The sequence below is a fragment of the Coenobita brevimanus genome, chromosome 26 (genome assembly GCF_032717465.1).
Source record: "Coenobita brevimanus isolate Jiangsu-jjx chromosome 26, ASM3271746v2, whole genome shotgun sequence".
Taxonomy (NCBI): domain Eukaryota; kingdom Metazoa; phylum Arthropoda; class Malacostraca; order Decapoda; family Coenobitidae; genus Coenobita; species Coenobita brevimanus.
The window spans coordinates 1,174,360-1,246,448 of NC_136979.1; the positions used below are offsets into that span (position 1 = coordinate 1,174,360).

At 40.8% G+C, this 72,089-nt stretch overlaps 1 protein-coding gene across 1 annotated transcript; it reads right to left on the minus strand.

Annotated features, from left to right (window-relative positions):
- Window positions 1-25,711: 25,711 nt before the first annotated feature.
- Window positions 25,712-52,588, minus strand: LOC145394123 (kelch-like protein 24). The gene is made up of 13 exons (XM_080268103.1): window positions 52,394-52,588; window positions 50,316-50,438; window positions 49,786-49,920; window positions 46,500-46,666; window positions 43,053-43,224; window positions 39,894-40,091; window positions 38,981-39,093; window positions 37,262-37,416; window positions 35,590-35,810; window positions 33,133-33,235; window positions 31,263-31,370; window positions 27,669-27,829; window positions 25,712-26,447 (listed from the first exon to the last, which is right to left on the minus strand). Exons 1-13 carry the CDS (start codon window positions 52,586-52,588, stop codon window positions 26,403-26,405), a joined length of 1,896 nt encoding a protein of 631 aa, XP_080124229.1. The 3' UTR covers window positions 25,712-26,402.
- Between the last annotated feature and the right edge of the window lie 19,501 nt (window positions 52,589-72,089).

Here is a 72,089-nt window from a genome sequence, read left to right on the forward strand (position 1 = left end):
TACAGTGTTAATGATACTTCAAAAATTGTGCGGCGGGAAAGAATAACAGGTCAGTATCTGGGAGCGCCAATACACAAACTCATCCCAGAAGCGGCCACAAAATACTTCACACAACGCGGAACTCCTGAGTGAAAACACCAGAAGACAAGGAGGTGGAAGGTGTTGTTTGATGACGTCCTTGTTATAACACCACAAACAGAGGAGGCCACAGAATGGCCACAAGGACTAGAAAGGAAAGGGGGAGGTTCAAGTTGATATGACGGAAACGATACCTAGCACATAACCAGATCCATATTTGGGTCTTTATGTAATTGGTATCAGCAATATCTAAGCAAGCAGGACATGAAGCAGAAGTAAAAGAATAAGTTGATGCAGGATGAACAAAATGAAGCTAAGTCTCAGGTGTGATACTCCAGTAGTAAAACGTCACGGAAGTTGAAAATTAAATGTATATGAAACGGCACTAAGACTAGTGCTGATGTATGGATTTGAAACGTGGAGGAAGCGGGGGCAGAACTGGACAGAGTAAAGACAAAAATTCAGTAATAGATAATGAACACATCACAGAGAATGGCAGAGAAGTGAGAATAAACAAAGGGGAGCAGGTGTGAGCAAGATTGAAAATAACATGATCAGGGAAGTCTGAAAACGATATGTCTTTGTGGTGCTGAGAGGAAAGAGAAGTCTACAACAATACTTGTAGCAACCCAGCAATACGAAGGAAATCACAAGAAAGACAGAGACTAACTTGGATGGATGGGGTGGAGAGAGACATGAGGAACAGAGACCTATCATGGGGGTGGAGACAGAGTGGAGGGGGACATGGGGGACAGAGACCTACAGTAAAATGGGAGGAGGGATGGAGTAGAGAGGGACGTGAGGGACAGAGACCTAACATGGGGGCGATAGAGAGGAGAGGGGCACAGTTCTATACATGGAGGCAATGAAGTGGGAGATATGAGGGACAGAGACCTAACAGAGGCTGATGTGGGGTTGTAGTGGAAAAACTTCAAAGCCCGCAACACTGGCATCCTGGAAAGTTGGAGCACCCTGCGCTACCACTGAGTACCGTTCCACCTGCCATAAGGCAGTCTTCAAAACTCGTGAAGCACATCATACTGGGACAAGAAGTACCACCTGTGTCGATGGCCCGGCACGATAATGGTGTTGTTGACGTGGTTGTAGTTGTGGTAGAAGTCGTTGTAGTAGTAGTGGAAGTGGTACTAGTGGAAGTAGAGGTAGTGCTTGATGTTGTAGATGTAGTAGTAGAAGTAGTGGTAGTACTAGAAGTAGTGGGAGTGGTAGTTGTAACAGGACTGGGTGTTGTGACGGGAACTGTCATGTTAGTCAGAGTGGTACCGGTTATAGCTGAAGTACTGGTGACCGTTGATGTTACTGAAGTCGTGGTGAATGAGGTTGACGTTTCTTCCTTCAAATCTATTAAAAAAAAAAAAAAAAAAAAAAAAAAACTTGAAATTCTATTATAAGTATTCTGCATGTGCCGTCATCATCATCATCATCATCATCATACTCAACATCATCATCGAAAACCTCAAACATTCCATTTCAGAACAAAGGCATCTTCCATATTTTTCCACTCTGACCTATTGGCTGTGGTTTGTTCCATTCTGTCCCAGTAAATATCCAAAAATCATCTTTCTATCTTCCTTTCTTTCTGGCTCTACCCCTCACTTCATCTCCGAAGGTGAAATATAATTACCCTTGCTATTTATCTTTTATCACTTCCAATAAGGATGTGGCCTGACCACATCCATTTGTTTGTTTTTAGTACTTTAGTAATATCTTCCACCTTCATCTGATCCTTTATCCAAGAACTCTCTTTTGATCTCCCCACTTAACATTTAACAAATTCCTCTCCATTCTTTCTTGAGCTATCCCGAGTCTAAGATCCAAGAAATTTGTTAGACATCAAGATCTTGATCCATAAGTTAGAATATTAAGGAAACATTGATTAAACAACTACCATTTTAACTCACCCAAAAAGTTAGCCAAGTATAGTACTTATCCCCAACAGTGTCACTCCCTCACTCACTCACTGCGTTCTGTCCTTTCTTGAAGAATGGGGTCCACGTCTTATGGGAGGAGTGTTAGGAAAACGGAATTTTGCACAGTGGTAAACCACCCTCAGGGACAGGTTTCAGACAGGGTGGGACCCCCGAGGGCCGCCCGCCACAGGGAGGGAGGCCCCTCGGTGTCCCACCAAAACCGTTATGCATGACCAGCTTCTTACCTAAGAACACGAATTCTTACACAAAGGTAGAACTTCACTCGTCCTACATTATAAGCACGGTGGGACCCCCTGTAGTCGCCTCTGCAGGGAAAGAGGTCCTCGGTGGTCTCGGCCAAAGTCGTTATGTATGGCAAAACATTTTCAATGAGGAACATAAAATTGTGCATGTCGATAGATGATGAATATTTTAAGGGACTTTGTGCTCTTATGGAATAAGCAGGAAAGGTAAAAGGAACTGGAGAAGAGACTGATTCAGTAAGGAAATGTGGCCATTGATCCACCTTACCACTTGACCATGGTACATCCACACTACCAATTGACCAAGAATCTAACATATTACCGCCTCACATTTTGCATGACAGTAATAAGAGTAATGGGAGAGACTCACCTCTCACGCAACAACAGCAGTTACCGCCCTTGCAGCCTTTCATCACCGTTATTTCATTATAGCTGCAGTAGTTCTTGCAGCGGCCGCCTATCTCTCGGCACTTTTTCTTTGTTCTGCATCCTGGGAATTGTGATGAGAACCTGTGGTAGTTTAGACCACACAAGCTCGAATATCATACAGTCACAAGATTCCCTAATAAGGAGGTTACCTAGTTTTTTGTGGCCTGTAAATCCCAAAACATTTAAGATCACCAAAATGAAATAACACGATATCAGGACAGTTCGTAACACATACGACATATCAAGGAGTAAGTAATCTTTGCTCTTTGAATCCGGGTGACGTTCTTTTCGTTTTTTTGTCCCTACCAGGTATATTTTATGTATCTTAAATAGGTCTCTCACACACTGAAGGTGTTTGTTGAGGCTGTTTCTAGCACATCGGATTCGAAAGCCTCTCCAAAGCTGAATAAAACTGTCGGATGATGACAAGATTAAATGAAACAGACGTCTCCGAGCTCAGTGAGTTAATTCACCCATACAGCCTTTGTTGTGGCTGCCATCACCACCACTTTATTGCAGGGCAAGAGGAAAAGGATCATGTGTCTCTAGAAATAGAAGTTTGAAACTGGTTGGAAGCATGCAAAGAAAGCGTAGAAGTAGATGAATGGTATGACAATAAACAGTGGTGATGTAGCAACTCCGAATTCCTTGCGATATATTATAAGTTGAAACAACATTGCAGTTAACGTGAATTGCTATATATGTCAAGTTAGAAAAGATGAGGTGTTAATGGCCTAAGAAAATAAAGCTGAGAAATATGACAAACTCTGCTGGAACTAAAACCATTTATCTCGAGCAAGGGAAATGTCTAAGTAATGTAGAAAGATTTGTTGAACTTAAGGTTTCATCCACAGTCCCAGGTGAGGAGGCAGGGCCCCAGACCCCTAATGAATTACCCTTAGGTGTAGTGAGTTTTGTGGCGTGGGTAATTCCAAGTAGAGGAAATTACTCTTCGGCATAGGAAGAGGTGGTATAATATCCTAGAGACTGCAGTATTATATTTATGGTAAATATGCCAGAAAATGTGGATGAGTGGAGTTTATATTGGTCAAGTGGAAGAGGGTTATGACTTCACATTCGTATACAATTAATGTAATCAAATGTTTGCAAAATTTGTCAAGGGATAAGTTTAGAGAGTGCTGTCTAAAGGCTATATGGAAGCATAATTTGAAGAAAAGTTAGGAAAATATTAGGACATAGTTATGACTGTGAGTTAATCTCATTGGAAGCCTACAACACTCAGCTAAATATTTAGATGGATGAAGAAATTACGAGATTTTGATTTCCTTTAAACAGGTGTCTAATGAATTTTTGCATAATTTAGAACTCCAACAAGGAGCATATCGATGTGGCCTAAGGCAATGGATCACATAAGAATTTCGTGTCTTTCCATTGGCTATTGGTACCACCTTCACACGGTGGTATAGACATAACCAGGAGGTGGAGCTGCCCGGTTATGAATAAGGCTCTCATTCCCCTCCCAGTCCCTCAATAGGGGGCTGATAGACTGCGAAAAAAGTGCAGTTTTGGCTTGTAGTACATAGACTTTACGTTTATTTGAGTTTGGGGTTGCGGCTACTCGTAGTACTACTGCTACTGCTACTACCACCACCACTACTACTACTACCACCAGTGATTGCTACATTTCTGTTGTTATGCCTAATCATATTCTAGCTGTAAAGAAAGTGTGGAGTGTTTAAATCCCTTACTGAAATAAACTTTAACCCTTCGATGGTGGTGGTTGAGATTCGTCCATCTTTTATTATGGACCCGGGCTCAGAGTGGAGAGCCCACCAGAGTTTTCAATAATTGATGTGGAGCAGCCTCTACGAGGAACTGCTGGGGCTGGTAAGTTGTAAAAATAAATGTGGGTCCGATTGTTTCAGACGGCCTAAAAGGATGTCAGGGTTAAGGGCAGCCTGTACGATGTTTTTAATTTCGTCTCTGCTCATGGACGTGGGAGGGAGAGGGCATGACGTAGCAGTCTCGGCAGGAGGCGGTGGAGACTCATAATGTTCGATCTCCATCTCGTCAGGTGGTGGTGGAAGCCTGCCTTTCTTGCCCTTCTTTTTCCTCCTTTTCTTAGGGCCGCCGTCAGTAGCAGGTGGTGGAGTCGAGGGCGGGAGGTCCTCTTCTTCCCGGTCGATGGAAGGGACGGGAGAAGGAGCCCTTTCCTCAGCTACTGACGGCGAGAGGCGGGAATCTTCAGGTTGATCTGGCTGTATAGGCTCGGTGGGCGGTGCAGTGGCGATGATGGCGGTAGCAGCAGTTGCCCTGTTTAAGGGAGCGTCGAGCTGCAGCCTTTTCCGCGGTGTTGTGCGGGGTTTAAGAGGCTGCAGCTTAAGGGCGCGACGCTCCTGACGAGGGGCAGCATGTGTATCTCGGGCAAAGCACTGCGGGATGACAATTCTCGGAAGCCCGTTCTTCTCAAATATCTGTGGGAGAAGAACGAGCATCGCCGACTTGTCACCGCCGCAAAATGCTCGTGCAGTCGCGATACACATGGTTACTATTGTTTCAATCTCCCCAGTACACCAGGGATCCCTGGGCTGACGATCCCGATCCGAGGGGCGCCGCCATGCACAGCTGCACCTCTCGATACGGTAACGTGAACAGCCTCGGGACCCTTCGGTGCCTGTAGGAGATCGAAGACAACAGCCTCACCCTCGTAACGGGCGTTTCCGGCCCCGTGAATTGGCACAATCGATCCCCAGGCCGTGCACGAATACATCGGCGCCGGTGTCCTGGCGCCAAATGAACCCGTACCCCGCCCTAGCGTTGTACCACTTCACGATGCCGGAGGTGGTGTGGGCCCGTGGTGGCTGGGAACCTGCAGGTGTTGCCCCCCTCGACGGGTCGAAGGCAGGAGCAGGTGGAGAGGACGATGTTGCTGCCATGGCTGCTGCACCGGGAATGAACCCTTCGAGGCCATGTTTCGTTTAATATGCCCGTACTGTCAACTTGAGGTATTTGATAACTTTTGCTTAACATTAATCTTAAAATGCTAATCAGTGTATACCACTACGACGAGCTAAATAAAAGACACTTTTTCTTTTCCTTTTTTTATGCGTGTGTGTGTGTGTGTGTGTGTGTGTGTGGAAGGGGGGACGGACGACAACAGAGCACGGGGGAAGCGGCGCAGACTTCACCCTTATCCCTCACCTCACCATCTTCACACACACCCCACCACCACCACACACTTACTGTCGCCTTCTGCCGACTCATGGGGTATTACTTGCTTTTTCGCCGTTTTACTGCTTAGACAGTAATATTATTTTATATCACAATCCCTTGCAATGGAATTACATAAGACAACTCCTCATTACCACTGCGTGCGTATCCTGGGACCCCAGTGAGGTAGTGACTCATAGGTTTTTTGTCGGTTCATTTGGAAGACCGTCTGAAGACAACTTATATTCATTGTCGCGTTATAGTATCAGCTGTAGCTGACATCCAATATACTGTCCAAGAAAGACAGTGTCACACATGGGTGACACCCAGCAACTAGCAGTTAACTGCAGCTGGACTAAGCTCAGCTTCCTTCCCCAAGGCATTGCTTCCATGGAATCAGACATGGCATGGTGGAAGGTCCTCGCTCGTCACCAATCACAAGGTGTGAAGCCTACATCAACCACACAAGATGGCGTACAGTGTGCTCGAAGGTCAAACTGGCATGGTACTGTCATTTACAGTCACCATAATGGTATAGTCAAATGACCACTTGACCATGGGACAACTACACTACCACTTGACTTTGGTGCAGTCACACTACCACTTGTCCAGACGTCTAATGTATTACCACTGCTTTTATTACTGCCATGCAAAACATGATGAGCTAATGACTCACCTCTCACGCAACATTTGCAGTTCTTGTTCTTGCACCCTCTCTTCACCTCTCTTTCATTCCAGTTGCACTCGTCCTTGCAGTGGCCGCCTTTCTTCAAACACTTCTTCTTGGGTCTGCATACTAGAGTAAGAACCGGTTATCAGGCAACAGTATTTATAGAATGTCTTGCCCTACAGCAATATAATCCATATTAGCCTAATGGTCCCGGGAATATGAAATAAAACAGGGACTTATTCAGGGACTTCCGTGTTGTTGCAAGATTAATGTTGACTGAAAGTCTTAAAATTGGAATATTTAAGCACAATGTATTTTCTTTTTTATAGTTAGCAATTTGTCTGTTTTCATATACTAGTCACAGCGTTGTTTACAATACTGTGTCTATAGTTTAATCATTAGCTGGTTTCTCCATCAACAGCCAAACTCCTCATTGATCTTTCATGTGATTCTTTCCTGCCAGTTCCGAGGAGTAAGAGTGTCAGACTTTTCTTTTAATGTAATGACTATTGGTATTAAGTACGAATATTATACCTTGCATTACAGTTAAATGTGATGTCATATTAAAGGGACATCTACACAGTCAGGTCACTGTCAGGTTCAGTTAGTGCTACCATGAAAAAGCGTCCCCCTCCAGCACCCTGTCACTTTCTGCATGACAGTATATGTTAGTGTAGTGGTTATCAGACTGAAAGTCATGGTCCCATAGGGTCCATGGTGAATTTTCGGAGGGGCTATAGAATAATGATCGGACTTTGGAGTCACTGGTGACGGAATTCATAAAGAGTTACCATGGGCAAGAGATGTGAGGAATCGTCTTTCATCTAACCATGTCGTGCAGATCATGCATGGAAGAAAAACAATATTCAGAGAACGTCGGTGCGACTCATCATTAGCTAAAGACACACTCAGGGAGAGGAGCCTGAAGAAGATTTGGTTCAGAATGGAACAGTACCCGATTATCAGCACATTGACTGGGTGTTTCTCTCAACCTTGCCTACCCATCACTGCAAAGTGGAGATTTCCAATTTGCTAGGTATCAAATAAGCACAACGTTGCCAGTTCTAAATGAGAGGTTAATTCCTCTGTACCCTGAACTATGTGATTCATTCACCAACACATCAGTTGATAAGAAATTGCGATTTCAACCACTTTTTCATTATCCTGAGGGGGAGGATGTTCTTTTCCGTGTATGTATGGCGTCTTTGTTTATTATTACATGAGTTGTTAAAATCTCACATTTAATAAGCTCATTCAAGCGACGTTTCTTTGTTTCTTCAAAGTTAGATAAAGCTAGTTGTCAAGGATAATACCGTATCTTGTCAAAAGAACTACACAGCGGAAAATACTGGAGTACAGGAGGAGACTCACCTTTCACGCAACACTTGCAGTTTTTGCCCTTGCATCCTTTTTTCACCTCTCTTTCTTCTCGAAGACACTTGTTCTTGCAGTGACCGCCTTTCTTCTGGCACTTTCTCTTGGCTCTGCATTCTGTGGGTGGTAGTAAGAATCGGTTATCATTCAACAGTATTTGTAGAATGTCTTGCACTACGGTAATTAGGTCAGAATACCTCTGTGATCGGGTAAATATGGAATAAAATGAGGATCTTTACAGGTAGTTCTGTTTTATCTACAGCAAGGACAATGCAAGATTAATACTAAAATCTTTAGTTCAAAATACTTACTACGTATTATTGTCCTTCATGGGTGGCTCTATGTGATAATAATTTTTCATACTGTTTGAGGTTTTACTTAGTAAGTTTATAATTTATACCCAGCTGACTGTATCCACTACCAAACTACCGAATGTACATGCCACTTGAATTTTCTTTCCAGCTCCGACTACTTCATGTTCATTCCCGCAGATGGAGTCTGAAGGCATATAGCTGACCCACAATTGAGAGTTTTCCGTTTCTTCGTTCTAGGAAGAAGTTAGAAAGAGAAGTAGGCAGGGAGGTAGATTGATAGGTTGGTAGGCTGGAAGGGAGGTAGGTTGAAAGGTAAGCAAGGAGATACGGTTAGTAGGGAGGTAAGCAGGTAAGGAGGTAGGCAGGTCCGTCTGTACGCCCTCTAAAGGTCACAATTATGGACCGATTTTGACGCTTGAGGTTTCATATGAATAGACGTTGTACCAGTACGTGACAGCATTAATGGGAGAGACTCACCTCTCACGCAGCACTTGCAGTTCTTGTTCTTGCAGCCTTTCTTCACCTCTCTCTCTTCCCAGTCGCACTCGTTCTTGCACTGGCCGCCCCTCTTCAGGCACTTTTTCTTAGCTGTGCATTCTGGGTGTTGTGATGAGAACCGGTTTTAAGTTATTAGTGTTTGTAGAAGCTTTCTCTAACGAACTTTAGCTTACAATAGCTCTATTTGTATAAACACACACACACACACACACACACACACACACACACATATATATATATATATATATATATATATATATATATATATATATATATATATATGAGCGTGGGTGCGTGCGTGCGTGCGTGTGTGTGTGTGTGTGTGTGTGTGTGTGTGTGTGTGTGTGTGTGTGTGTGTGTGTGTGTGTATGTATGTATGAGAGTGGGTGCTTGCGTGCGTGTGTGTGTGTGTGTGTGTGTGTGTGTGTGTGTGTGTGTGTGTGTGTGTGTGTGTGTGTGTGTGTGTGTGTGTATGAAGAAGGAAAATTCGTTATAGATCTTAATGTTCTGGATTGGAAAGAAATAGCACAAGCCCGGGTTAAATGGAAACGTTTGGTGGAGGTCTATGTTCCGCAGTGAAATGTTACGGGCCGATGATGATGATGACAGTACCATACGTTACTAAAACAGAATCAATGGAGTGTGTGAAGCAAATAACGCTTACATCAACGAACCAGTGACTTACTTTTCTGGTCGCCCTCCTGGCTGGGGTTAGCACCGCCGCCCACAGTGTACATCACAGTCATTCCCTTCGTTTTGTGCAGCGGTTGCTTTTTCATCACGCTTTTTTCCGTTTTATTTACCTTATTTCTGATCTTCTTTTGATGCAAAGTAAATTTTCTTCTACTTTTCAACAATCTCTTGCTCGTTATGCTCTTCGAACCATGAGATTTTTGTTTCTTTTTTGTCCTCCATTGCTCCTGACCTCGTAAAGAATTTTGTGTTTTATTCCTGAGGGTTTTACGTCTCTCAAAGTTTTTCCTTTTGTGTTTCTTTAGGCTATTTAATGTTCGTTTCTTTGTATTTTTCTTACTGAGGTTCTTCGGTGAGCTGCCTTTGCGTTTCTTTATTTTTTTGTCTTTGCGTTTCTTTAGTTTTGTGTTTGTGCGTTTGTTTAGTTTTGTGTTTTTGCGCTTCTTAGGTTTTGTATCTTTTTGTTTCTTTAGTTTTTTGTCTTTGTTTTCCTTTAATTTTTGGTCACTGAGTTTCTTCATTGTTTTGTCTTTGACTTTCTTTTGTTTTTTACCTTTTCGTTTCTTTAACTTTTTGTCTTTGCGTTTCTTTACAGTCTTGTTGAGTTTCTTTAATTTTTTGTCTTTCCGTCTCATAATGCTCTGAATTCCTATTTTCTTTCTATAGGTTTTGCTTCGTTTCCCCTGATCATACTTAATCTTCTGCTTTGGATCTTGAAATGTAATCCCTTCACTCCTTTTTCGGCCACTGAGCCTGCCATATTGCTTTCCTTTGATACGGTTACGATTTTCAGACTTTTCATTCCTCTTCCTCTTGTCAGCCTTCCTTGTCGCCCTATTCCCGTTATATTTCTTCCATTGTTTGTTAATTTTGCTTCCAGAAGCCAACGCTTGGGCCTTTCTCAGGTGGAATGCCGCTACATCTGTGCAGAAATTTGTCGTAATAAGGTTTGATTCAGCACATTCTTATTGATCTCTAGTAAACTGCATTCTTTTTTACAGTACTAAAACAATACACAATGTATGTCACATTATAAAGCACGTTATCAACTCAAGAGCTGGACTGAAGTTGAAGAAATAAAGAGGGATTCACCTAGGCAGCAGGAGTATCCTGGTAAGCAGCCAAAGCCAACGTTCACCTTACCGGAGCAGTGACCATCCACCTGCACACACGTCCCACCCACAGCCGCACATGGTGACGCCACGGAACTAGAATCCTGCAACACAGAGACCCTGACTATCAACAAGCTGACAATAGCCTCCACCTCCAGTTACTACAGGGGTGGTGTGTGCTGACGGCCTTATTTGTCACCAGTGTATTCCTTGTGTCTTACATGTACTTTGGTCTGATTAATATAGCTAGCTTGCTCCAGCACAGGAAAAATGTACGTAAGCAAAAACACTAGTACCACAATTACCTCCGATACGCCCCCCGTCCCCTTGTAGTACTTAGAAATGGAGGCGATTACACAGAGACAGCGGCACACAAAGTGGCTTGCAACACAACTACACTTGCTGCTTTGCGCTATTTCTGGGATTCTGTACAAATAGCTTCTTGAGTTTACATAAAATGATCACCCGTTGCTGTGCGTTGACTTTAACTTCCGGGGATTTTATTCAGCTTGAGAGAGAGAGAGAGAGAGAGAGAGAGAGAGAGACCATAAGTAGTGAAGAAAAACTGCTAGAATCATAAAATAAGCTACAGAGTTCTCGTTACTCACTTCCTTTAGTTGTTCGTGCTGGGGAAACTCGAGTCCCATTTACCCTGCCCTTGCCCTCACTGAGTGCCACGAAGGATGGCTGTGGGTAGTACTATATAAAGTGAGGATCATAAGTTATATATGCAAGAGTGATCATACGCCTTTCTCTAGCAATTCCAAAAGGGATGAATTGGGAGTAGAGGAGATGGGAAGAGAGGGATAGGACGGGAGATGCAAGAAGGGAAAAGTGGTAGGAAGAGGCAGAGTGGAAATGGGAGGTGTGGCCAAGGATGGAGTATGGAGTATGCTATGTGAAGTGGGGATCATGATTATGTATTCAACCTTCCCTTACTCAAAGCGAGGAGTAAAAGTTAGAATTTTGCTTGCAATGCCCCATTAGGTTTAAAAAATGCAGATTTTAGCAAGTACGGAATGACTTGCAGCTGAGACTTAAAACCAGAGATTCAGTGTTGTTTGTCGTATGAATGAAACTGTGTGTGTGTGTGTGTGTGTGTAATTCACCGGGTCGGTCAGGATCACTTGATGGTCGTGATCGTCAGTTTTTACCCTCCCGGAAGGGAGCTGAGAGCTCATATAGTCCGATCTAAGGGCAAGGCTGTGACCTTCACACACCCACACACCCGTCCCCTTGCTCAAGGGGGACAGTAACCACCCACTTCGTCAGTGAAACTTTTCGCAACCTGAGCGAGGCGCGAACTCCCGTCCACCAGTGGGCAGGCGAGAGCGTTACCACTGCACCAGCGAGCGGTGTGTGTGTGTGTGTGTGTGTGTGTGTGTGTGTGTGTGTGTGTGTGTTATCGTATCATACTTCCGTAAGCAACAAGCCACAAATTATACAGAGGTATCTTTGAGATGAAACACTGCTTTCCTCGATCATATCATGACAGCACCAAGGAGAAAAATAAACTCATTAAGGGCTGTCATATCATTGTCATATACATTACTCGTCTCTCCTTTTAAGTGGAATATTACTCAGCACCTGGGCAGCTCTCCTACCATGCCATGTTTTAGCAAACAAATTTTACAAGTTGCTACGTCGGTAATTGCCACATAAATCATGATACTCGTAATATTGTTAAATGTTACTAGAATCATATTGTCGAAAGTGATCAAGTCTGTATGAAGCGGGGAAGAGAAAGGTTGGATATCAAATCACACAGAAATTACTGTGCTTACTTGTCACCAAATGAGGGCGGTGTGGAGATTGTCGTATTGGGAGTTAGGTGTATCATCGCTTCAGTCAAAGGCAATTAATATCTAAAAAATATTTTCATGCTCAAAGACGTGTATCACCGGCAATTATGATCGCTTAATAATAATTTTCCGTCGGCATCATTACATATTGTGCAACGGTGGACGTCCCTATCCTTCGTCACTCTTGCTCACATTTCCCCTCCCTGTCCTTCTTATAGTATACTCCGATAATCCTGGATACAGATTTCCGTTCCGTATACAATTTTTGCGCGACACGCTAAATTTAATTTTCCCAGGATGATCATTATTTTTTTTTTTTTACTCTAACCTAACTCAGTGTACCTCAACCTAGCCTAACATATTAACCTAACTGATTTACAGATTAACGTAACTTGATACTATGAAAACAAACCCATCCTAACCTAGACGTTCCTGGATAAGAAAAAGTTCAAAAATAGTACAGTACAGAGAACGGAAATCAGCGGCATGGATGTTCACAGATGTTTTGCGTCCACACACCCGCTGTTCATCCGCTGCAGAGAAAGAGTATTTGCACCGCCGAGTGTGTCAGCTAGATTTATGGGTAACTACTCACCAAAAAAAATATTGCATGCCTCAAGGATTCGTCCACTTGACAGGTATTACTGTAAGCCTTCTTTATCTTCTTTTGGTATGTTGCTTATTCACTTTATGTCATTATTAAAAAGATATTAATAACATACATGAGAACGATAAGAATAGTAACCAAAATAAATCTCCCAGGATGAATTGTTACGAGATCTGAGCTAAGGAGAGCACTATAGTGTCCTGTTCCTATGAAATTTTATTTTTACCCTCCGTGGCGTCCTTGAGTGGTTCTTGCGTCAACTCACCTGGCGTCCAGTGGCGTTACAGGTGCACAGGTGAGCAGCCAGGACACAGCCAAGGGTCAGGCACACAGTCAGCCTCATGGTCGAGCAACTTCCATTCAACTGCCTTGTGTGGTGGCAGCTGGTGTAATTTTTAGAGAATAGCACTGGACACAAACAAGCTGTCTTTCCCAACATACAATACATACACTGCACAGCAAACCTCGGAACTCCTCCCTATCGCCCACTGAATAATAATGGTGGGTGCATGGACAGAGCAGGTGTGTGTGTGTGTGTGTGTGTGTGTGTGTGTGTGTGTGTGTGTGTGTGTGTGTGTGTGTGTGTGTGTGCGTGATTCATTTGCATTCAGTTGGTATGAGAAACCAATGGGGAACATACTGGCATGAAAAAATAGATGTTTTCAGTTGTGAGCCATCTGTTTTGGAAAAAAAAAAAAAAGTAAATCATAGCACTTCTCTTTGGCATCATTACTAGAATGTGAAAATATGTGACCATTACTATTAATCGATAAATATCCTTAGAGAGCAAAATAATGATTAACGTATGCAGGACAAACTATCCCAACTACACTTGCAGGGGCACCATCTGTTATTGTTGCACCTGCATTACATTCACTCCCACTTTTACCTTTCTTACCAGTGCACAGTAACCGAAGAGAATGCATAATATCGTAGCCTCTGTCAGCTTATATGAAATAACCATAAAGTAATTTTATTAAATCATTTTAATCATCTTTCTTTGGAAAATTTTGAAACTTAAAGTATCCAATTTAGATTGCGTTGTGGATGATTAAGGGTGCATGCTTTGCTCATCCACATGCAGTAACAATAAGACGACATCAGGATGATGCTACCATGCAGTTCTATATGTTTATGCTTTTGTTGGGCCTCTGAACGTTGCGTTACCAAGATTATACAAGCAAACGCGGAGAAAAAGATTTTTTTATTCTACTAATGGTCTCCGGATGGTAATATCAACTGACACTGTTATAAGACTTTGTGAGCCCTTCCTTGACCTGCTGTGTGAAGCTTTATTAAAAAAAAACTCTCAAGTACCTATCAATCTGTCTATCTACCTATCTATCTAGCTACCTATTAATCTATCTGTCTATCTATCCATATAAATATATATATATATATATATATATATATATATATATATATATATATATATATATATATATATAATTATTTTAGATAGAAACATTACGACTGCATCAGAGTTGTAAGTTATCTTGAAGTTGGCAGAATTGTAAGTTTCATCACCCTAATTTATTCGCACCTAAAATTTAAAGTGATCTAGACTTGTAAAGGCTACAGTTGAATGTTGTCGTTTGTGGGTATTGGTAGGATGCATTCCTTGCTGGTCACGACTGTACTTGTGATCTGATAATGCATGTAAATCAAGTCCGAACACTTGTTCCTTCTTAAATTAAGTTTCTCGCCAAGTAATTCTTCGTTCGTCGCTCTTCCTTCTGACTAGGTGGCTAATCTCGCAAAGTTCTTCTTCTTTTTTTTTTTTTCAGTCATGCATTGTTTGGGGGTATTAGGGAAACAAGGTATAGATTATACAACCTCCTCTCCTTAATATTTAACTCATAGTATTTATGTCTTAATGTCCCCGTTACAATGGAAAGGCATAAACGTAGGTGACAGATAAAGAAATGTCATGTTTGCAGAAAAAACAAAAACAAAAAATTCATTCGCCTGTTGTTAGCGTAAATACAATTCATAGTGTACCAGTAGCACAAAAGGTTAAGGCTCTTGATGAATGTGCCAGTTCGAGATTTTTTTTTTTTTTTTTTAAGCTCTTGATGGGTGACCAGCGGAGAAGCTTAAAACGCTTTCGATGTCCAGGATTTCTCTCAGTTGAACAAAACCGCATCGAAAAAGTTAAATCCTTCGCACCGATGACGCGTTCTTTTTTTTTCTTCCTTTCATCACCTTACGTTTTTACTCCGCTTGAGAAAAGTCTCTCACTGTACCCATTTCACCCTAACTTGGCCAAAAATCGCCATCTCTCCATCTTGACTGTTGATTTGTAGGACCAGATTATCGTTAAGTTACGATGCTGGTCACACTGAAGTGCTTTAGAAGGGGTGTAGAATCATAGCATTGTCTTCTGTCACAGAGCTACGTGAAATCATCCGCAAGAGGACAAAAATCTGGGCCAAGTTATTGTGAAAGAACTATACAGTCAAAGGAGGTTGCTAAAGCCTATCTCTAACCACGCCAATTCGAAGGGTCTCTCCAGTGCTGAGTAAAATCGTCTGGTTCAGCAATGATCGACAGAAAGGATCAATCGCTTCACAACGACGACGTACTGTTTATCATACTTTTCATCCTTTCAGACGCTTTTATTCAGCGTAGGAGGGGCTTTTCAAACTAGAAGAGTTAGATATACCCTTCATTAGCCCCTTTGACACGAGAAGCCATACCCAAACTGAATAAAATCGTCTGGAGGAAGCGAGAATGAAATGAAGACTGAAGGGGTGAGCTTATTTTGCATCTTACTCTAGGGCCCGAATTCTCACCGGGGAAACTCCCTAGTGCCTCTTCCACAGCGATTTAATTTTGGACACGGCTGGTTAATACCCTTTTGTTCGTTATCTGCGCAGAGTATAGCGATATCAGAATGATCTCAATAGCACGGAAGAGGATAGCAAGGTCTAATAAGCAAGATAAATCACGTAGGAACAGGTGTTAGGGAGTTTTCTTAGTCGACAAAAGTGCGGGTCCTGATATATCAATTTGGTTTTAATCAGCTTCTCACAATTCCGAACTGGAGGGGTAAGACCAACCTGCGTGAACCGTAGAACAGCAAGCGGATATCTCTGAGTAATATTGTCGGGTAGTAAGAATGACATGAAAAATACATCCTCAAACTGAAGGAGTTCATGGATAGGTGCTTTGATACCGTACACCAATCACAGCTGCTTGTGTGTGTGTGTGTGTGTGTGTGTGTGTGTGTGTGTGTGTGTGTGTGACTTGCAACACAACTCTGAAACGTGATTTATGGGACAATGACTAGACGAAAACAGAAACAGGAAAACGATGATACACATGAAAAGGCAAAGTATGAATGTGTGTGTGTGTGTGTGTGTGTGTGTGTGTGTGTGTGTGTGTGTGTGAAAGGGTGGGCCATGGGCCGAGAAAGAATAGATTAAATTTTGGAGCGGATCCGGATCTGCATCTGGATCCGGATCCTTTTAAATAGCAATGGCATTGGCGGAGGTATGCGCTCTCTGAGTGCTTTCTAGTTACTGTTGTCGCCGTCGCTGGTGGTGGCGACGGTTCATCTGAAACATGAACCCGGTGAACTACAGACTTAAGTTGTTCTCTTGCAGTCCAGCATCCTCCTATTAAGGAAATGGACAGGGTTGAGGGACGTTTGTATAACCGGATCGCTCCACAACCCAAATATATCAGTGCCACCACATGAAGGTGGCCCTCACCATCACTGGTTGGGATTAATGAGGTGGTGACGGATGGCGTATTTCCATTACTAATGCTAAATAAAAACCAAATCAGTTATTCTCTCTCTCTCTCTCTCTCTCTCTCTCTCTCTCTCTCTCTCTCTCTCTATCTGCTTGTCGGTCGGTCGGTCTGTTTGTCTACCTATCTCTATCCATCTGTCTATCTGTCAATAGCCAGACACTTTAATCCTTGAAGGGGTGGCCACAAACGAATCGGCTCAATGTCACTGTCCTCCACTAGGCTGTCCCCTCTCCGTCTCACACCCCATTTATTCATATACCTCTCCACTCCGTCCCTACCCCTCGTCCTTAGTGGTAGCCAGGCATATTTCAGGACTTATCCACTGACATCAAACGATTTTAATTATCTGAAATCATACTTAACATGGTAGTTATCGAATTTAAGTGCAAGACTAAGTTAATGTATAAACGAAATTCTCCATTTGACTCAGTCGCACTCTTCCCAGTTCATTATCTTTTCATCTATACACTCAGACAGTAATAGCAAGCACATCGGCTGTAATTAATATATTGCCTGGGTTACAGTATGTGTTTATCATTATCATCCCCTGTCCTAGCACACACATCAGCCATTGGCACACACACACACACACACACACACACACACACACACACACACACACACACACACACACACACACACACACACACACAAAACCTCCACATTTTCCCGCTGTCACAATTATCCGTCGAGCTTTGCTGAGTTATGTCCCACCTGTGTGCTTATTTGCATGGCAGTATTTTGAGGTGAATGGCCTGCTCTTCATCCTATTTATATTAGTTAGAATACAATGGTACGGATTCCCTGTTATAATACGGATTGCTTTTTTATGGTACGAATTCCCTGTTATGGTACAGATTCCCCGTTATGGTACGAATTCCCTGATATGGTACGGATTCCCTGTTATGAATAATGCGAATTCCCTTTTATGAATGGTACGGATTCCTGTTTTGAATATTGCTGAGATAAATGGAAATAAATTACCTCATTTGCAGAATATAGGACCAGTGTCTCTTACGGTGACATACCATGCAGTGACGTTGGCTCGAAACAGAATATCAGTCTGTATAGAATAATTACTGGTGGATAAATCATACATACATACTTAAACTCAATACAGAAAAGAAAAAAATATGCAGTTCTGGGAGAAAGGAGTGTTTGCCTTGCCAAGGTGAATCTCTAATCTGTATATATATATATATATATATATATATATATATATATATATATATATATATATACATACCCGTTTACCTAAAAGGAGTTTTATAAATGACGTAGGTGAGGCTATAGAATAAATAAATAAAAAATCAGTACTAGTACAGAACGGTTAAAAGCCGCCTTGATGAAAAATTGCAGAATAGTATGACACAGTACTATTCTCTCTCTCTCTCTCTCTCTCTCTCTCGCTCGCTCGCTCGCTCTTAAATTTAATGGAAAAAGTAGAGTTATAATGGGTCAGACGAGGGTAAGAGATACAAAACTGAGACGGTGGAACAAAAGACAGTGCTTTGGTGTAAATTTAGCCATTTGTTACTACTCACTGCTTTCCCTCTCTTATCCTTTCCCTCCCTCTCCCGACCTCCTCCTTCGTCACCTCGTTATTTTAACACAGGTATAATTCTCTTCAGTTATGGAACTTCAGTTACCGACGACCCTATGGGCGAATTCTGAGGAGGGGGGCATTTTCACTCAAGGTCATCAGTATTTGTAGCTCGGTAAAGGCTGAGAATTGAATGCATGTTGACATAGCATTTTCTACTCCTAATTAACCTTAAAATAAGCTCCTAGATTTTGGCAGACATTTTCTGGGGCATCCAGTATATACAGAAGATGAATATATTCCATCTCAATTCACACACAAGGAGGGTCGGAATCAGGTCTCTGATATCTACCCCATAAACAGCTTTTCCAACAGTATGTAGGCGTGTTATGCTTCCACACGATGACACGGCATGGATGGCTTGAGCGTTTTATTGCCTGTCAGTATGTACTTGATACATGTGTGTGTGTGTGTGTGTGTGTGTGTGTGTGTATGCTGATGTGGATGTACATGGACTTTATGTGAATGTGGCGTGTGCGGGAAATGGACTGTGTGCTTTGCTTCATGAATGGGTTGGCTTACCAGTGACGCAGATACTGTGTGTGTGTGTGTGTGTGTGTGTGTGTGTGTGTGTGAAGTAGCATAAATATTACTGAAATCTGTTCGTGCTCTTCTCAATCTGTTGTTCCCTCGCATTTTCATAATTGGACTGTTGCATTCTGTTTTCTCGTGGATCTCTCCTTGGCTGTCAGCAGAGGACTGATCGAATGCAGGTAGAGATAGATCCATGGTCACCCTGGGATGTCCTGTATTCTGTTTTCGTTCTAGGATCATAGTCCTTCTGGTGGTCAACTATGCTTTGTTCCAACCTCTGTATATCTACCTATCTGTAATCAGACGCCTTATCCCATAAGAGGTGGCCACATACAAATTTCCTCCACATCACCCTGTCCTATGCCATGTGACTACCCTTGCTCCAACTCACAGTCCCCTCATATATCTCTCCACTACATCCCTCCATCTCATCCTTGGTCTTGCCGTCTTCTTCACCCACATGCTCTAGTCACTCTCACATTCTCATCCTTTCCACGTATCCAAACCATCTCAAAGTATTTCTCTTAAAACTTTCAGTCACATCTACATCAACACAATGCTCCTTCATTTATCTGTCCATCTCTCCATGTGACCACATGCTCCTCTCAAATAACTCACTCCACAGATGTCAGTCAATTTGTCCTTCCAATAAGACCCAATCTTTGCTTTAGTCCCCAAACAAATTATAGCTTACAATCCATTCTGCCCATTGTAATGCTGTCCCTCACACCAAAGCATAAATATTCATCTTGTCCACTTCACTCTCACAAAATAGGCAATCCTTCAACAGTACTTCGAATTCAGTATAAGATCTCTGGGAGGGGCTGGGTTAAGTGCCTAAATTTTTTCTAGTATACTCGATTTACACCCATGTAAGCCAGACGCCAAGAAAGGGGGGTGTTGACCGAAACACCAGGGCCTTAACCCAAAAAGAGGGCCTGCAGTGCCAGCAAGGACCTTAATAAGTTTCTGCCTACCTGTCTGTATATAGCTAGATACCTTAATCCCATAAGGGGTGACCACAAGCAAATCTCTGCTGACAGCAGTGGACAAGGTATAAATTCTCTAAGAAAAGTTGAGAGTAGGAACTGTGGAAATGGAACTGATGAATGTTCATGGAGTGTGGAGAGTGGATAGGATAAGGAAGAATGTGATTCGTGAGAAAAGTGAAGAAATATGTGGACACCAGTTGCAGAGAGTGTGCTTAGATGGTATGGGCATGTGGAGAGAGTGGGTGTGAACACAGTGGTGAAAAAGATATATCTGAGTGAATCTGAAGGTGGGAGGAGACCTGCTAGACCTAAAAGAATGTGGATAGATACGGTAAATGAGTGTATGAGAAAGAGAAGTATATGAACAACGGAGGTGTGGGAAATGACAAGCGATTGAGCTGGCTGGATGAAATTGGTGCAGAGCGTATGACCAGGGTTTGACACCCCATTTTAACCTGACAGTCATGGGAACGACATTGTCACACACAGGAGTGTGAAGCTACATCCGGAGTGTATTTTGACCTATCAGGTGGAGCCAGGATACCAGGTGCTTGAATGGTGAGTGAATAGAAGTGTGACTCATACAATGGGGAAAACTTTGGCCAGTCTCTCAATTTATCAATCTTTTTTTTTTTTTCTTGCTCTATGACCCTACTTGGGGAAAGGAAGTCTGAATGATGATGATGATAATAGATATGTTGGTAGACCTAATGAAACTGATCATCTTTTCACATGCACAAAGAAGAGAAATGAATGAAGAGGTAAAGTGGAGAGGAAACACTGCTGGTTCACTCAGAGCAGAGATAAGGGAATAGGGAATTAAAGATAAAGGTAGGGTCATTCATCATGAGTTGCTTAGCGGTGATGCTCATCTCCATAATATAGCCCTTTGTGTCTTTGGAGGGTTTTTCACCCAGTATCCTGGAATACAAGGCCACAACATCATCCTGGTCACCATAGTTACCTCCCCAGGTGTTACTCTAGGTACAGTACTTATTTTACCTACCAACCAACAGTGGGTGGACAGACACCCAAATCAAGTGACGTCAACGACCACCGTCAGGATTAGAACCCTAGTGCTAATGGGCCAGCAGCTTCTTGCTACATGACAGTGTAATTATCCTCATGCTAACACATGGAAATGAAGTTGGAGCCTGTTGGAAGGAAACACAGCAAAAGTGAGAGCAGTGGAAATGAGTTATATGAGAAGAGCATGAGGAGTTTCATGAAGACACAGACAAATGAAGAAGTTTTGTTGTGTTTATGTGGATGTGCCAGGAAGCACTGAGAAATATTTTGAGACAGATTAGCCATAAGAAGATGGACATTGAAAAATTGAGTAGGGGAGTGTATGTGAGAGAGGTTCAGGGGTGAGGGTATGGGGGAGGAAATGGGATGTAACTGCACAAAAGTGCATGGGACATTTCATGTTTCTATTTTCTTTATGGATACCAGCCTATCTACAAATCACATGTAACTGAGTGATTTATGTGCATATGTATGTATGTATGTATACACATATATGACTATATATGCACGTGTGAATACAATGTATGAATATTTATATAATGTACGTGTGCCTTGTAATGGCTGGCTGCTGTTTTTGTGACCTCTGACTCAGCTCAATGTGAGCCCAGTGGACTGCAGGCTGAAGTTAACCTTTCCTTGCAGTCCACCAACTTCCTTTTGAAGGAGGTTTGCATAACTGGGTAGCAGTGCTGCCTAGTTATGTTGATGCCATGATGTGACTGTGTACTTCTCCAGTACCAAAATGTAAAAACACATCCATTACAGGACTGACAAAAAGTGGCATCATTCACCTGACTTTCCATTTTATTTCACTAGCAAGGAAAAGATGGTAATTACAGGTGCTGGTAAAAAATTCCAGCAAATGACAATATTAATGCATGTGTATCATGAAGGAGGTATCTGCTTCAGCACTGTCCTGCCATATTGTAGGGAAGGGGACAAATATCAAATGCTGTATTCCAAGATAAATTTGTTTTATTTAGTATGGAAAAGTTTTCTACAAATATTATGCTTGTTATAAACCAAGAAACTACCATACATGGAAACAGAGTGCAGTGCAGTACAGCATCATACATGTTACAATACAACACAAAAGCAATTTCTCAATGAAGGAAGAACTACGTTCAAAGTGCTGTAATGATCATACAACCATCAGGCTACTGACAGGAAATCAAGGTGTAAGAATATAGTGTTTCAACTGCACAGACTTTAATTACAAATACCCATTATCTTTGGCAAATACTGGGATTAAGTGCCAGCAGGAAATTAATTCCTGCACAAATGGGATTAAAATCCCTGATCTCATGTTAATATGATAAGAAATAATTTATACACATGCTGAATACACCATGATAAAAGAAATACTGTATATAAAAGACTAAAGGCTGTCATGCACTTACATGATCATGATAACATACAGTACTGTTCACAGAAATTATTGATGTGTGTTTTGATCTGACTGTTATTAAACATTACACTGTATTGGCTGTTACATCTTGGTAGGACTCCCTCCAGCACAAATTTGTATTTGCCATAACTACAACACGAACACGGACGGTTGTGAATAACTATATGGACAGTGGTTTGTTATTACAGTATTAATATTTTTAAAGCATTCTTAATTACTCAATATTCTTGCTGCATCTCAGTCTCTCAGTGAATAGAAAGATAACATAAAATACTAATAAACACAATGTACATGTTAATTAACAGAACACTATACAGTATAACAAAAAACTTTCATGTCTGCCTACTTCTTCTAGATCCTCTGTACTGTATACACGAAATTAAGAAAACAAAAAGGATAAAAGTTGGCTTCAAGTGGCAAAAGAACACTGGGTTGGAACGAACTTTTCATAACAGTACAGTACAGTACATAATGTTCGTAATTTATTGAACCGACTGCCCTATGATTATGACTAACAATCACATTTTCCAAAGGATTCTACACTCAAGACGATGAGAAAATGATATGTCTGGTTCGTTCCACAATATCATAACATGAAAACTTTCATTCCATTCCATCATCCATTCTTCTGCTTAAATCACTCAACAAAAAATGAGTATGTACAGACAATGTTAATACTGTTGTCCTCTATGCCTAGGATTTCTGATGCCTGTATGATATTAAAAGTTTTATATCTACTGCAATAATAATTTTCAGTGCCATTTCTCTTATCTGTTGGCTACAGTAATGTACACTGAACACATATTAGTTGTTAAAACTTCTAAAATCATTTACTGAGACCACCAGTGTCATAGAGTTATCATCAACAAACAAGGGTGCTTAAAAATGAGACTGAAACCAAACTGATCACCCCAAGGATATCTTTCCTAAACTGAATACAAGTGGCTGGTATGCTTAGTTCAGTTCAGCCCAGATGACTCCATGCCTTCCCTTAAGAAATCTTCATACTGAGATTGGTCTTGTAGTCACATTTCACTCTCATAACAGTAACTCAGGCTACAATGGTTAACAGAGGTTGTTTCTAGCCGCTTCAGTCCAAAGACAGATTTCCTAAGCTGAATAAAACTGTCTAGAAATTAGCACAAATCAATTAAAACACTTTATCTGGCTAAAGAAGTTAATACATAATGGTGTAGCATTGTTTACTATTAAGTAAAATATGTGGGATAATATGAAGACTGGGGCTATCACTGATATACAGATTATCACATCAGTAATCACTTTGTTCATTATCCAAACCCCAATACAGCTCCACCCCTCTCTCATCTTGGCTTGTGATTGGTGGTATATGGCAGATCCACTGAAAGCTTTTTCTTCTCATCATCACGAAGGCTATGATGGGAGGCACACAGTAGGGCATGAAAACATTGTAACCATTAACCCATGCTATGAATCTTTTCTTCAACTTCTTGATGATCTGAGTCTCATAACTCAAAGACTGTATGAAGCTGAACTCACTATGAAATATGTTACTGTTACAACTAACCCAATGAAACTGCCTTATGGTACACAATAGTTCATTTTCATAGGCCAGATGTGATGTGCCACAACCCATTTCCCACCTCTGCAATGTTTATCAACCTCTCACACTTTCTGTCCATCAACTGCCTCTCACTTCCCAAATGACCAGCAATGGACCTTTAACTTCACATGTCTTGCTCTGGATCAAGTAACCTTTGTGTACTGTATCATTCTGCATCTTGGTGTTAGTGCTATTAATCACTTCTTGCTTAACCTTGAACCTGGCTTTGCTAATGGTGGTGGTGCACTTGGAAGCATAATCACCCTGTTACTGATGGTTCCTGGGTCTTATTCCAAGGCATTTACAGGAGCTGTGAACAACTGAGCCCAGACTATTCTAAGCATCAGATCAGTCAACCCAATCCCACAAAATACCAGTGGTGGTTCAAAAGAAGGGTAAATCTCTCTTCCTGACAGGTGTCTCCGTAGAATGAATGCAAAGAAAAAGAATTTTCTCCTGATATGCTAGTGATACACAATAAGTGCAGCAGCATGTGCACAGGACAATACTTACAGAAGAGCAATGAAACTATTTATAAATCAAAGTCAATCCCAGTAACATCTATCTCTGATAAACTAAGACCTGTATTTGTGATAACATTATTACCAATCCAATGCTATGACCACTCACAGGCTGGATCCTGATACATCAAAGGAACACATGAATGGGATATTAATAGCATTGTAATCAATTTCATTAAACATAAGCCTGCCAAAATGTACAAAAACATCCTTACTGTTACATATATAATACACTGTTCAGTACTAGATTACCCAGCCTCAAGAAATCAGCAGATAAACCATGCCCAAGCAGTAACATGAGTGACAATGAGACAATGCACAGTAATTACGTATATCTATTGGCATGCAGTGGAAGTAGCATCTGGAGCTTATTTAAGGGAGTTTCACAATGTGAAGATCTGGACCAACATCCAAAAGTTCAAAAAGAAAATCCAGCTTACAGAGACAGTATAGTACATTCTGTAGAGTTTATATTTCACTGGTAATGCTTATGAAGCTTGAAAATCTGACACTGCCATTTTCCTATGATAGCTGAGTAACACAGATTTTACTTTAGTGCTAGTTTGAAATAATGAAGGAATGCAAAATTATCTTTATACCAGACTAAACACAACAAACAAGCATATACAACACACACACACACACACACACACACACACACACACACACACACACACAGTCATTCACACACACACACACACACACACACACACACACACCACAACCTTCATTTAATTCTACACAGAGAACTCGCTTGTGCTGCCCCCACCACCACTACCACCCACTAGCTGCCTCCACCTTCACCAAGCCAATTTTCCAATCACATGCATGCACACACACACACACCACAACCTTCATTTAATTCTACACAGAGAACTCATTTGTGCTGCCCCCACCATCACTACCGTCCGCTGGCTGCCTCCACCTTCACCGAGCCAATTTTCCAATCGCCATTCACTTCAGGCAAGTCACACAGTGCTGTACTACTCAAGGTGTAAAAAGTTTGATTAAAGATATACATTGGATTTTATACAATGTAAGCTATCAATTTATAAGAAAGTATGAAACATAAACATATTTATAATGTTTTTCATTTTATATCACATAACTAACAATTAAAGAAATTACAGTATCAGTACCTGTTTCTGCATTTTTTTGTGGTGCCTTACAAGCCAGAAACATGTAAAAAAAAAAATGTTTACAATGATACATTACACAGCTAACAAGAAAAGAAAATACAGTATTAATACATGTTTCTGATTTTTTTAGTGGTGACTTATAACCCTGAACGTACATACCAAAACAGTTTTGTGTAGACAGTGTTAATATTTTAATTGATGCACATTAAGGAGCAGAATATATAAACATATATAAAAAATTCAAATTTTAATGAACACATGCTATTTCTACTTTTTTCTTTTAGCCTGTTTTCACTCAGGTGACCACATAAACATACAACTATCACAAACTACTGTATCACACTACACATTACCATACTATAGCATGTTTATTCTAACCTGACAAAAGATCTCTAACTCCTTTCAGCTTAGTTCATGGCCAAACGATGTTAGCATGGAGGATTAATTTGACTATGGTACATTCACCTTAACTTGGCCCAGATTTTCATCCATTTGCAGCTTATTTCACATTGATAAATAGCAGAAAAAGACACTGCTATGGCTCTGCGTCATAGCAATTCTTTGTGGCTAGCATTATATCCTAGAGTTAATCATTTATTAAAGGTCATTATTAAAGATGGTAAGATGTCAATTTTAGGCCAAGTTAAAATGAAGAGTATAGTAACCAATGAGACTCATTCTTACCTTGTAACTACGACTCACCAAATTTCAGGCAACCATGAGAGTATTCAAGCTGCAGGAGTGGCCAAGTTCCATCAGGTAAAAACAAACCAACTATGCCATCTGACAGGTTCCACTGCACCCAAGAACTAGCCAGGTGGAGATGACTGGCAGAGGAGTGGCTATCGGGAAGAACTCCAGCTGTGGCGTGCTTGGTTGGTGGAGGCTCGCGGATGTCATGATACAGGGGTAGCCAGATCACCCAGCACCTCTTTCTTGATCTGTAATGTCACAGTAAGTCAGGCAGGGACATGAGAAAAATAATTACATAAGAGTGAAAGCAACTGACTGAAGGACATCATCATCATCATCAGCTTTAAGACTGTTTTCCAAATGGCAAAGGTCAAATGTGTTCATTATACTACTGTACTTTGCTGTTTTGTGCCTGCGAACAATGCTATGCATAAGGGTAATTTATAACCTAAACAAAAGTATATTAATATAAGCTGTACATGTACATGGTAAGAGAGAAGAGAAAAAGTGTTGAAAAATGCCTTAATGATTAAGTTCTTGCAAGGTGAAATGTGCTTGACTGTTTGTGATCTGTGACTGAAGACAGGATGATAATGAAGACTGTTTGGGTCAATGGTATAACAAAGTAATAACCAGTTCCATAGTAACCCTTCTGCGGCATAGACTCTAAGGTTATACTAATACATTCAACAACACTTATGGATACAACAATCTCCTATCACACTAATTTCCCCTTCAAGGGACAGTTTTCTGTTGCAGGAAAGAAGATTAAAGTAGGGCCAATGTGCTGTGTACTGATGTGGTATATTAGCTCCATTACCCTCATACAATTTTTAGATGCCTGGTGGTCTACAGAGTTAAGATTCTCCGACCACAGGTGGCCCATGTGGCTCTGAGGAATGGTTAGGATTTATTCCTTATGTAATGCCATTAAGGGAAGAGCAACTGGTCACCATTACCTTATATGTCTAGACTGAAAAGTATATTGGCCTATTCAGGGTGCAATGCCTTAATGCTAAACCCTCATGCCAAGCCTTGAAGTGGTTTACTCTACTTTAACTTAATTGTCAGAGATGAGTGTCTCTAAAAACATTTATAACTGAGGCATCGACCTACCCATGAACTTACATCTTGGATGGTGTTCAGTATATATATCCTAAGAAAAAAAAGAACTCATTCTTCATCCCATTACTGCCCGGAGTGAATACAGTTTCAAACTTAGCTTCTCAAATATGTTGCTTCACAAACTGACACTGCCAGAGTTGATAATTCTATACCATTTTAATAAATCTGATCATGTTCTGAGAAGAGACCTGTAGGGGTCTCAAGACTCCCTTCAAGTCTGGACTCAAGTTACCTAACATCTGAATACTATACACCAACTATTATAAACAAAGGTTCATCTTCCCTGGTTATCACTTAATCGCTTATTTAATTCATTGCCAGTTACATTCTGTCACTGTACCAACCCTAAGAGGGGCACAGGCGAGCCAGGAGCGGCCAGTCAGCATTTCCCCAATGAGTGTCCAGGAATCTGTGACAGGGTCATAGCTCTCAATGGTGTCATGGAAGTGTTCCCATCCATCCTCTCCACCCAGCACATAGATCTTTCCATCCACCACTGCCACACCTGGGGATGAGGATAAGATGCTGATGCAATGGCAATATGAACAAATGAGTGCTTCTACCTATTCTCTACAACAAGCACATACATTACTGTCTCTGGAACCATCAGGTGTTGATGAAAATAACTGTAATTATTTGATTATGGTCACTAAATTTCTGTGGTGATGATGCGTTACTCACCTACGTTCTCACAACAACAATTACTGAACTTTACCTTCTACTTCACCATCATTCATTATGGCTGAAATGGAACAAAAAACAGTCAATTCCACATTATCCTTTTCAAACTAGGCAAAACTACAATAATCACGATCATTTAAATTGCAGACCACCCTACATGCCTAACAGCATTTTACAGATAGAAAAACTGGCACAAACATGACAGAAAAGAAGACTGGTCCAAAATGGGATACTTTTATCTAATACAAGTCCCAAACCAGTCTAAATAATATTCATAACTGCATAAAACACCACCTACTGCCAATATCAACCACTTTACTTGATGGTGAAATTACAGTTATGTTCACCACTACCTGATGGGGATTGAACGTACAGTAAAACCTCGATAAGTTGACCCTGCAGAAGGTGGAATTTCCGGTAAGTCGAACTCTGACCTACGTGTGACTTAGCGTTTATTCAAAGGGTTACATTTTGGTTTCTTATATTCCAAGTGCTACATTTTAGTTTATTATATTCCAAGTGCTACATTTTACTTTAATTGATTGTAAAGTGAAGTAAAGAAGCACAGAACTTTAAATTAAGTGAATAAACTAAGTGCACAACTTTACATAATTAAGTGACTGTTGCATCCCTCCATCTATGCACTCTCCTAACCAAGCCTACCTTTTGACATGCATCAAATTTTTTTTATTGTTTATTTTTATTGCTTTATAAATGCTTCTACAGTATAGTGTTAATAAACAAGTAATCGCATATAATTTGCAATTATTGGGGGGCAAAATAATTTTTTGGCAATTATTATTATTATTATTATTTTTTTTTTTACAAGTCCAACTCTGGGCAAAGGCTTCTGGGCCTATTTCTCGGGTGCAGTGACCTATCCCAAGGCCCAGTAGTCAACCTACACCTTCACATGTCACCACTTCGGCATTAACAACCACCATCTATATTGAATACATGCTAGGGATGTCTCATACAGGATTGGTGTATTGGTATTAGCGGGGGTATTTTTACGACATGTCAGCGGGTCGTCTGGTAGATCAGGAGAGTCTGCTTTTAGGAAATTCAAATCCTTAAATTGTTTCTTGCCCCAGCCGGGATTCGATCCTGGGTCCAATAGGACTGCAGGTCGCCTCTCTACCAATTCAGCCACCACCTCCCCCCCTCCAGTTAGTAGGAAAATTTGGTAAGTCAAAATACCCTAGAGCCCTATATAGTTCAGTATATGATGGATTTACTGTGTTGGTATTGTGATGATGAGGGGTGGATTGAGATGGTTTGGGCATGTTGAAAGGATGGAGGGTGACAGCTGGGTGCAGAAGGTGGGAAGTGTGAAAGTTGAAGGTAGAGTTGCAAAAGGCAGACCAAAAAAAAACTAAGATGAGATCACAGAGTGTGACCTCAAGGATGAGGGACTGAATAGGGAGGCTGCCAGAGATCGAGGAGCGTGGAGAGCTGCCATTAGGTGACCAAGGCTGATACATGTTGGAGCCTTTATAAACAATATGATACGGTAACATGATGGATGTAGAGACAGCAATGTGTGAGTAAGAGAAAATAGGTGGAAGCTCATTTGTTCATCCTGTCCCATATTGTCATTTCACTGTACAGTATTGCTGTATCATTTTGTATAATATCATTTCTTATTTGGGGAACATGTTACATACTGAAGGTGTGGCTGGAGCTAGCTCTGTGACCAGGGTAAGGAGTCATTGGAGAAAGTTCATGGAGCTATTGCTTCTTCTGACACTGAGAGGGCTCTCCCTACATGCTATGGGAACCTTTGTGTGTGGTATGTGTTACATATGTATTGCTATATGGTAATGAGACCAGGGCAGTAAAGGAAGGAGGATATTTTTAGGCTCAAATGTACAAAAATGACAATGCTTAGATGGATGTGTAGTGTGTTCTTGAATGTGAGGCCTGGGGGGCTAGGAATGCAACTGAAGAGTTGAGATGAAGTTGGGACTTAAATGTAATGGTGTTCTGCTGAGGAGGGGTAGATTAAGATGGTCTGGACATAGGAAAGTGAGAAGAATGAACATCGAGGGTAGGGTTGTGAGAGGCAGACTAAAAAAGACCTGGGATGAAGTCATGGGATAATGGATAGGGGACTGAATAGGGAGGTTGCCAGAGATCGGGCAGTATGGAATGCCACCATTAGGTGACCAAGGTTGATGAATGCAAGCATGTTGGAGTCTTTATTAACAATACGACAAAACGATACAACATGACAACATGTAATATACTTCGAGTAATGTACTGATGATGACTTACTAGACTAAGCCAAGCTGCACTGACATTTACTCCAACCAATGCCACTATTTTAAGAATGTATCACTTACTTCTTTCACTTAATTGAACAAAAAACAATCATATTATTGACTCTCTGGGTTACCATTAAAGCACTACTCAGAGAAATGTATAAAAAATAAGGATCATTAATGAGAAACAGCATTAATGTGCATGGCTGGTGATATAAAAGAATGCAAGTTAGGGCAGTGGGTGCTGCAGAATAAGGTGTGGAAATTACTAATACTGTACTGTTCACTGATAATGATGCTATTCCATTATGGAGACAAATAGGAGTTACAAGGCTCAGTGAATGAGTTTAGATGTGTGTGCAAGAAATAAGACACAGATAAGAGCTAACTTATCATTTCTATAAGGAATGAAGTCTTGGAATAAGCAGTCATCACCATCAACATCCAGCCCTCCTTTCCCAACCCAAAGAGAGAGAGAGAGAGAGAGACAGACAGACAGACAGACAGAGACAGACAGACAGACAGACAGACAGACAGACAGACACAGACAGACAGACAGACATAGAAAAACTGACAGAATGAGATCCTAACCAAAGTTTACCCAACCAAATGAGCCACACTCCCATTCACTCGCCATTCAAGTCCCCAGAATCCTGGCTCCACCAGATGGGTCAAAAAACATTCTGCACATAGCTTCACACTCACCTACATAACAGAGTCAATCTGACGACTGTCAAATTAAAAAGGGGAGCTAAACCCTGGTCATACACTCTTCTGTACAGAATTCATTAAGCCAGCTTGACTGCTTGTCAGTTCCCTGGCCTTGTTAGCTCCTATATCTTTTTCACACATTTATGATCTGTGTGGCTGAATATAATGCATATATGATAAAATCATGAACAAAAGGCTGAAATATGACTATTAAATGAATATTACACTCTCAGTATTTCTACATATTTGTCAAGAAACCAAGCACTCCCTTCCCCACCTCACCTGGGCGGTAACGTCGCTCACACATGCTAGAAACTTGTTGCCACTTCTTGGTTCGAGGGTCTAGCCGTTCCACCTTGTTGGTGTTTTCTGTAGAGGCGTGCCATCCACCTGTACAGACAACCACAGAATTTATGATCACCATCATCATCCTACACGTAAGTCACATGTAAAACTGCTTGTAAACATGTTCACCCTCACTCATACAGCTACCAAATATTTCATAACCAAACTGAAGTTAACATTAACCCTTTTGATATGACAGTCTTTGGGGACAGCAGACCCAGGCAGACTGTCAAAATGTGGCAAAATATTGAAATTGTTCAATGTAATTGTGAATTTCTTTTTCTGTGCCAAGTGGATCAGGGGGCATCTGTATCTGTGAAAAACAGTTGATCAGACCAATATTTTGTGCTGTAAAATGCCGTTTTTTGCCGTAAATTATTATTATTATTATTATTATTTTTTACTGTAGTCGAACATTGTATCTAAAGAGTTGGGGTTAAAAAAAAAATGAAAACAAAACTGTGATAATAGATAACAATTATGGAAACCTATCTTGTACACTGGTTCAGATCCTCTAAAAATATGACTCTAAGTCAATCATACACACATCAAAACAAACAATGATGGTGTTCTCTGGTGAACACAAGCAACCACTTAAGGTCGGTCCCTGTTCTGGAGCATGTCATGATGACGTCGGTTCCCGTTCTGGAATGTGTGTCATGGGGACGTCAGTCCCCGTTCCAGAACGTGTAGCACTATGCACCATTAATTTAAACACTTCCAGAACGTTTAGCACTGCGCACCATTAATTTAAAAACAAGTGCCATTGTATGTGTCACATCAACTAAGGAATCTGCCACATCATTTTGAAGCTAAAGGTTGGTACCTTCTTATATCTACATATTATTTTGACTGGTTTAACAGTTTTTACAAAAATGATTTTTGAAAATGGCCTATTTTCAACATCTGTGAGTTGGGGAAAAAAGCCTCTCCTCTGAAATTCTTACGTTCTCAGCCAATGCTCTACAATAAATAATCATAAGATTGCTGGATAAAAAGATTTTCAAGATATGTTTAATAGTTTTTATGGGAGCAGTTTTTGAAAAATGACTTATTTTTTGTGAAAAATGCCAGCTCCTGACGGCCAATTTTATAAACAATGCCCGACCCCAAGGGGTTAATCTATGTAGCAAAATCAAAGTTCAGTGAAATTACAGCCTGGACAAAAAACATACTGGCATTATACTGATGCTGGGTACTGACTTCTTCCTATAATACATATTGTAATCCTTTCTCATTCTATGTTCTCTATGAACTTGTCCCTCCAACTTTTGTTGTTTTCTACCCACTACTTCTTCTAACCACCCAACTCTTTTTAAACCTCATTAGTTCCTCTTGTTTCTCTCAGAAAGATCAAAATACCTAATAGTATCTCTATATGTTATCAACTACATCATCTTCCCCATCACATTCCTCACAAACCCATTTAGTTGTCCATCTAACTCTTGCAGTCTACTGAAAAGCACTTCCGAAGTAACTGCTTAAAAAAGTCCTCACACTCATCTTGTGTTACTTTAAGCTGCAATCATGCTTCTCTATTGTACCTGTACATATATTTATTCTAAAATATAAATGACTGTACTGAACACTGAAATGTCTTGCAGTTCTAATGAGTGGAGCCTGATGTAAGAAGGAAGCCTGTTACTTTTATGGTATCTGATAACAAACAAACAACAAAGTTCAAAATAGTGAGTTTTACAGTAATGTGCAAATATACCAAAACATTCTGAAAAGGGTTATTTCCAAAGAAGTTAGAGTGAATTCATACATTGTAAAAATGACATCTGACATATACAATGGAACAGACCAATGACATAAACATAACCGCTGAGCACTGCTGCAGCTGAGCCACTGCGAGGAATGATCATGGGAGGCAGCTGCTCCCAGGTGTCCATGTGCGGGTCATACATCTGTAGATAACACACACACACACACAAAAAGTCACATTTAGTATGTCACTGTTATTTTCATCTATCATAGTTGTGCACAGTATTCATGATGTAACCAAGACTTGTTATCCATCCTATAAAATGCTGAGTCTAACAGTGCACAAGGGTTGTGCGCAAATGCTGAATTGGTCATAAAAATTCATATGGTATTTTCAATTTGCATGGTACTCAAAACTTAACAAGACTGTTCATTTACCATTATTCCTGTACAGTTATCTACATGAGTAAAGATAAATTAGAAGACATCACAGAGTGGCAATGGTCATATGATGAAGGGCCAGGACCAACTGTTTTGCAAAATATCTGACACTGTATGTCACAATCAATGTTGTCGTCATCATCATCATCATTCTGGCCTATTTTTCCAAACTAAGGACGGGGTGAGGCGGGGCAGAGAAAGCAAGGAAAAAGAATGCAAGACAGAGGGAGAACTATCTACACTATGTCCAGTGAAATGTGCCTGACACTCATTCACTCATCATTCATGCCCCGAGTAACCTAGCTCAATCTCGTATGTCTATCCATCTCCATCTACTCTGCTGGTACAGTGCTGTATTTTTCTTTACAGATGCACTTAACATCACCTACCATATACAGTCAGCCACTCAACTGTTATGTTAAAAAGGAGCTACCAAACCTACTGTCATATGCTCTTCCATATATATATACCATATATAATTCATCCAAATAACTCAATCCCTTTTCATCACTCATGCCTCAACTTCCACAACTCATTTTCTTATAAGCTTATTTACCACATCTTTATTTATTTATTTATTTTTTTTTTTCATATTTCTAATTTACAAAATCCATACAACTTCTTTGCGGCCTACAATGCCTCTTCACACACTGAAACCCACTCACATATACTATTTTCACTATCTTATCAACACTCTTTCTCTCCATATGACCATATCACATGAACATACCTTCTTCAACTCCATTATGAGCAGTTTTTTTTTAATTCCAAAATTTTCACAGAGCACATCATTTCTTATCTATCATATACTGTCCATTTCACACATTCCTAAATAATTCCATTTCCTCTACTCTTACTCCTGACTTTTAAATTTGAATGCCATACCAAATGCTCATTCTGGGGGAGTGGATTTTCTGATCATCACTCGGTGGTGGTGACATTCAAGGTAGAAATGCAATGGATGAACACGAGAAGGGATGAACAGGGGTAAGTAGTCCATACAAGAAGGTAGAAAGGTTGCAACAGGATGGAAAAAAGGCAGAATATGTGAGAGTGAAGTGGAGGAGCAACTTGGTAAATATGATTTGGAACAGACAGGGGAGGTGGAAGATGTGTGCAAGATTTTCACATGAAATCTGAGCAGCATGTGAGGTGGTGGATAGGGTGAAGAGAAGATGAAAGGGGATGCAAGGAACACCATGGTAGAATGAAGAGGTGAGACCAGCTGTGGCACAAAAGAAGAAAGCATATAGTGAGTGGATAGGAGGCAGAGGCATAGATGATGCTGAGAGAGGGAAGAGTTACATGTAGTGAAGACAAGAGGTGGAAAGATTAGTAAGGAAGAGTAAGATGAGAGTGGAAGAGGAATTTGAAAGGAATCTGAGTGTAAAGTGGAGGGAATGTAAGAAAATGTTCTGGAAGGAAGTAAAGAGAGTTAGACAGGATGATAAAGAAGTTAGTAGGGGAGTAAAGACAAAAATGGCAGATTGATAGTGGAGAAGGGAGAAAATGTTAGCATATGGAGAGAACACTTTAAGAAACTGCTAAACATAGAGAATGAAAGTAATGTGAGCATTACTGGCTGGGGAATGGCTGGAAGAGGGAGGGAGACGAGACGGGAGGAAGAGATCAGTAGGATCGAAGTAGTGGAAGCCAGAAAGAAAGTCAAAGTGGGGAAAGCCCCAGGAACTGATGGAGAGTGTAGTGAAATGATGAAGCATGGGGGAGAGTGAGTAGTATAATGGATATGGAAGATGTGCATTTTGGCCTGGGAGGAAGGTAGAGTCTTGGAAGATTGGAAGTCAGGTATAATTACTGTATTCCCCTGTACAATGGAAAAGGGGAAAGAAGTGTGTGGTACTCATAAGGGCATTTGTCTTCTTAATGCAATTAGAAAAGTATATGGTAGGATACTTACTGAGAAAGTTAGGGAAATAACAGAGGAATTAGTTGGAGAAGAACAGGGATGTTTTAGGAAGGGAAGAGGCTGTGTAGCTAAGATATTCATCCTTAGGTCTTTAGTGGAAACGTTTTGAGAGAGAAAAAGAGAGAGAGAGAGAGAGAGAAAATGGTACTGTCTGATGTAATGTTTGAAGTGTATCATGGAACAACTTGCCTGAACAAAATCAATGCCGTCACCATCCTCCAAGACAGCTCCACCACAGACATAGAGCTTCCCATGGCATGCAGCAACAGCAGGTGATGTAAGTGCCAGTGTCATGGGTGCAGTGGAGTTCCAAGTATTGCTGCGTGGGTTATAGCGTTCCATTCCAGCAAGCCTTCGTGAGCCATCCCATCCACCCACTGCATAAATGAAACCATCCAGTGTTGCAGTTCCTGAGGAAATGAGAACAAAGCAGTTGGGCAGTTGTTATATCATACTGTGCAAGGTATATGACAACAATGGAAGCTTACTGTCTTATCCTTCTTCTTGGAAAAACTCATATTTATATTTGCACACCACCAATTACAAGCATCCTATGCTAACACTTTTAGCATGATGGCATATACTTCATTCTGGCTGTTGCCTGACTAATAAGAGGGTGAATCCCCCAAGCTAGAACCAATAGACCATATAGCTCGACAGGGCAGGGAGAGATCCTTGGAGAGACTACTATATGTCTCACCAGAAATACTGCACGCTATCCTGGTGCTGGCTTAAACTGCCAACCGTAGGATAGTGAAGTGCGAGCGCTATCTATCTATCTATCTATAGCCCGACGCCCTTATCCCGCAAAGGGTGGCCGAAGACAAAATGCCTCTAAGTCACTCTGTCACCCACCATTTGACTCCCCTCCCCCCAACTCACCCCCCCCTCCCTCATATACCTCTCAACTCCATCCCTCCACCTCATCCTCGGTCTACCCCTCCCTCTCCCTCCCTCCACCTCACCTACATACACCCTCTTAGTCAGTCTTTCATTCTCCATTCTCTCCACATGTCCAAACCACCTCAGTGTATTTCTCCTAATCTTTTCAACCACATCCACATCTACCCCACAACGTATTTTCTATCTACCCCACTAGATCTAATTTTCTATCCTATGCTTAATAAAAGTGTCAAGCAATGGCAATAATTAATGAAAAAGACATCCCTGAATTCAAAGGGTTAAGAAAAAGGTTAATACCAGCCACATGACATTGTGGCACATTAATTACACAGTAAAGTGTGAGGCTAGGGAACTGACAAGAGATCGAGCTGGCTGGATGAATGTTGTAAGGAGAAGTGCATGATCAGGGATTCTGGCACCCCTTGTGAGCATGGCAGCGTCCGGATTGACCCAATCGGATACGTTTGTGTGAAGCTGCAGAATGTAGTGAATGTTTTTGGCGTATCCAGTACAGCCAGGATTCCGAGGGCTTGAATGATGAGTGATTGGAAGCGTGGCCTATTGGACTTGGCAAGTTTGTGCAGTCTGGACATTGCTACTCCTCATCCTGCCCTTGGGTGGGAAAGGAGGTCCGGATGATGATGATGATAAACTGCATCCTGGGAAAACCTGCCGTAGCTACCCCTCGTGTCTATATTTCTTTATATCATCAAAGACCAATTTCCTCTATAAGAGATCAAAGACAGCATGCTGAAATACTGGTGTGCAAAATTTCTAGACTAATATCCACTCTAGCTTGGCTGTAACAACCATAAAAATAATTTAATACTTCATCTTTAGCTGGTCATCTTAGGAAGAAAGTTGCAGACCTCCTCAGAACATAATAAGATTATAATCACAGCTCTCACAATAAAGAAAAAAAAAAAAAATTACCTGAAGGGATATAACATTGTCTTACCGAGCTCTGACCTGGGTTGAGCCATGGGTGCTAAATCGTACCAGCTGTCTAGTACTGGATCATATCGTGACAGACAGCGAGTCACAGTGCCATCAGGAAGTTCACCCCCAGCCAGATAAAGTACATTCTCTCCCGATACAACCAGACCATGCTTGCTGAGGGAGGAAATGCACTGTATGATATGGTGAGTCACTCAAATGTCAACAGAGATAAATCCATCTCCCTAACAGTTTGAGAAGCGATTTCTACATAAAACAAGCTACTTTATAACGAAGCTTTTGGCATATACACCTGCAGTACAGAAAGTGAGCTATCTATTTCCATAAACCTGCAGGCACCGTAAATTAAAAAAAAAAAAATAAATAAAATAGTATAAAAAAATAAAGAAAAAGAAACCCAACGTTTTTATACGGAATTTGTTACTATATGACAATCAAACATATTAAACTGGCTTTTGCAAAATTTTTTGGATGACAAAGTTATCAGCTTCAGTAGACAGGCACACAGACTGCAAGGATTTCTCCTCTTCCCAGGTTTTTATTAATATGATATCCTTACTACCTACAAATGCATACATACACTGTGAAAAATATGTCTACCAGTCTTCGTGATGATGAAACTGAAACCTACAGAGGTACCACACAGTAATGATGCTGATTTTTAAGTGTATGAAAATCATATAGAATTCCTTTTTAAAAGAATATACTATACAATTTCCACAGTTCAACAACCAATGGTTTTTTCCAAACAAACCGGCATCTGCAAAACTAGGCTATGTAAAAGAAAATAACAATAATAAAATTACAGTAGAGACAGAATATAACAGCACTGATCTACTTGAGTGATGAGATTGTAACCAATAACTGAGCACACACAGTACAGTATTCATTATTATCAAGATCAAGCTCTAGATTTCTTCCTGTGGGGCTATCTTAAAGTAAAGTTCAGTGTTTACAGACAAGCCTCACACACCTGATAAATTTGATGTAAATATTATATGGGAGACTGCAGCCATTCCTGAGGATACATTGCACAGAATATTGGATAGTACAAAATACTGGGTTTCATCATACAAAAACCTTGAAAGATAATATATTACTTTCAGAGTTTGCTATAACAATGGACAATTGTAATGAACTGAAGAAACTAAGTAGTGAATCAAGTTTCACTTACATCTGTTCAGTTATAAAGAAAATACTGTACCGACAGAATTCTGAAGCCTCAGAGTAGTGCATCACCTTACACCATATTAACCCACTTACACCCACTGATATAAAGCTTTAAGCTATACCAAATAATGCCAGATAATGTTGCTGAGGCAAACCTCTTTTATCCTGTGATGGATAATGGAAAGAAATAAACCATAACATGTGTAAAATTAAAGAGAAGAAAAATTTTATGTCTAACTACTATCCATCTATCTATCTACCGGTATCTACTTATTGCCAGATGCCTTAATCCCGTAAGGGGTGGCCACAAATAAATTGCCTCCGTGTCGTCCTGTCCCCCGCCATTTCACTGCCCTCCTCCCAGCTCACACACCCCTATGTCATATACCATTCCACTCCATCCCTCCAAAAGAAGTTGGTTACATAACAGCAGCAGTAGCAAAAGACAAAACAAAGATAAACAACTGGGGAAAACACTGCTGATATTAGAGGCAGGCAGGAGCTGAAAATGAAAACAAAAGCACACAAAGAAAAAGGCAATATATCTGACCTGACTGCAAAGGGGAGACAAGACAGGCTGCGCCAGCTGTGTGCTTGAGGATCAAAGCATTCCACTGACCGCAGCACAAGTTTGTTGTCCTCACCACCCACAGCCACAATCACCTGAGCACAAATCAAATAACAGTGTCATGGTCAACAACATAAATGTACCAACCATAACAGGTCCATTTGGAAAGGCAATGTTCAGTGCCAATGTGGGTCAGCTTTCTTCACTACTGGCCACAGGTCACTATAAAACAATAATCTCCTTTTCTGAGAAGTAGCAGAAGGACTCCATCTAGTTCTAAATACCTCATATGAGTGGGTAGAGTATTAAAGGGTAAATTAGAATGCACTCAGAGAGCACATACTTCCACCAATGCCTGTGCAGGATCTGGATGCAGATTCAAATCTGCCCCCAAATTAAATAAATTCTTTCTTGGCCCATGACCCACCCTTCCACAAAATTTCATTGAAATTCATTGAGAACATTTGGAGATATCATCTGGACAAACAGACAGACAAACATATGTGAATACATAACCTCCTTCAACTTCAATGGTGGACGTAACATGGCAGGAGGGGACATGAAAAATAATGTGGTTTGGCACTGTGGCTGCCACAATATGCTGGATGCAAAGATACTTTGTTATGCTAGTTCAACTTCAAGTGATGACTTCATACCATAGTGATTGTGAATTTTAACATGTAACTGAGAAACAGATACAAAATATGCATAAGTGACAATATAACCAAACCAAGAAAGCATGAAACAAGGGGTCACTGTAATCCCAGATACCGTATACAGTACCAGTACGAGAAATCCTTTCTAATAAATACCCAATTCATGTTAACCAAATCACATGATACAAAACAGAACAGCAACACACACAAAAAATTACACAATATAGGCATTAACTGACTGTGGTAGTGTTGGTGTTGCGGCGAGGGCGGGTTCTGGGAGATGATAAGTGGTGGCGACGGTCTGGTAGTAGGTGGTAAATACGAGCCTCTTCCACCAATACACGACATTCTGGTGATGAACGCACTGCACTCTCACCCTCAACTACATCAACAAGGTAGTATGGGCTTACCAGAGCCAGACGCACACATTCTAGCACCTATGAGGAAGGTAGAGCGAAGATTTATTTAGTCAAGTTCTGAAATACAAGATGGGTCATTAAATACCTATAGAGGATTTAGTAAGTGATCCCCTTATGAAGCCCTGTAGGTATACTAATGCACTAGTGAGAATTTATTATATGTGGCATACAGAGGATCAAGTGGCTCAAAAAAATTGCAAGGGAGTGTTGCTGTAATTACACGACAATGTGATTGAAATAAATCTAAGAGAAAGAAAAGAAAGACACAACAGGATCACAAACATGAGATAATCTGATAATGTAATACTCTACTGCAGTCAGACCACTAACTTGGGGTTGTTCCAACACAAAAAGGCACAAAATGTAAACAAATATACAGAGGCCTTGCATCCAACAAGCATTTCTTTAGTACTATCTGTCTATCTATCTATTGCCAGACACCATAATCCCGTAAAGGCTGGCCATTTGACACTGAGTTAGTTGTTTTACAGGGAGGGGCACCAACCCTCCACCAACCCACTTGTTGACACGTAGGGAGCACGTATGGTTTGGTTATATGGTTACCACCCAGCGCTGTAAATGGTTTCTTGGCTTACAGGAAACCATTTGGCTTGTCACTCAATGTAAAGCCACCTGTAAAGGAAAGAAAAGGAATAAGAAGTGACAGGAAAGATAGGAGAAATAGGAAGAGAGGAGGGCAGGCACAGAAAAAGAATGATAAAAGCTAAGGAAGTAGGCAGCACTACATCAAGTGAGTGAATGATGGTCGCCACCACCTACCACAATCTTTAGTACTAATCACCTTTAATACAGCAGACATTCAAAATTTCAGTAAAAAAAATAAATTATTTTGGTCATCATCATCATTATCACCTGGACCTCCTTTTCCATCCTAGGGCAGGGTGAGGAGTAGCAACGTCCAACAGCCAAGAATAAAGTATAAAAGTATAAAAAGGCTGTTTCTAGTTCTCTTTACCTCCCCTTTTAGTTTCCTGTTATGTTAGAAACATACAGTATTTCATGGACAATATTCTTATACCCTATCCCATGGGAATCCCTGGGAAAGAAAAAGGTAAGAAAGCAGGAAAACTGCATGACGGTGTTTTAGTGCCCATGTTACCACACAGGCCTTGATAAGAAACAGAGGCTTGAGTGTTGAAGCTGCATGAGGCTTACCTGAAGGAGTGTTAGTGCCAACTTTAACATATGGATGTGAGACTATGGTGTGGCATGAAAATGAAATGTCAAGAGTGAGAGCAGTGGAGATGGGACTGCTGAGGAATGTATGTGGAGTACAGAGTGGATAGGATACGAAATAATGTGATTCATGAATGATGTGGAGTGAGGAAGTCTGTGGACACCAGAATTGAAGATACTGTACTGAGATGGTATGGTCAGGTGGAGAGAATGAATAACAACAGAGTGGTGAAAAAGGTATATCTGGGCAAATCTGAAGGAGGGAGGAGGCGAGGCAGGCCATGGAGAAGGTGAAGGGATATGATGGATAAGTGTATGAGGATTTGAGGTTTGAAATTTGGTGAGGCTAGGGAACTAACAAGAGATCGAGCTGGCTGGATGAATATTGTGAGGAAAAGTGCATGATCGGGGATTGGGTACCCCATTTTAATGTGACAGCATCCGGACTGACTCTATCGGATACGTTTATGTGAAGCTGCTGTAAGTGGTAAATGTTTATGGCATATCAGATAGAGCCAGGATTGCGGGGGACTGAATGGTGAGTAAATGGATGCGTGGCCCACTGGACTGGGCAACTTTGGGCTGTCTGGACATTGCTACTCCTCACCCTGCCCTAGGGTGGGAAAGGAGGTCTGGATGATGATGATGATGATGATGATGATGATGATGATGATGATGATGATGATGATGATTACCACACAGACGTGAGGCTTGTTACAAAAGGAATGTAATACATCAGGAGAGAGAGGACAGGCAATGAAATTGACAACGAATATTTGGACTGGCAAGAATGGATAGGATAACTAAAACATCTGTGAAAGATATGAAGTAAGGAAGAGTACTAATGAAAGAGACTATGTGCTTAGAAGGTATGGTTTATAGGGAATGGATATAGAAATAGTAATGGAAAGGGTCCACTTAACAGTATTTGAAGGTGAGTTGAGGTATGGTAGGCCAATAAGGTGTTTGGGTATGATCAATATGTATCTATGGAGAAGCAAGGAATGGATGTTGATGATGCAGAGGAGCTGACAAGGGACTGAAATACACATATGAACCATGAATAGGAAAACACATGCCAAAGATATGCCACCTTTTTTTCTTTCACTCAATAGTTGACAGTGATTATCCTGCAGGTAAATATGAAGTGCATCTATAAAGATATTCTGACTGTAAGGTGCAGCCAAGATTCTGAAGGCCTACATGATATGTGAATGCCTGAGTGGCACTTTTTTTTTTACTTGGAATGCTGTGTAATAGTTCTACCGTTTTTTTTAAATCCTTCCTCAATCATTCCGCTGGTGGGAAACAGGGTTGGGATGATGATGATAATCAAACTATACACCTACAAATATTATAAAGATCTAATTTCTAAATACACAGTATGTCATATTTTCTGTTGCTACCACTGACTCACACTATTACATACCCCCCTTTTTTTTATCTTAATTACTTGTATGTCCAACTACTGCTTGCTTAACCACTTTTCTAGGGTACTTTATCCCTAGCCAATCAGTCTATAGTATAAGCTTACATGCCTTCCTACTAGACTGCTGCAGAACTGTAATTCATTTTAGCTTAACTTCCATTTTTTTTTTTTTTTTTTTTTTTTTTTTTTTACTGCTTATTTCACACTGTTCAATAGGAGAACATGACAATACTACAGTTCTACATCCTTTCCATGATGCATCTCTGTGACTCACATATTATTCCAGTGTTACAGCTCTGCAATCATGATGGCAAATTCAGGCCAAGTTGAAATGAGAAATATAGTACACGTACCTTGTGGAAGACTGATGCCCTGGCTTGGTATGCATGATGGAGCCAGAGTGTGGCTGCTTGAAAAACTTGTTCCTCTCGCTCCACCTCCAGCTCCTCAGCACACAGCATCTCTACCACCTTCTCAACTGGCAAACCCATCCACTCTTCCCCTCCCATTACTTCAACAAAGTGTCTGAGAGAGGAATACAATACTTTATTAGTACCAAGAGGAAAGGGATATTTATATGACTTTCCAGTGAATTTACATTTTAATTTTTTTTTTCTGATTTTGTGGAATGGTGAGTTAGTAAAACTGGACACATTACTTCTATGTCTCTTTATACCAAGGTTTTTCTTGCTCTCTGGGTCTTACTTCATTCCATCCATAAGTGAGATATGAGGTTTGGCTGATACACGTAACAACGATGATGATAAAGTAACACTCCGAGATAGTACAGATCTCCATTGTTATGAATGATGGTTACATTCCTGAGATACCATTGATATGCAAATCCCATTGATACTGATTTTCAAATGGTCACCTTTATATAATCATTATATAATTCTTACACAATCACTCATATGTTAACATGCTTTTTTATTATTAAAAATTAGTTTCCTTTATACACACCATTCCATCATTGGTGTGTCTCATGTTTAATGAATACTTGTTCTGCTCCAGGCATTGAGAAGACTGTTATTTATTAAAGGTGAGAAACACAGGTAGACAGATATAAGTAGATACGAAAGAAGGTGACTACCAACGTATAAATGGTAACAAAGAAGACAGGCTGGCATTGCCTGGTATAAATTTATGTAAATATTTTATTACTTTCAATAGAAGGAGCTACATTCACTAAGAATATTTTGTTATTTCTTAAAAGCAAAAGTGAGATGCATGAGTTTGAAATGAACAGGACCAAAAAAAAGTCCACTAGCTACGTATGCACAGTGAAGAAGACTTTTTTCTTTTTTTTTAATGCAAGGAGGAAGGAACAGAGTGAATGGAAGCATGGCCTATTGAACTGGGCAAACTTGGGCTGCCTGGACACTGCTACTCCTCACCCTGCCCTTGAGTGGGAGAGGAGGTCCGGATGATGATGATGATGATGACGATGATAAGGGAACCAAAGGCCAGGAGCCCGCAAACCATTTCTTCCAAGAAAAAACAAAAACAATAAAACAGAGAGCCAAATTCAAGATCTGTTCATTTTGAGATGCCCTGACACCGCATTTGAAAGACTGGAGATCATAAGTAGGAAATGCAGACAGAGGGAAACAGTTCCAGGGTTCACCTGTTGCATAAACAAAGGACTGAGAATAACAGTTAACTCATGCATTAGAGAGTTGGACAGAAAGGGGATAAGAGTTTGTTGCTAAACGAGTGCTACGCACCCGGCGTAGTGGTGGAGGGGTGCAAGCAGATACAGTAGTTCAGAGGGAGCAGTGACCACTGAAGCAGCGACAGAGAAGAGATAAAGATGCAACAGTGTGGCAAAGAGACAGAGGTTCAAGGGAGTCAGTAAGAAGAAGACAGTCAATGAGACGAAAAGCCTTTGACTCCACCTAGTTGAGAAGAGCTGTATGTGGGGAGCCTCCCCACACAAGAGGGATGTACTCTACACAGGGACGAATAAAACCCGTGTCTAAAGTCAACAACGTTGCAGGGATAAATATGGTGTGGAGTCAGCTTACCACACCTAATCTCTTGGGAACAGATTTTACAAGAGACATAATATGATCTTTCCAAGATAAATCCCGAGAGAATGAAACCCCAAGTATGTTTAAAGATGATGCAGGATTGAGCTGGATATTATCAAACATTAGTGGGTACTCTTGTGGAAGATTCTGATGGGTTGATAGGTGTAAGAACTGAGTTTTTGACGCACTAAAAACAAGATTACTTTTACCCCAGCCAGAGATACGAGCCAAGTCAGACATTAAGTATGCCTTACCCTCATCCCTTGTTTGTTGAAGTAACTACTGAGATGGACACTGTGGGATGTGAATGGAAAGGTGAAGGGTGGAATAAACAGCATATGAGTGGATAGGGTTAGATGTACATATTAGAAAGTCACTGATGAATAAAAGGAAGAGAGTCAGTGACAGGACAGAGCCCTGACGAACACCACTATTGATACATCTAGGTGAACAGTGGCTGTCTACAACAGCAGCTATAGAAGGACCAGAAAGGAAGCCAGAGATGAAGGCACAGATAGAAGGATAGAAACCGTAAGAGGGCACCACATGGTGCATATTTACGTAAACATTTACTGTTTCCACGGAAGGAACTATGGCTACTAAGAATATTTGTTTTCTTATTAACCCCTTAATGGCTGTGAGAAAATACATTTGTGTGCACCTCAAGCTGGGCCTAAAGAATCATCTGGTGCAACTGGCAATGCATTTATTAGCTTCCTAAACCCATCTTGTGATTCATTATGATTAGCAGAAAAATTTATAAAATGACTGAGCACTTTACAATAACATGTAAACCAATGGACGATAACATGCATATGAACTGGCTGCCTGAGTACTTGGCATGGTAGAGCAAGTTTGTGTAATCATACCACTGACCATCATTCTCTCCCCTTACTGTTTGCTGTTTTAAATAGATCAAACTAATTCGATGCCCCCGGCACTTCCACTGAAAGGCGTTGTTCAACATCAGTGGCCATTTAAGGGTTAAAAGTAAGAGTGAAAAGTAGATGTTAAATGGAAATGAGTACAACTGAAATCAGTCAACTAGCTACATACATACAAAAACAAAGAAGACAGGCTGACACCACCTAATGAACACTTATGGAAAAAAATTTATTATTTTCCAATGAACAAGCTACAGACACTAAGACTAATCTGTTATTTATTAATTGAGAATGTGATGAGAAGATGGATGAAACTGGGTGGAGCTGAAAGGAGACTGGTAGGGTGGCGAAAAGACACTGCCAGTGCCTGCCTTGGATGGAGGGGGGGAGGAGGGCTCTATAACTGAAACCATTGCAAAAAAAGCACATTGATAACATGGGAGTACTGTACATACATCTATCTGTGCGATCAAAAGGTATACAGTATCAGCTATACTAGCAGAGTGAACAGCAGCCAGTAGTTTCACAGTGAGCATCTCACTATCTGCTGCATCATTCACCTTCCAATGAGAATAATGTCAAGCATGCAAATCATCTACAAATAGGTCTAAATTTATTTCTTGAAAGAAGCTTTTATGTCTTAATACATTCAATCTACTGTAAAAATAAGAAAACTTAGGCCGCAGGTGGTTATCAGCTTGTCTTAACTGCATACAAAATGGCTATGCTTATGCAGATACTGTCCTCTCATCCCCCCTCTAACTCTCTGCAAAAGTCTATGTATCATCATGACAATCTCTTTTTTTTTTTTTTTCTTAAATAAGGGAAAATGGCAGACTTAGCTATGCTGCAACAAAAATGGTACTCATGTATGGGGACCAACCTCAGAGTGTAAGCTTTTGCTTTCCTAGTGAGATCCTGGCATGAATGCATCTCAGCAAAACAATGAATGCCGATACAGTTAGATGAGTCAATGTGGCGCTCGAGGAAACGACAGCAGGCATCACGAACTGCTCCCACCTCCAGCAAATTGGATGCACTTAGCAGGCCCTGCAGTGCATGCAGGCAGTGTACAGTAACAAAAGGCACTAGCCTACTGGAGATTCAGAAGTGATAAAAATCTCAAGTCCTATAATGTTTGCCAATGTACTTCAAAAGTATGGACTGGTCTCTGACACACTCCCTTTCATGGCAGTATTACTCTAAGTGCCTACACACCCACACACTGTCTCCCTGTATCAGGGGTGGACAGACTGAGCTAATCAAATACCAGATACTGCGATATGGTACATATTTACAACTTACTGAATACATTTATGCTCTAACAACAAATGTCTGATCTAATGCAAAACTCTATTTTGTCAGAGTTTCCCTAATCTCTTATCAGGTAACTCAGACTAAAGGCTATTTCAGAAAATGTATTATTAAATTAAAACTACTGGGTGACAACACTTATACCAGATATAATAAATAAATCTCTCATTTGACAACGACGTTTCTGTGCTTCCACTTAAGGAATCCCTATATTGAGGATGCCTTTGGAACAACTGATGTGTTGTATGAGCTGGAAGTTTCCACATGCAACAAAACTTAATACTTCTTGGGTGACTAAAGCCAATGCATGCAAGCATGTTGGAGCCTTTATAAACAATACAATACAATGATCCAACTACTACCATACTTCCAACACCATGACTATCTTAGAGAGAATGCAAAGACAGTTACTGACTCTAAGTTTCAGTCTGTAATTTACAGAACTTCTGAATGCTACCACATTTTTATGCCACACATGGTCAGGTTTCTATCACCACAATCACCTCATAACAGGTGCACATACTAGGTAGGCTACTTGCAGATGGATAATGTTGCATACTTTTTATTTTTTTTTTTTATTATTTTTTTTTTTTTCACAGCAAAGTCCTTATCAGTATAATTTGGGCACTTTTTTGAAGCCATGAGAAATCTGAATAGGGTTTAAATTAAATCAAAGAATAAAGAGCTTCTTGACCACAAGGAGGAAAGGAAGTGCTTATTAAGTGTGACTAGATGCTTGCTAGTAAGGTCAGTCACTACCAGATAAGTTTAGTTGTCAATATTGGATACTGTACTTGTATCTAGTCATTTAAACTGAGAGTTAATTTGGGGAAATTAAAATGGCAGCGACTTCATGAATACAGCATTTGAACTTTTGATGTGTCCGAATTTTAGACATTAAAATTTTTAAGGTTCCACTGTACTGCAAAAATATGACCCATTACTGTACTGTGCAAACAGATGGTGTACCATATTTCCTAGTGGTGCTGACAAGGAGTCTAAACATGGTGGTGCTGTGTACCCTGGGTGGGGTAAAGTAGCTGTGGCATCCACCCAGGAGCCAAACCACCTTATATTTCTCTGTCCCTCGTCATAGGGAAGGGCCTCATTCAACCCTGCCGAGGCACCACCTACCACATGGGCGTACCGGCTCCCTCTAGTGTATGTACAGTGCTATCCTGTACCTGCAGAATGGCCCCAGAGAAGTAACTGCTTACCTGTGGTCGACAGGCCAGCTCAGCATAACAGTCTGGGATCAAGCAACAACAACAACCATATTTCCTATCATAATGTTGACACCTGGAGAGACTTTTCTAACTAAAGGGGTTTGATAATTCCTTCAATAACATTTTTAACATAAAAAGCATTTCCTGAACTGAATAAAATCGACTGGAGGTGGCACGACTAAGAAAGAAAATATGTCATCAGACTTAAGTGGTTAATAATAGTACTACAGTCTATCTATCTATCTATTGCCAGACGCCTTCATCCCGTAAGGGGTGGCCACAAACAAATTGCCTCCATGTCACCTTGTTCCCCTCCATCTCATTGCCCTGTTCCCAGCTCACATCCCCCTCTCTCACATACCTCTCCACCTCATCCCTCCATCTCATCCTTAGCCTCCCCCTCCCTTTCCCCTCTTCCACCTCACTCACATACACTCTCCTAGTCAGTCTCTCACTCTCCATCCTCTCCACATGGCCAAAGCACCTCAATGTGTTTCTCCTAATGCTTCCTATCACATCCACATCCACACCACAATGTTCCTTCACTTCCTCATTTGTCAGTCTGTCTCTCCATGTGACTCCACATGCTCCTCTCAAATAACTCATTTCCACTGCTCTCACTCTTGACTTCTGTCCCTCCAACAAGGTCCATGTTTCACTTGCATATGTTAGAGTAATAATAATAATAATAATAATAATAATAATAATAATAATAATAATAATTTAATAATAATAATAATAATAATAATAATAATCTATCTATCTATCTATTGCCAGACGCCTCAATCCCGTTTGGGGTGGCCACAAACAAATCGCCTCCACGTCACCCTGTCCCCCGCCATTTCACTGCCCTGCTCCCAACTCACACCCCCCTCTCTCATATACCTCTCCACCCAATCCCTCCATCTCATCCTCAGCCTCCCCCTCCCTCATCCCCGCTCCATCTCATCCTCGGCCTCCCCCTCCCTCTTCCCCCCTCCACCTCACTCACATACACTCTCTTCGTCAGTCTTTCACCCTCCATCCTCTCCACATGGCCAAACCACCGCAGTGTGTTCCTCATAACGCTTCCTATCACATCCACATCCACACCACAATGCTCCTTTATATCCTCATTCGTCAGCCTGTCTCTCCATAATAATAACAATGATGATAAATTAATAATAATAATAATAATAATAATAAATAATAATAATAATAGTACAGTAATTTTAAAAAACGCAAGTGGTCACCTACTTACGAACGGGTTATGTTCTGAGAAACTGCCGTACATTGAATTTTTCATAAGTTGAAAATCCATTTAATACTCCTAACCAAATACACATCATAGCCTAACTGACCCTACTAAGCCTTTTAAACATGCTTAGAAACTTACATTAGCCTGCAGTTGAGCAAAATCCTTAACATAAAGCCTATTTTCTAAGAATGTGATGAATATTTCATGTAATTTATTGAACATTGTACTGAAAGTACAAATTCGTTAAGTCAAAAATTCGTAAGTCGACCGTTTGTAAGTTGGGGACCACCTGTAATTAAAAATAATAAAAATACTAATAATTATCATGCTGATGACAAGTTAATAATACGAATGACAGAATGGGAAAGAAAGAAGAGGGTGGCAAGAATAACCTGAACATTGGCTTGTGTGATGGTGATGGAGGCTGTGTAGGCATAGTCAAGAAGCAGTGCCACCATCCCAGCTTCCACCCCACTCAGCGTGATGTGCTCCTGCTGGGACTCAGCCAGACTGGTCAGGAACATGGCCTATAATGACAGCAACAAAAACAGAAATGTATGTGCAACAGTATAATTACAGTACTCTCTCTCTCTCTACACATATATATATATATATATATATATATATATATATATATATATATATGTATACAGTAAACTGATCAAATAGCATTCAATGAATTAGCAACCACTGAACCAGGAGACGTCTTTTTTCATTTTATTCTTGCCATTTCCTAATTATTTTCGTCAGTTTTGGATAGACTTTTCAAACTGGAGGTGTTAGATACATCATTAACAAACTCCTTCAATATGAGATGCCTCTCCTAAGTTGAATAAAGTCTGTTAGTAACAAGAACAAATTAAAATGGACATTAACCACATTCAAGGACTTAAATGACCACAATATACTCTGTGGGACTCACCCTGAAGTATGGACTGAATGAGGCAAGTACAGATCTGTGCACTGGAAAAGTCATGCCATCCACTAACAAAGATACATCACAGAAGTGGCCATTTTTACGAAGCTCATTCAAGCCACTCAGGACCTGCAAATCAATACAATCAATTAATTTCATGGAACAATATCTATCTATCTATAGCCAGATGTCTTAATCCCAGAAGGGGTGGGAACAAAAAAACTGCCTCCACATCAACCTGCTCTCCCTTCATCTCCAGGATCACCCTTATTCATATACCTATTAAACCCCTTAACTTAATACCCTATCTCATCCACCTCTTGCCACTGTTTCCACACTGCAACAATTTGTATTATTCAGTACTTCATAAAATTACATGCTGTGGAAAAAATCCAACAGTGGTAGGTGGGGGCACTCACCATTCACTCACTCGATGTAGTGCTGCTCTCGGGTGTCTGCCCTTTCCTCTCTTCCTTTCTTCTTTCCTTCCTTCCTCTTCTGTCTTTCTTTCCTTCATTCTTTCTTTTGTCCTTTGGGTTACTTTACACTCCCTCTTCTGTCTTTCTTTCCTTCATTCTTTCCTCTTCCTTCTGCCTGTGGGTGACTCTACACTAAGTGACAAGCCTAATGGTTTCCTATACACCAGGGAACCATTTACTATGCTGGGTGGTAACCATATAACCAAATTTTGGCGTCTGATGGTTTAATGGGTAATTACGGTGCACCAATCGGATTGAGCCGGTGAGGGTTTGTATCCAAGGGATGGTTGGGGTTTACTGCTAATGTAATGCCACTCAGGGATGAGTGAGGCTGGTCAATCTCATCTTAAATGTCAAGACCAATTTGCCTAGTCCCTTGCTCCTATGCTCCTCATGGGACAATGTAGGATTGGATGATGATGATGATGATGACAAATTCTCAAATGTGAAATGCTTGGGTCCAAAAGTCTTATGGAAACTGGAATACTGCAGAAAGTACAATCAAATGGAAACTAAGAGAAAAATCAAGTAAAAAATAGCCTACAGTAACATGGAGTCACATGGAGAGATAGGCTGACGAATGAGGATATAAAGGAACGTTGTGGTGTTGATGTGGATGTGATAGGGAGCGTTATGAGGAACACACTGAGGTGGTTTGGCCATGTGGAGAGGATGGAGGGTGAAAGAGTGACGAAGAGAGTGTATGTGAGTGAGGTGGAGGGGGGAAGAGGGAGGGGGAGGCCGAGGATGAGATGGAGGGATGGGGTGGAGAGGTATCTGAGAGAGGGGGGTGTGAGTTGGGAGCAGGGCAGTGAAATGGCGGGGGACAGGGCGAATTGGAGACGATTTGTTTGTGGCCACCCCAAACAGGATTGAGGCGTCTGGCAATAGATAGATAGATAGACCATGAATAGTAAATGCAATGTAGTACCTACCATTAATAATAGCTATCTGTTATTACTACCAGTACTGTCCCAAAATAAACTTTGTCTTCAAATATGCATTGGTTGTGAGAGGAGAAATATCAACAACACATACTCCATAAAAAAATGTTTTGGAAAGTGAAGGTTTTTGGAAACTGGATGCTCGGATTTGGAAGGCTATACTGTACTGTAAAACCATACCATTTGTTCCTTCTCAGTCACACAATGACTCTAACAGTGGTGGCCAGATTAAGCTACTTAACCGCAGCATGTTTGTTCTCACCTGATGAAGATCTCTATCCTATTTCATTTCAGCTGATGGTCAAGTGAAGTCAGATTGGAGGGTTGATTTGACTAATAATCATGGAAACTCAATCTACCTTCATTCCAAAGGCTCATCAAATTTCAGACAAACATGTCTGTATTAAAGTTGTGAATGACCTTGTTCTGCTACAAGTGATATCTTATCCAATAGACAAAGAACGGTTAAGGGGTTGCAAGAGATGGACATTAAAAACACGGTATTTTAAGGACTGTCTGTATGTAGTACTGTACCGGTAGAGTATATGGAAAATGGTCAAAATGAGCAGCGTGATAAACTGCATGTTGTCTGAGGGTCCCTACAATATGTCTAAAAAAGTGGTTCTCACATTTCATGCACAAAATGTCATACTGTGCTCACACAATCAGGATGAGAAGGGTTGACAAATTTGTGATCGTCAGTGGGTGAGGATGAGTTAGCCTGAGCATCTGTGCCCTCAGGTCCTACTGCTCCTACTCTGCTAGAGCTGCCTCCATTACCTCCACCAGCACCTCCACCACTACGCCCAGCGCCGCCCACTCCTCGCTGAGACCCACACTCCTTCACGCGCGACATCACGCTTTATTCTTTAAGTATTCATCATCCATCTTCTCTGTGGGTAGCCAGTCAGTAAGTGTCTATATTTTCTGATATTGCGGAAAAAAAAAAAAAAAAAAAAACTTTGACTATCCAGTCCCCATTTAGATTTATCCAGAAACAGAAAAATGATGAGTGTAATGGGACAACAACAAGTACCAGTTGCATATACTGTACAAAACTTGCTTAATAGCCAGGCATTTAAAGTTTATGGATTAATCTCACAAAATATTAAGCACCATAATAAAAGAACAGGAAAAAATTATGACTCCTACTCTTGCATAGGTTTCTGATCTTGTAGGTCATCAGAAACATGTTTACAGGTATTAAACAAACCTCATCTAGCCTAACAAACTAAAATATACTAAAGTGTATTCTGATGGCACTACTTTGTCATGAACACCAATGACACTCACCCTCCATCAAATCATCTTGTTTACTTCATTATAAATCTCATGTTGGGTTAGATGAGGTCTGTTCAATACTGGTACCTAAAAACACATCCAACCATTGCAATATAAAGTGAACACCCCTCTCCTCCCCCAAAAAAGGAGAAAATTGCCAAAAGAGGAGCCCAAAAAGTAAAAGGCTGACAAAAAGGAGAAAATTGCCAAAAGAGGAGCCCAAAAAGTAAATACTGTACTGTTCTGTGACCACAAAAACAACTTCGAGATCACCTTCTCACAGTCAATAAGGATATGGTTAGGTCTGATTAGCTTAGTTTGGTTTGGTTTGGTTAGGTTAGGTTAGGTTGGGTTACATTTGCTTAAAACAGTTTAGGTGGATTCTGTAAATTTATTATGACAGCTTTGTTAGGTTATGATGGCGAAAGTTTATTTATGGGTAGGTTAGGTCCCTGTTTTGGGTAATATTGGTGATATCGGTAAATATTCAGCAAAAGCAACAATTGGAATTCCAGTACTATAAAGCATTTTTCTGTTTGTATCTCACCATTTCCTGACACTTCTCTCACAAATTAATTTCTTCTCCTCCTTGGGGCCCTTAAGCCACCAGGTAGTTGGGTCATTAATACCCTCAAGAGAAACTGTTAAATTTTCAGAAATGCACCCAACTCCTAAGAAGCTTAAAACTATGTTTTTCCAAAGGTTTTTAGTGTGTTTTGTTTGAATCTGATATCTGTTTCAATAGGAAATCACTCATTTTTTAGTTTGCCCCCCCATCGATAAATGGGAGACCTGTGGGAAGCCAGGGTTTTTGGGTGGGGGAAACACGCAAAAACGAGTGATTTTTGGTAGAAATGCAGATCAGAATCAATCACACTAAAAACCTTCAATAAAAAAAAAAAATTAAGCTTCATTATAAAACCAACCAACAACCAAACCTGACCTACCCGTAACCAATCTCTGCCTATCCAAAATAGACCTGTCTAGCTTTATCCACCTACATACATCACACGGACATGGAATCCATACCCGCTTAGCAGCTTTGCTGTTGCTATGAGACGCCTTGCACCTCACTCACTATTCCACATGAAATTCTTGCAAAATGCTGTATGCCTATAATGCAGTTGAAAACATGCCCCCCTCCCCTACCCCCCCAAAAGCTGGATTTCCTACCACTATCACTCCTCCAAAAACTGAATTAGAGCACTTGCATGTATCAAGAATAGATCACTACAGATGGCATCGGGAAAGGCAAGTTTTTTTTTTTTTTTCCAAGCCACGATAATTCACGAAGCACATGACGAAGCTAGAACTGACTGACTAGAACTTGTCAAATATATCTACTGTATATCATACTCAATGGTGTAGGATGCACACTAGTTAATATAACAGGAGTCTCATTTTCTGTCATACACATTACTGGACGACGAGATTCTGTCAGCTTTGTTTACACCGCCATCTTCTGTTATACGTACTGTATATTATCCAGATGACAGGACCTTTAATCCTAACTGGAACCTCTGAGTATGATGGTGCTGCGTAAGGAATGTAGGCGGCGTTGGCTCTTTAATTTATCGTCTGCATGTAAACAAAGTACACGTTTTGCGGAATATACTTTTCGCTGGAACCATACCTCGGCTGTAACTATTTTAGCCTATGTATACCTATAAAAAATAATTAGCGAAACAGCATCCTTTACAAACATATAAATTTATATTTTAATCAGATTATATATATTTATGAGCGAATCAATATAAAGGAACTATGGTTATATTTGTTCAATAGATGGTGTAAGACGAAGTGGCTTTTTCTCATGTGTACATGATATTGAAAAAGGAAAACATGGTCGGGCATCCTCACTGTTGTGTGCGGTAAAGCCAAACGCTCACACACCCACAATATGTGTATCATCCATTCCCCAAAGAAGAAGATCGGTATGTGCTGTTGTGTTCTCTTATCGTACGGTTATTGACCATAAGACCCGGAATGACATAACTTAGAGCAGGCCAACCCTGGCTGTGAGATTTTAGTTCTCATTTATATATACAGGATGCTTAGGCATGCCTGGTTTGGGATTGTGCGTGTTCATGTATAGTGTAAACCATTTTACTTTGCTGCTTAGGCATTACGGGTCTGGTTTTGTGTTTTCACCTTTTGTTGTATTAGCACATTAGCACTCTGTACCTTTTTCAACAACAAATATTTCAGTTCAGTTCAGTAAGAATTATGCTCAGCGTTTACTGTAACTGGATATTGCGACGGCTGGTGCTGTTGGTTTACCTGGATATTACGGATGCCTTGCTCCACTCTGCTTTCACACATCCACCTAGCCTGCCGTCCACTGGGTCCACGTCCAGATGACGTAGCAGGGGTGACAAAAACAGCTGCAGCAACACGTCCATGACAGGGAACCCACACTTAACAACAGGGTTTCATTGCTAAAGATAACTTTCCAAGTGGGGAGGTATAACAAGGATTCAATAAAGATATGTTACCAGACATCTTTGATCTGACCTTTCAAAGGCAAAGTCCAAAACCAGCCGATAATAGGTTCGTAACCTAATTTAGGTTGGTTTGGTGACAATATGCACTTTTGTTGCTCAACCCGTCAGTCTTATCGAACAGACCCATCAGCTGCAGGCAAGTAACTGCCCCTATGAGGTTTTCCCGGTCTCGTACACCGCGCATCTCATGTTTGCATCTTCGTGTGACATGTGCAGTGTAGTGCTTCACTATGTGTGTGAGGCTGTGTTGGCCTATTCTACAAGCTGGGCATGTGTTGTATGTGATTCCACCCAACTCATTTATGAGTTGCTAGTTGAGGAGGGCTGAGTGATGTCCTCATCAAAGTCTAGGTAGATGAACTCAGTCATATCTATTTAAGGGCACATCTAGTGGGTGGATGTCAGAGGAAAATGGGGGGGGAGGGGCTTGTATTCATATTCTCTTCAAGGTGTATTGCCCTGTGCCTGAGGCGGGGACACAGGTGTTTCTTCATTGCTAGTGTTGGAATGTAAGAAAGTGAGATACTGTTGCAAAGGGCTTGATAATATTTGTGTGGTGATTGTTTTGATATATCTTGATATGTTACTCGTATGTGTGTGTCACCTAATGACATACATGTTGTGTAGCAGCACATGGAATTCTCTGCCTCTTATATCAAATTTTACTTTTACTTTCAGAGTGTGAGCTATGTGAGTGGTTATAGTGCAGCGAGTGATGACATGAAAGGCGTTGTTCTGTGTGGTTGACAATGTATTGTAGCAAGTTCTGTATTAGACAGGATGGGAGCCCAAGCCAGAGTGACATAGTATATCACTCATCTGATGTAGCTGCTTTTTGTAAAGTAAGAAATGCCTCTTCATCCCTCCAAGTCTGGCCTTGCAGTTGTCCTGAGTGCATTGGGGCGGGCGCATCGCCTCTTGATGCCTTATACGGTATGTGGTCCCTGAACGCGAGTTTTGGTGTCATATGTCACTCCAAGAATTTTGGTGGAGGAAGTGCGTCACACGTACATTGTTAAGTGTGATGTGAGGGAAGTACCTGTGTTTACTGCAGGTGATGTGTGGGGTTATGGATTTGGCAGTTGTCTGGAGTGTGCTGAGGTACGGTAGTCTTGTTCTAGTGTGCAAAATGTGTCTGCAGTGTGGTGTATGATTATGGTTACGTCAGCTGCATGTGTACTGTAAACCATTATGTATATATATCGATTACCATTATCAATCTCAGAACCTGGCAAAATTGTCAACACTGAACATATTGTAAGACTGTTGGTGCCCAGGTAACATGGCAACATGTGCTACTTAATGTAGCTAACAGCCATTTAATTGCAAATGGAGAAGTTTAACTTTTGCTTTCACATCTGTTCAGCTAATATCCAGGCATTAATGCAGTATAATGCGTAGACATAACTTCAGTGGATGTGTGAAAGCAGAGCGCAGCAAGGCAACCACAATCGCCAGGCAAACCAACAGCACCAAATTTCGGTGCTTCGGGGTGGAACATAGGTAAGTAAAATAAGGTTAAAAAAGAATATACAGTTGTAGACATAAATATTAATCTGCATTGTGATGAATAATGAAGCAGCGACTTGTGAAACTCAGCATGATAAACTTCTTAGTGTTGTGTGAGAAATTAATTACTTGACTAAAAAGCAGATAAATAATTGTGAATTATAGTTGACTAAAATGAACATTCAAAGCATTCCACACTTTAATGAAGCTGTTGGTGATCTTGTTGTTGCTTAATCCCAGGCAATCTGACCTAACAGACATATTGGCCACAGTTAAGGAACTTCTTCATTGGGCTTGTCCTACAAGTATAATACAGTAGATACGCCGTGTAGGGAGCCAGCACCCTCCATTGGTAGACTGTCTCACCACGGTGTTTCCCCACACTAAGGTGTAGAGCAATATGTGGAGGTTTGGTGCCTAGTTGTGTGAACACTGCAACCTCTTCACTCAACCCAAGGTACACAGTGCCACCATATTTCAGTCATGTGGGTGCCCCCACGTGAATGCGTCCCTCTTCAGCACGTGGCAGCGAAAATAGGATATAAAATACATCATCGGAATAACGGTTAAAAACAAATCGGGCACAAAGTGATAAGGGAGGGGGAAAGGAACGTACCAGCGATAAGGACAGCTGAGATAGTGCGGTAGAGTGGTAGATAGAAAAAAATGAGACATGCGTAACTAATAGAATGGGGAAGATAAAGAGTCACATGGAAATGGAATAGATAGAGAGACACATAATAATGTGACAAAGAGGTGGGGAGAAAAATTAAGCAGATTGAGAGGTAGATAGAAAAGGAAGCAGATAGACAGGAAGCTGGAAAACGGGGTCGATAGAGAGGCGGATAGAAAATTAGGTAATGAGAGAAGAGAATGAAAAAAGGTAGACAGAGAGAGCTAGAAAAAAAAAAAAAAGGTGGATTGAGAGGTAGATAGAAAATGAGGTAGATTGAAATTAAGGGAAAAAATATGAGGTCGACAATAAACAAGGTAGATAGAAAATAATATAAAAAATGAGGCAGTTAAAAATGAGATAGGCAGAGATAAGGTAGATAAAAATGAGCTGAGTTGAAAATGAGGCAGACAGAAAATGTGTATAATTATGATGCCTAAAAACTAAGGTGCGGTCGGTTTGTATTCATATAACAAATTATTATTATTATTATTATTATTATTATTATTATTATTGCGCTCCAGTCGGATTGAACCTATGCAGGTTTATATCCAAGGGGCGGTGGGGGTTAAATGCTCACGTAATGCCACTCTGGGATGAGTGAGGCTGGTCATTCATCTTGAATGTCGGGACCAACATGCCTAGGCCCGGGCTTCTTCGCTCGTCATGGGGCAACACAGGATTCGATGATGAATGAAATGAAAAATTACTATTATTATTATTATTATTATTATTATTATTATTACTATCATCTCATCCCGATTAGCCTTTCGTAATTATGACGGGTCGTCCCATAACTTATATATACTTATTGCGCCGTGCGTATTCTCTCTCTCTCTCTCTCTCTCTCTCTCTCTCTCTGGCTGATGAACACCACTTAATGTTACCGGAAAGATGGTCTTCCTTCACCCAGTGCTTCACACTCAGGTATACAGTATGTGGGGAAGGCTTTTGGAGGGTGGAGAAAGAAGAACAGCCATGTAGAAAAAGTTCGTAGCCACTTCTCTGTCGGCTGTGAGAGTGGAAGGTGCTATGTGAACTATTTTTCTGTGATAGCACTATGAAACACACAACAAAGGAGTATGAGAAAGGGGGGAGTTACATGAATTAATAGCAATACGAAGCACACAGCAAAACAGTATGAGAAAAAGGTGTTACATGGACCATTTTTATGTGACTGCAATATGAAGCACACACAAAGAAGTATGAGGAAGGAGTACGCTGTTTATAGTTTGGATGGGTGTGAGTAGTATGGAGGGAAGAACACAACGCTGCCAGAGGATTATGGGTGAAGTTTTTATCGTGGTTGCTGAAGTGGAAATCTAGTGGCAGTGTTTGTGATTGCGAGAGTCCGGTAGCTTTATGAGTATTTGTAATGAAAGACTGACTAAAAGGGTGTAAGTGAAGTGGAGGGAGGAAGAGGAAGGGGGAGACCGAGGATGAGGTGGAGGGATGGAGTTGAGAGGTATACAAGGAAGGGGGGAGTGAGTTGAGGGGAAGGCAGTCAAATGGTGTGTGACAGAGCGACTTGGAGGCGTTTTGTCTGCGGCCACCCTTTGCGGGATTAGGGCGTCGGGCTATAGATAGATAGATAGATAGATTTTCCTGGCTAGCCGTGTTTAGAATATCGTGAACGCTTTTGTCCGTTCCATTTATACTGTTTTTACTCTAATATGGCCTTCAGTTGCCATCTCATGATTGTGAATGCCGATTTGTAGCACAAGATTAATACTAGAATATGCTGCCAGTCCCGAAGAATATAAGGTAAAAAAAAACCTAGTCAGAGATAGAGTTTTTCAGTACAGCATGGTTTGAGATTTACAGTTGTTGATTTATATTTTACGAGATGTGATTAAAAAACTATGTACTGTAGTCTTCTGTAATAAGACGTCAGTATGCGTACCACTCCTGTCATATATTAGCCACTTTGCCGTACATTTTTCACTTTAATTTGGTATAAAATTTCCAAATCTCCATCATCACTGCTGATATGTAACAATACGTAACAATAGATTAAGAGTAGCATTATGATGGTAGTCACGCAGCCGGGCTACGGAAAGGATGTATAGTCATAGTACTGTCTATTGACGTACGTGAAATAAGCTGCAAAAGAACTAGAATCTAGGCCAAGTTAAAGATCATAATTGACATGCTGCTTATCACTGTACACCACCATTCCGTGTGCCACCCTGTGTATTGGTGGTCTTTATGATGATGATGATGGTGATGGTGGTGGTGATGGTGATGATCATGATGATGATCATGATTATGATCCTGATCCTGATCTGTGAGTACGTTTTAATTTATAATTATTTAACTCCAAGGCAGTGGCTTCTCATTCTTATTTTACTTTTGCTGTCTCCAGACGATTATATTTACCTCCAGTTAATAGATTCGAACTGGGGGGATTGAACATTGCCTTCATTAACCTTTTTCACTGCTATGGTCCTTTTCCTTTAGACCGGTCTAAAATTGCCATCCCTCCAGCTTGAATATTGAGTTGTTGGTAGTCACGAAGAAGTGCTATAAAAGGAGGTGCCATAGTAATGTCTTATTCTGCCGATGAGCTGCGTGAAATAAACTGCACAAGGACAACACTCTGGGTCAAGACGTTCCTGAACTGAGTAAAAAACACTGAATGGCAGAAATAGGGAAAATAAATGATAAAAGACGACGTCGAGCTGAAGGGATTAATTGTATTTTACAGGATGTCCCTCGTTCTGTGTGTGTGTGTGTGTGTGTGTTGTTATTTTCTTTCTTCAAGGACGTTTTCCTCAACACCGAGTCCAGCGATCATTAAGCCACGAACCTCCGTCTTGATGGTTCCTCTGATGCTCTCTTTTTATTTTTATGATGGCTATAAAACTCTCAACTCTTATTATGTATATATATTTTTTTAAATCTTGCGTTAATGGGAATATTTAAGCTATGTTTTCGTTAATTTTTAAACATGCAAATTAGTGTAGTCAGAGTACACAATTAAGCATTTTATCAGTACTGCCAGGGACTTTAATATTTCTAGACTGTTGTTATTAGTCTGTAATTTCTTTACTTTTTTGATAATCCTACCTCTTGTAGGAATCAGTTAATTGTTACTGTGGATGCACAGGAGTTGTAGGATGACGCTGAGGGAGTGTTTACCTTAGCAACGGTGGTTGCTATGAAGGGCAGAGCCTGAGCATGGTGAGTGATAGAATGCACTGACTTTGCTTGTACTATGCTTCATACTTTCCCTTTGACCATGATTAATGTTGTAGTCGCTGCGTCGGTGCTGCTAATTTTATCACAGACTGACACCCGCCATGTGCCACGCGTTGCTCCATCTCTCCCCTTAGCCCTACCTGCCTGCTTGGCCTTCATTATTTATTTACATGGTTATGCAATTATTCCTTTCAGAGACATGCTTACTGTGCATTTTATAATCTTGGACAGTATTATCGCCACCAACCAGTCTACTACTGATGTGTTCTGAGTAGCCCTTGAAAGCCACTTCAAAATAACGCAGTTTTTAACATATTTTTCCCTCTACTAATTTTACTCTAACTTAGCCCAGGTTTTCATCCATTTGCAGCGTATTTCACATGGCTCACTGGAAGAAAGACAATATTAAAGATCTAGATACCTCACTCCCCCTTTCCAAAATCTCTCCTTAGGTAAGTAAAATTGTCTGGAGAAAGGAAGAATTAACTCCTTCGATTCGGTGACGCATTCTATTATTATTATTATTATTATTATTATTATTACAACGACAACAACAACAACTACTACTACTGCTGTTGCTACTACTACTACTACTACTACTACTATTATTATTATTATTATTATTATTATTATTATTATTATATTTACTGGCGATTTCACTCATCTTTGGAGAGAACTGTCGTACCGAGCGAGTTAGTGAAAGTTATGAAGTAATCTCGTCAGTAAAGGAAACCCCCAGACATCTTTTCATAAGCGATTTATTTTGTTCTTGACACCTTATTGTCCTCTTCTGTGTTACATAAATCCTTCAAGTATCGCCATATTCTGCAGCAGTAACTTACAAAAGGATACTAACTATGCACATCCAGAAATGAATCGCCAAAGAAGAGGTGTTAGAGAGCTTCCTCAACCGACGGGATTACGGCCTGTTAGGAAACTCTTATGCCAAATGAATCGTTTAAAAGCAGTTGGAAAAAATATAGATAATGCGTCGTTGGATTCAAGGAGTGAAATAAATACGTCATTAGGTTGAAAGGGTGAATATTTCTCTTGTATGTTACTGGTGCAGCCTGAGAGAGAGAGAGAGAGAGAGAGAGAGAGAGAGAGTGAGTGAGTCAAACTTTGGTTATACTTAAGTACTAAAATGCATCATCAACCTATTGCAGCGGCATCTACACTACCACCATACTTTCGCTATTCCATCACCATGCCACACCACCACCACCACATCCACCACCATCTTACTGTCCAACCACAGTACCACCATCTTACAGTCCTACCACATCATCACCACCACCACCACAATCAACATGATTCCTACTGTCCTGCTAACATTAACACCACCACAACTGCAACCACCATCGTAATGTTCTGTACCACCACCACCATCATCCTACTGTCTCATTACCATCACATCTTGGACACATTATTATTCAACACCCTCACTGCCATTACTTCTTTTTATCTTATTATTTTTTTTTTTTTGCTAATTTTAGGCTATTCTTTAACGGTAAATTTAGAAGAAACTTTTGGAACTAGAAGAGTTAGACAATATAACCTTCAATGACGCCTTGATTATGAGAGGCCTTTAGGTAGATGAGTAAAACATTTTGGAAATGGCATGAAAAATTAAATAGTCAAGTAAAAGGCTTTGAAAATAGCAGAAAAGAAAAAGCTGGTTTAAGTAATATTTTGGACATGGCAGGAAAAAAAAAAATAGCTGAGTAAAACATATGGAGATGACAGGAAAAGAAAAGTTAGTTGTAGCTCCGTAATGGTCGAAAATTGAACCCATGTTGCTAAAGCATTTTTTTTTTTTCTTATTCAAAATTATCCATAGAATAGCCTGAAGTTTCTCAAAATCTCGCGGAACACTCTATTTTCTCCTAACTTCAGTGTCTTCTAAACGATCATTGTTTTTATTTTTCCGATATTAAAATGTTAGTACGAATGCAGTCCACGAACAATTTTGAAAGAAGATTCCGTCACGGGAAATTTTTCAACATTCGTGATGAAGACAAATTTTTACTCCCGAAGTTGTTTTTATGATTTATTATGTTATTAGCGACATTTTACGGCAGTGTATTTTAACTCTCTCTCTCTCTCTCTCTCTCTCTCTCTCACACACACACACACACACACACACACTGGGTGGCTCAGGAGACTTGCAGCACTTTCTTTTTTGCAGTATAAATTATTTAGCTCATTACTTCTTGATATTCTCATGTAAGTTATTGTCGTTTTACCGTAACTTGGCCCCAATTTTTGCCCTTTTGCAGCTCATTTCGCTTAGGTCAGTTGCAAAATATGAAAGTGCTATGGCTCTACATTCTAGTAATTCTTAGCTTCTAACATTATATTGGTGTTACTCTGTTGTCATTGCTAAGTATTCAGGATAGAGAGCTGACAATTCTGACATTATATTACGGTGTTACTCTCTTGTTACTACTAAGTATTCAAGATGGAGAGATGACAAATTTAGGCAAAGTTTGCGTATGAAAGTATATTTGCATCTTCTCAAAATCGACAGTAGTTTGCATCAGTAACACAAAGGAGGATATTGAGCTGTGGCAGAAGGTAAGAATATTGTGAAAATTGTAATATAGGCTTAAATCCTTTCTTCTTTAGGCAACAGGAGACCCAAGAGGAGGCAGTGGGAGGTCAGTGGTTACTAAGGGCCGGATGGAATGGCGAGGGTAGGGAAGAGGGGAAGGAGAAAGGAAGAGGAGGGGAGGGAAGGGAAACTGGGGAACGGGGCGAAAGGGAAGAGGAGCGAATGGAAAGGAAAGGGAGAGAAGGGGGGAAATAGGATGGGGGAAAAGAAAGGGACGTGGGATAAGGAGCGTTTATAAGGGAAGGGGAGGAAAGGGAATGAGAGAGAGGAGGAGGGGAGGGAAGGGGAGAGACGAGGAAGGGAAAGAAGGGAAAGGGAGGGAATAGGAATGAGGAGAGGGAAGCGAGAGGGAAGAGAAACGAACGTAAGGGAAAGGGAGGGAAGAGGAGCAGATGTAAGGGAATGGGGAAAGTGAACTATTAATCATCGACACAAAAGTCTGCCAGTGGTAATCCTGACTCCTAAAAAATGATGTTGGGACACGTGATGGCGACAGTGATGAGTGGCATGGTGGAGGGACGCCGATGTAGCTGCTCTCCCCTCACGTCTTCCGGGTACTAGGCAGGCGGTAATAGAGCTTTTGTGATAATTCTGTGCTGTTTTTACTCTAACCTAATCTGAAGTTCCCATCTATCTAACTTCAGTGCTGAGTTGTAATGACGGTTAACACTAGAGTATGATGCTGGCAAAAAAGAAATGCTGCGGAAAGGATGTAGAGCCATAGCATTCGTCATTTTCCGCCACTGAGCTATGTGAAATGAGCTACAAAAGGATGAAAATCTGGGCCAAGTTGAGGAAAAACATTGTAGGTGCTGGAGAGGGACACCTTCACATGGTGACACTGATATAGATAGGTGGCTTCACTGCCCGATTATACAATCGTCTCAGTTCCCTTCTTATCCCACGAAAGGAGGACGGTGGACAGCATGAGGAGGACAGCTTCATCTTGCAGTCCACTGAGTTCACGTTTCAGTTGAACCTGGAGCTACTACTACTACTACGACTACTACTACTACGACTACGACTACTACTACTGTACTGTGATACCAGCCGAGAGACAATGCCATAAGAACACAGTGACCTGGTGCCCAAACTTTGAACTTAACATTTGATCGGTTTGCGCAAAAATCGAATTACTGTAGTTTTTCCTGTCCTCTCTCTCACACACACACACACACACACACACACACACACACACACACACACACACACACACTCACTCACTCACTCACTCACTCATTCCCTCAATCCCCAACACATCGCATTCATTCACGTACACAATTACTCACCCATTCACTCCCCAACGCACTGACTTATTCACTCATTCACGCCCTACCATCCATTCAGAGTGTATGATGTATGTGTTGGCCAGAGGAATCGATGCTGTCAACATTTATTTTCCACTGACAACTACAAGACATTTTGCAGTAATTTAAACCCTTCAACCCAGTGGCGTAATTTTTCGTTTACTCTTACCAGCACCAAACTTTTTTTTTGGTTATCTTCGAATGGATCTGTAGTTTTGGAAGGGTTAGTCAAGGCTATATCACACCCATTCAGTTACGTAGTCTTCCTTACGCTGAATAAAATCGTCTGGCGATGTCAAGATGAGCTTAAAAATCGTCTCAGGATTCAAGGGTCAATCGGCTTAGGATTATGTTAGAGGATTTTCTGGCGATGTCGTGATTAAGTTGATTGGTGGGGAAGTTGACAAGTAATCGACCTGGACGGTGATAATACAGGATGTCCCACGAGAAATTTGAGAAACTTCCGAAAGGTTTTTTGAGAGAGAGAGAGAAGGACGTCACTCACTTCTTCTTGTTGCTGCTGCTGCTGCCGTTGTATAACCCCAGTTTATCTGAATTGTCAACCCGGTGGACTTCAGGTTTAAGATGCTCTCCCCCTACAGTCCACCCTCCTCCCTTTAGGGGATAGGGAAGCAGCTGAGGGATGTTTGTGTAACCGGGCAGTTGAGCCGCCTAGTTGTACAAGTGCCACCACGTGAAGGCGTCTCCCTCCAACACCACGTCGCTCTCTTCAATCCGGATGACCTCATTTTTTAGACAATTCTTCCATCTACCAGAAACACTTTTAATCAGCTTTGAAATAACCTCGCGTATTCTAAGGACATTAATTAAATCTGAATCTAGTCCCTGCAGTAAAAGAAAAAAAATCGTTATCAGAATATGATCAGAAAATGGCGAGAAGAAAAAGAAAAGAGGTCCATAACTTAGGGGTTTTGAAGAAGGATTTTAGGTTATTCGACGCCGTAGTATCTTAATTAAATAAAAGTGTTGTACGTACTGATCTTGTTTAGAGTTAGATGAAATAATGCACAATGAACGTGTCTTCAGAAAAGCCATGCTATTTTTATTCATTTATTTATTTATTGACAAGTTTTAGCTTTTGATAGGCTGGTTCTTGGCATTTCAATTTTTCGGCCATCTACATTATTATACTCCAATATAATAGCCAGGTAGTGGGATATGTATTCGATGTATGTTATTACAATTATTAGTATTATTATTACAATTATTATTATTATTATTATTATCATGGAAGTGGTGCTTGTGGCTTGTGTGTGCAAATGACGTTGTTTTGATGTAGTTGTGACGTGTTGTATTCGTCCCATTGTTTGTCCTTGTGCCTCTGTTCGTGTCTTCACCACGTTCTGCTCGTGCGACCCCGTGTCTTCACCACTTTCTGCACGTGCGTCCATTTGTTTTCACCACGTTCTGCACGCGCGTCCTCGTGTCTTTACCACGTTTTATGCACGTGCGTCCTCGTGTGTTCACCACTCCCTGCACGTGCGTCCTCGTGTTTTCACCACGCCCTGCACGTGCGTCCTCGTGTTCTCACAGCGTCTTGCACTTGCGTATCCTCGCAAGTTTCCTTGAGTGCTGACTTTCTTATATGTCCTCAGCCAAGACAGAAGCGAGCACAAAGAGGTGAGGACGTGGACGCCTTGACTGATGTGGCCGAGGGAACGCCCAGAGGCCGTTTGCACGGAGCACTGTTGGTTCCTGTGACAGCAGTGGCCTGGAGGAGCACCGTTAATCATGAGAACAGAGTGGACCACAGTGACACCCAGCATAGATCAAGTCGTCACCCTGAAGGTATTGAGAACCCCTCAGGCCGCAGTGGAACAACAGACGAGCGAAGGTGTGAATCCTCAAGTGGGCAGAAGCGGCATGCAGCGGGGGCCAGGTTTAAGGATGAAGAAGGTGGTCGACCTTCTACAGCAGGTGCAAGTGAGGAGGGCGTGGGTGTGGGGCGCCGCCAGTTGTCAGCTCGAAGACGCGAGGCCAGAGGCACCCACACCAACATCAACATCGTCAATTTCTTCTCTAGGGAGGTGCCCAGCCTGGTGCTCCTGTCGCGTGTTAGCCTCGATAAACAAGCAGACGACGACTTTAGATTTTGCTTGTTCGGGTCAGACCCCAAGGTAAGTAATGTCTTGGCTGTTCATTGTGTCCTGTGCATGGTGGAGTACGTGGTGGAATATTGATGCAAATAATTTTGTGGCTGTGTATTTCGTCACGTGCATGGTGGAGTAAATGATGGAATATAGGTGTAAGTCATATCATACTGTAGGTGTGATGTGCATGTTAGAGTAAATGGTGGAGTATGGATGCAAGTAATGTCTTAGGTGTGCGCAGTGTCATGTGCATGGTGGAGTAAATGATACAACATTGATGTTAGTAACCTCGTAGGTGTGCACTGCATCATGTGCATTGTGATGTGATTGATGGAATATGGATAAGTATCGGGCAGGGAGTTCGTTTGTATAACCAGGTAACGGTCTTGCCATCAAAGGAAGGCGTCCGTCTCCACAACAGTTACATACTTAGAGAAGGAATGCAGTGTCATGTCACACGGCAAGAATAAACTGTAAGCAAAAAGACGAGTAAAGATAAAGTGCATGGTGTAGACGTTATTGCTGCATGACTGCCAGTGTGTAAATCATGATGTAATCCCAACTGCGTGTTGGCTTGGGCTGACCTGCCTCTGTTTCTCGTCCCTTTACCTCTTTGTTGTCACATTTTTGTCCCCAATTATCCAGTGTCAGTCCTTGAGACGTATTCATAAACTTTCTTGTAGTTGCGTATATGGGTGCTTGTTTAAAATTCTCTCTTCACTCATAGACCTACAAAACATAGTCAAATCAGAGTGAAATATAAAGAAAAAAAAAAGAAACTAAAAAGTAAACATTTCCGAATTCGTATAACCGCTCACTGAACTATAGAACACTGCACAAACAAATAAGAGTGAAAAGTAAAGTAAAAAGTAAGAGAAAAAGTAATTTCCAAATTCCTGTAACATTTTACTGCTATTCTGACTTGTTTCTCATGTGAACAGGCAGAAACGTTTTATAAATACCCTTCTTAGTCTTCCTTTTTTCGCTGCCCTGACAGCCGCCATCATTGCACTCTTCAGCCCCCTAAATTGCACCTTCCAGCGTCCATTTTGAGATTTTTTTTTTTTCCCACATACGAGGGAATAGTGGACAATGGCCGCGTTGTTGAGGTCACCCGCCGTCACTGAACTAAATTGCTTCCTATATTTATACTATTACTTTCTCGTTTATTTAAATGTTTGATTTCTTTGTATTTATTTCCATGTCACATTAATTTTAGTTTTGCATATCTGTTTTTACGTCGCATCCTTTTAAGCTTTATATCTATTAGTATTTCCATATCACATAATTTCAGCTTCGTGATCTATCTTTATTTTCACATCAGAGTCATTTCAGTTTTATATATGTATCATCTCCGCATCTCATTCATTTCAGTTTTGCATATTTATCTTTATATCCACACCACATCAATTCTAGCGTTGTGTATCTATATATCCACATCACAAATTCAACTTTGTTTATCTATGTCTGTCTTTATTTCCATATCATATCCATTTTTCGATTTTATTTATGTCTGTGTATATTTTTAAATGCACTTTGTATCCAGTTTAGCTTTATATGTATTGAACTGGCCTAAATTTCGTATGCAGTAAATAACGACACCAGCATTGGAACCTTGTGATGGGAATGTGTTTGTTGCAGCTTGTCTTACCTTAACTGAGGTCAGGAAGGCATTTTACAAGCAAGAATCTGAGCCCCGCACGAACAGCGCATGTATTAGCACGCACACACCAAGGAATTACCGTGTTAAGTGATGTCTTCCTGCTGTTGAGGGAGCTAGGGCATGACTGGGCAGCTGGATGGTCCACTGAGGCCTCACGCAGCTACCACCAGACTACGTCTGGAATGTACTGGACACCTATATTCACCATTAGTAGTATTTTGGCCATATGTGTTCCAGTATAGGCATATATATAATTTTAGTCTACAGGTGTATAATCTATAAATTATATATTCAGATATAAACTTAAGTATGATATCATTGTGCAGATATATACTGAAAGTATATGAAGATATAGGCACATGGATAATTTGAGCTTACAAGTGTGAGGGAATTATATATATATATATATATATATATATATATATATATATATATATATATATATATATATATATATATATATATATATATATATATGACATCATTACAGAGGGAATTTCGAGAATTGTACAACTGTTATGCACTGTACACACTTAACTGTGTAATTGAAGTTCTTTGTCTTAAGGAAAATGATGACTAAGTGTACACAGTTGTGTGCATGCGTCAGTATTGCCATGAAAATGTGCATAAGATTGTTAAATGCACTGAATTAGTGGGCGAGACTCTTTACTTTTCCGTGCGGTGCCAGAGAGACACGCAGGGAGGTCAGTTTGTGTACCTGGTTGACCCTAATAATACCTCGGTAATTTTCCAGACTTTGTGAGTTAGACTCCGTAAATCAATGTTGGGGACAGAAAGGCCAGGAGACAAGACGTACGAGCCCCAGTGTGACCACGGTGGGCGGGGTGAGCGGCGTGCAAGCTCTTATACCATTATTTCCCTCGGCTAACTCCTTCACCTTGGATGTATACGTAATTTTGGTTTTATTTTATGCTGTTACCAGATGATACTATACCCAATTTACCATAACTTGGCCCAGGTAGGCGAGTTTTTGGAACTTACCTCACACAACTCAGTGGCAGAAAAAGACAATACTACAGCTCCCCATCCTGTCCACAACATCATGTTCTAGTGTTAATTTATTGTTACAACTCAACGTTGAAGGTTGAGAGGTGGCAATTTTAGACCAAGTTAGAGTAAAACGGATATAGTTAGGTTAAGAGAGCTTGATAGAAAAAAATTTGCTAAATAATACTAAATCTAACCCTTGTAGTTCAAACACTCTGTCCTAAGGTAAGTAAAATCGTTAGGAGATAGGAAGAAATAAACTAAACTTACGCCATCAGATAGGAATTGAAGAGGCTGTAGAGCAAATCTTCCTTACCAGGTTATTCCTGTATTTGGTGCGTTAAAAACTTCTGAATGAGACAAACAGTATATGACGTTATCAAAAAGATATTTATAACAGAAGAGAGACTGGTAAGATGTAATATGCAAAATTAATCGGTAAGGAATCGGTGCTAGAATTGTCATAAACAGACGAGAATATGGTGTCTCGTGTCTCGTGCTCATTACTTGGGGTTTTAAAGGCGAGCCTCCACACCTTTGTCTCTACCACAGTACAAACTGTTTACTGCTGCCCGCGAAGATAATCTTAATGTCACAGCGTCACGTGAGACAGCATTTAGCACGCCACACATCTAAAAACCATCCTTAAATAATGGGATTACCTTTTTTATCCTTAAATTTATGTGCCTGCTTGGCGGTGATTGGTTGGGTCGTAACATGGTGACTACCCCGCCAGCGAGCCCATTCTTGCCACGCTGGTAAGGTCCTGTGGGCCACAATACCAAGATTACACCAGGAGTTGGAGGCTTGAATGCAGGCCGCTACCACCACCTGGCGTGTCACTCCGCCAGTAGTGTTGCGGCCGCCCTCGGGATACGCTGCTGCTTCACACTCCACCCCTGTATACAGATAATAGGTCTGGGATTCTCACACGTTTTTACGATCGATTTTTTACCATAATTCTTATTTTTATTTGATGAAAGATCAGGAGACACGGGAGGTGTTTACGCTTCCCTCTCTTTGTCCATTCTGCAAGGGGGAAAAAAAGCAAGAAAAAAATATCGTGATAATTCTACTCTCGATATTTTTTTTTTTTTTTTTTTTTTAAGAAAAGCAAGACATGAAAAGATTCTCCACTTTTCTTGTCTTTCCAGCAGATACTTATCGAGTTACTGTAGAGAAGAGAGCATCGCATCCCCATACCCATCTATTCTGGTCGTAGTGACAGTTGGAATACTTCACCTGTGACCTCGACTGATCGTACTGGCCGTCGGCATACTCCACTCGAACTGATCCTACTGGTACTCGGACTACACCTCGACGAAGTACTGGCAGTCGGAATATTCCTTATCGGCAGATCGTATTGGCAGTTGGATCTGGGAAAAGAAAAAAAATGATAAATCTTGTGAGGGGTGCTCTAAATGAATAACAGCGTTTCACTCTGCCGTCTGCATGACCAGCCACATTATATTTACCAACTTTTTTTTTTTTTTTTATGCGAGGAAGAAAGAACCAAAGGCCATGAGCCCGCAGTAACTGGAATACACGACCCGTATTGAAGTTTTCTCAGTAACGACACTCACTACCTCCATCAAAATTATGTATCATCATCGTGTATCATGAATTTCTAATATTATATGACTGTCCTCGCACTGCACTGTTTTCATGATCCAAGAAATTATTATTTTTTTTTTCTAAACGGGCCTAATCATCCTAAATAAAAACTAATACTACAAGTGTCCCTGATGCCAACACTGATCTGAAGGACGGACCGTAAGCAACGAACGCAGTGACACGAAGGCAGTCATTCTGAAGTACGGGAATACAGTACATTAACCACCACCACCTGCGTCAGTCGTCTTTCTTATCGTCACCTGGTACCTCGACTTTACGCTGCAGAGTTGTCTCCGTCGTCACCATAAGATCCATCTGTTGTCCTGCCTCATATCTGTGAATATCCAGTGCTAGAACACACACACACACACACACACACACACACACACACACACACACACACACACACATTATTGTCAAGCCTACTTAAAAGTTACTCAGACATAGGAGCCTCGGCATCAAAAGACTCAACGTACATTCTTCACAACTATTAGTTTACGTTTGTATCGTTTTAAATTAGATTAGCATTCGGGTCTCAGTGATGATCGGGCTAAATCTGCTGTCAAAAGTTACGGCAACTTAAATGAAACATCTTGCCGTATTCTGCTGGGAGTTCAATTACTTCCAAGAACGATGATACCCCCCCCAAAGAGAAAACACACACACACACACACACACACACACACACACACACACACACACACACACACACACACACACACACACACACACACACACACACACACACACACACACACACACACACACACACACACACACACACACACACACACACACACACACACACACACACACACACAAATATCACTATCTACGCTGTCATGCGAATCCGAGGGATCTTCCACTTTGCA

Bases quoted from the DNA above. Each gene is read 5' to 3' on its own strand.
- LOC145394123 (XM_080268103.1), bottom strand. From the start codon at position 52,588: ATGTCGCGCGTGAAGGAGTGTGGGTCTCAGCGAGGAGTGGGCGGCGCT. The intron at 35,811-37,261 runs GTAAGACAATGT...TCATTTCCTCAG, and splicing joins TCAACCCAGGTCAGAGCTCG to GAACTGCAACACTGGATGGT. The intron at 26,448-27,668 runs GTTGGTACAGTG...GTGACATTACAG, and splicing joins TCGCCTGTGCCCCTCTTAGG to ATCAAGAAAGAGGTGCTGGG.